This window comes from Spermophilus citellus (assembly GCF_964194105.1).
Source record: "Spermophilus citellus genome assembly, chromosome: 11".
In the NCBI taxonomy this organism is placed as follows: domain Eukaryota; kingdom Metazoa; phylum Chordata; class Mammalia; order Rodentia; family Sciuridae; genus Spermophilus; species Spermophilus citellus.
The window spans coordinates 117,181,705-117,253,793 of NC_138192.1; the positions used below are offsets into that span (position 1 = coordinate 117,181,705).

General features: G+C 44.9%; 1 protein-coding gene and 1 long non-coding RNA gene across 3 annotated transcripts; one reads left to right on the top strand and one right to left on the bottom strand.

Annotated features, from left to right (window-relative positions):
• Positions 1-2,913: 2,913 nt before the first annotated feature.
• On the bottom strand, positions 2,914-28,981 carry LOC308631170 (uncharacterized protein). 2 transcript variants are annotated; one of them, XM_081262164.1, is made up of 4 exons: positions 28,918-28,981; positions 28,429-28,538; positions 4,723-4,797; positions 2,914-4,055 (listed from the first exon to the last, which is right to left on the bottom strand). In XM_081262164.1, the coding sequence occupies exons 1-4, from the start codon at positions 28,948-28,950 to the stop codon at positions 3,920-3,922; spliced, it is 354 nt and encodes a 117-aa protein (XP_081118290.1). In that variant the 5' UTR covers positions 28,951-28,981; the 3' UTR covers positions 2,914-3,919. The 2 variants fall into 2 exon arrangements, 1 of the variants encoding a protein (XP_081118290.1); XR_014018126.1 differs by lacking the exon at positions 28,918-28,981 and having other exon boundaries at positions 2,914-4,857; positions 28,429-28,730.
• Positions 28,982-31,277: 2,296 nt separating this feature from the next.
• Positions 31,278-39,761, top strand: LOC308631010. The gene is made up of 2 exons (XR_014018087.1): positions 31,278-31,651; positions 38,428-39,761. It is a non-coding gene; the product is annotated as an uncharacterized lncRNA (long non-coding RNA).
• The last annotated feature ends 32,328 nt before the right edge of the window (positions 39,762-72,089 follow it).

The following is a 72,089-nucleotide window of genomic DNA, read 5'->3' on the forward strand; positions in this document are numbered from 1 at the left end:
TAACACTGTGTCACTAAGCTAAGTTTAAATTGGGACAGGAAAGTCCTCCCATAATCAAGAAAGTTGTGGTTGGAGATGCCTCAGAAACTGCCCATGGAAATTCTCAGGTCATTTTGGGTGATGTGATGGAAATAAGCAAATGTGACTGCAAAATAACCAGGCTGAAATCTCTTTTAACTCCATCAACAAATTTCAGCTCCCCATACATGAGACAGATGATCTTTTACAAACACTTCATCATGGCAATGATCTTAAGGAAGCACAGCACCATCATCACCAGTGGCCTGGGGCAGCCACTGGAAAAGAACTTCCAGTGTCTGTGGGCCAGGGGAGCATGTTCTGCATTTGTATCATCTTCTACCTTCACACAAATACCATGACCTTTCCCACCTCCAACTTCTGCTTTGTGATCTCTTGTCAATGGTTGGTCCTTCTTAAGGCCCCTATGCAGGTACCAAACATGAGAGTGCTGAGATCACAGTTATTTTACTTTCTGCTGACTGTCCCTTCACAGCCAAAGATATTGCCAAGAGTATAGGTAGCATGTTAGCCAACAGTGAGGTGGTGGAAGACGTTGCAAAATGCCTCACTCTTGCTATGGAGCAAGTTAACAAATGGGACGTGACTAGCATGGGACTGAGAGACATAACCCAGGAACAGCTAGATGAGTTCTTAACATCCATTCAGAAATCATCTTTGCTCAAACATGGAAGCTGATCACTGGAGGGCAGGGGGAGGAGGATGCAACTGTGCTGTGATGGAGGATGGAGATCAGTGCTTGAAAGAAGGCAGGTCTTGGGACAGAAGGCTTTGATATGGCTGAAAATGTAGGCCATTGTCTTACTTACTGACAATGTGATAACTCTGCATCCGTAGTCACAAGGTGGAGGAAGGCCGCCTGATCTTTGATAATCTAAAGATTATTGCTTATACTCTGCTGGAGAACACTGCTGCGTTTGTCCTTTTTTGTTCTACATCAACAGTAGACCCACCCTGCCAGCGACACTGCTAGCATCTTGTTCATCAACTTGAGTATGGACACAAATCCTTCATTTCCTTACCCAATGAGAAAGCTGAAAGTGACATTATGGACAGGCTAGTAAACCAAACAACTTGCCATGTACCCCTGTCTGTGCACAAACTTCATGCAAGCCCTGGGAGCCTTTTGTTTTTTTGCATCATCACTGATTTCACAGGAAAGGTTCAGACTCAGCACTCTCATTAATCTCTGTGTTGACTGTGGAGAAAGCTATGATAAGGGTGAATGAAGTGCCAGAAGAGAAGGCTAGGATTCACAAGCTACACAGCACCTTTGTTGACAGTACAATCCAGCAAATGGCATAGCTCATCACCTGGGAAATCCGAGAGGTTTTACCTTTTCCTGAGATTTCTTCAGAAATAAAGCCATCTGGGTTTATAGCAGCTTAATTCACAATAGTTAAACTGTGGAACCAAACCTAGATATCCTTCAATAGATGAATGGATAAAGAAACAGTGGGTACTATACACAACAGAATATTACTCAACATTAAAAGAGAATAAAATTATGGCATTTGCAGGTAAATGGATGGAGTTGGAAAATATCATGCTAAGCAAAGTAAGCCAATCTCAAAAAGACAAAGGCCAAATGTTCTCTCTGATAAGTGGATGTTGATCCATAATTGGGAGGCATGGGGAAAATGGAGGAACTGTGATTGGGCAAAAGGGAGGGAAGGATGGGGAGGGGGTATGGGGGCAGAAAAGATGGTGGAATGAGATGGATATCACTACCCTAGGTACATGTATGACTGCACATATGGTGCAATGCTACATTGTGTACAACTAGAGAATTGAAAAGTTGTGCTACAGTTGTGTACAATGAATCAAAATGCATTCTGTTGTCATATATAACTAATTAAAATAAATAAGTTCATTAATTTTTTTAAAAAAAAAGCCATCTGGGTAGAGACTGTCTCATGCTTTCATGTACTCAGGAGTACAACAGCTCTAAATTTCACTGCACTCTTGGCCCAGGGATTGGTTCCAGGGTTTGTCACATGCCACTCTTATTTGGATGCAAAATGATATGAAAACTTTTCACCAGAGTTTACCATGAAAGCTGTTGGGATAACATATTGCTACTGCCAACTTCTTTTTCAAATCTTCCCAACTTTGCATGGGTGATGATCTGCATCCTCTAACACCAGCTACAAGATCTCTTGTGCAATAATGACATCATCAAAATTCCACAGATAGACAAAATCTAAACGAAAGGCACTCAGTTGATGTTTATCATTTACAGCTGAAACGACAGTTTATGTATGACTTTTATCTCTTTCCCCATTCTGTTTTAAAACACAAATTTCAAGATGCTGGTGTTTGTGTGTATATACATTTCCAGGACATTAAAGATTTGCATAACTCAGATATACTCTGGGCTTTCCCTGTTCCTTATACTCTCAGTAAAGATTCATCAGACCATTCTACACTCTACTGAAGATTCAATTCCCTGCACGAGATTTTTACAAATTCCTGGGAAAATTGGCCACTTTATTCCAAAATTCAGCTCAAGATTTGCAGAAGATGGAAATAGGGCAGGGTTACATCATATGAATATGAACAACCTCCATATGGACTCTTAGACTCTGTCATGGCACAATTTTCCTGGGCACATAACCCCTCACCTAACCTCCTGCCATTTCACCAATCCTTTCTGCAACATCTCCTCCCAACTCATCTCTTCTACCTCCAACCATATCATCCTTCACCCCTTCCACTGTAACCCCTAGTCGGCTTTCTCCAAGTCCCACTGAGTTCTAAGTCCACTTTGCCCATCCCATCAGAGTGCCCAACTAAACATCCTATCAAGCTGTTGATTTATCAGGAAGCCATTGGAGTTTGAAGTACTCTTTATTTCTTGTAAAACATTTGCAAAGCACTTTTCAGCACTGATTTTATGCCAATCATGTTTCATGCTTTTAATTAAAGTTTATTCCTGAGTGGAACACACACTTATGTTGACAGGCTGAAAGGCCTTGTTTCAAAATAAAAGACATTTTATAAAGCAAGGAAACAAAAACAGAAAGTGGTGAGTGACATAAGGGGCAGAGTTTGGATTATGTCTAAGAGATTTCTAATGTCCCCTCTCCATTCTAATTTTCTATGATTCCAGATCATATTCCCATGATGCCACACAATTAGGGTCTTTGTGGCAGAGGTGTATCTGAGATAGACCAATCCATCTGAGCTAGACTCATCCAGATTAAGGGGACAACATTTATATAAGGTTTATCTGGCTCTGTCTTCCTTCGAATGAATCAGAAAACTTAAGAAGAAATCAATATAGGGACTTTGCAGTTTCTACAACATTCTCATTTACATTTTACCCTTTGTTACTTGCAAAATAAGAGGATTTCTCTGCAAAGGTCTAGTTTTCCATCATTCTTTCCTTTAAAAAATATTGAATGAGGGCCCTCTATGTTTGGGGCAGTGTACTGGACACTGGAAATAGACAAGTAAGTCAGAGCCCACGGAGGAGGAGGTCCAGCGGGAAAAACAAACAAGGAGACAATTGCTACTTAGGCTCAAATCTTCTTTCAGTTCCTGCAGCCTGGCCATGGTCTCTGGCCTCTCCCATTCAGGTGTAAGCACAATACACAGCCCCTGCCCTAGCACTCTCATTCCCATCAGTCACTTGGTAATTTTAGTAATTCATATTAAGCCTCTCCAGAGCCAGGATCACCTCCAAGGTCATTTCTATCTCTAAATGCCCCTCACCTCTTTTTCCTTTTCTTTCTTTCTTCCTTCTTTTCTTTCTTTCTCTTTCTTTTTCTTCTCCCCACTCCCCTCTCTCAGAAGTGACACATATTCCCCTTCTTGTCCCGTACAAAGCAGTTCTCTTAGGTGTCACCCTCCACCCATAGTGACTCAAATATTTCTTCTAAATAAATATGGGAATCTCCTCAAAAAAGAGTTCTGGAGGGGGTGACAAGAGGTTTCCACCCATGCTCACACAAGATGGCTGCGTGTGCTTGGAATGAGATGGGTCTTGTCCAGCACAAGAGAGCAGAGGCAGCCTGGGTGGTAAAGAATAAAGAAAATTCTAGGGGATGAAATGTATTTCTTATTCTCAGTAAGACCATTTCAGAAATGTAGGGAGTTGGCCCACGGGCCTGCCAATGTTTGGGTTATGTTTCGACCTTGATTGAGCACCAGAGCTGAACACAGTGCCAACTCCCATGTGCTGTGAGCAGAGCTGGGTACATTACACTTCCCTATTTTTGTTTTTGGGTCTTTTCTCCCATATGTCTAGGATGTTTTCTCCATTATAACCAGGACTTTTCCTCCCTCTGGACCTCCACACAGAATCTAGCCCAAGCTGATACTCCTAGGAGATGCTTAGTCCATTCTGAGTGCTGCCCGCCACCCCCCCCGCCAAAAAAAAAAAAAAGAAAAAAAAAAAAACAACACTAGAAAAAAATATTTGTTTGCTCCAAAGAAGTGCCGATAATTTCACGGAGAACTGTAATAGGCAGTAGCATTTCACTCGAGATTCCCTGATGGCAAGGAGATTTCTGGTCAATAGGGACATGGTAATGCCAGGTTATTGCTGTAGATGTTCCTGCACAGGAGAGGAGGCAGACCCGGAGCACAAGGCGGATTCTCCCTATGGAGTAGTGTGGGAGTCTCTGCTTGTTCCCCACTGAGGACCAGCACTTCCTCTATTTTTTCCATCTTTCTTACATGCAGGGTCTGGATCTCAATTCAGCACTCCAAACGCAGTGTCCCCAGCAGACGCAGAATTCTTGCTGAGGCAGCCTGAACAGAAGAATCCAGAAAGATATAGTCATTGTCCTCAAATAGCTGAAGGCCTGTCACCTAAAAGAAACATTAGATTTACTCAGCATGGTTCCAAAGGAGAGTGAGAAAAACAACAGAAGATGCTGGAAGACAAAAGCACCTTCATTATGTAAAAGACGGGTTTAGACCAAAACTAAAATTGAGTAGTCTGAACATCAGAAATTTGATCTCTTCCCAGCTTCCCCACCTGCTAAGTCAATGTATAGTGATAATGTGCATGAGGTAGGAATGTCCTAAGAAAGGTGCTCGAACCATGTCCAAACTTAGGGTTGGGATGTAGAAACAAGCATGATGAATTTGGGATGTGCAGGTAGAACATGCTACTAGAAACGAAATTTCAAGGAGAAATGCTGCAAAGGGTATAGAACAGCCAGGTCCTTGAGGTCCACAGTGAAAGCAGAGGTTCTGGGACTAGCAAGGAGGTGGCCTTGCTTTAGTCTTCTCCAGTCCCAGGCACTCTGGTGGTGTGAACCAAAAAAGAAAAGGCCTTGTGCAAACAATAGATGAACAATGATCTCAAAGGGCCCAAGCAATTCTCGGAAAGAACCACAAAAGAGCAAAAAACTGAGAAAAGGAAATCATTTCTGTCCTGGCCAGAAAAAAAAAATTAGCATCAAGTCGCTCAGAAGAGCAGGAAGCACATCAGGCTCCAGGGCACAAGGCCACAGACCAAGAGCAAATTCAGAGACATATCCTGGACCAGCTACTAGAATTATTGTTTCAGAAGAAAATAATGGCCCAAGCTCCAGCAGTGGTCAGACTCAGGCATCCATATGAAGCCATCCTTACAGGTTTCCGAGGAGGGGAGAAGGGAGACAGTCCTCTCATTGTCATTATTACCATGAGCACGGAAATTCTGCAGCCACACAGAAATCATCAAAGTATCAAACGTTGTGACTACATAATTGTTAATATTTTTCCAGAGTCAGATGTATCAAGGTATAATTTGCACAGTGCAAAATTTATCCTTCTTAGGTATACAGTTTAATGAAATCTCATATGTGCATATAATTGTAAAATCATTTCCATAATCAAAATGTAGAACTTTTTCCTTCCTCCAAAACACCCCTTCATACCTCTTTGTAGTCAACAAACACCTCTCTTCATCATTAGCTATTGGAAACCACCAATCAGGTATGTGTGTGTGTGTGTGTGTGTGTGTGTGAGTGTGTGTGTGTGTGTATGTGTGTGCCTGTATTCTATTTATTGCCTTTTCCAGAATGTCATATAAATGAAATCATAACATATGTAGCCTTGACTTTTTGATCTGGTTTCTTTCACTTAGATAAAGCATTTTAGATTTATCCATGATGTCCCTATAGTGGTAATCTGTTCTTTGTCTTGCTTTACTGGTATTATTACATGGTATAAATACACCACATTTTTTTATGCATTCACCAATTGATGAACATCTATATTGTTTCTAGTTTTTGATGGTTGCATACAGGTTTTAGCATGGACATGTGTTGTCACTGGGTAAATATCTAGACATGGAATGGCTAGACCATATGGCCAAGTATCTGCTTAACTTTATAAGGAACCCCCCAAGCACCTTTCCAAAATGGCTGAACCACTGGACATCCACATGTGTCTGACTATTGCAATATCCTCATTTGCACTCACAGAAGCTCAATCTGAAAATACTGATGTTCTACTTCTATTGATCCAACATTCAGAAAGTTAGAAATATCCAGAGGTGGTATTTGAAGGTTATGGAAATAGTGAGCTTCTTGTCTCTGTGGTATCTGAGGTGGGGATGGGCACTGCTAGTCAGGGGTATGATAAAGGGGTGGATGACTTGGCTTCCAAATCTCCTCCTGCTCTGGTTTCTGTGATACTGAGCATGAACGTCACCCTGTCCAGCATTCCTAACCCCACCCTCCCACATTTCTTACCACCCGGCTCACTAGACAAATGTGTCTCAGTATTTGACATCTTTATCAGACTGACTGATGTGTTTCCCTAAATCTATATTTTTCATGCAATCAATTGGATATCTTAGCAGTTTTTACAAAGAGGTAGTCAGTTAATGGACCACCCACCTTCAGTTTTAGGTTCACCTATTGGCCTCTTTAGGGCTATAACTATTTCACTCAATTTCACTCAGTTGCTCTCTACCTGAGCTTCCTTTCTGGGGATAACAGTACCCAGTACTGGGAATTCTGCAGAGCACCCCAAGAATAGGAATAACTGAGCACTCATGCTGGTAATAGCAACTAGAAAGATGACTTTGACTCTGTCCTCCTTGCCCTGGATTCCAGAGTTTGGCAAGTCTGAATTTGGATTCTAACTCTTTTACTAGCTGTGTGATTTTCAGCAAGATAGTTAACTCTGTAACGTGGGATTTCTCCATGAAGATTTATTTTAGGTAAAGTGCCTTGCATAGTGACTGGGACACAGTGTACCACTTAGGGAATATTATTTTTATTTTTACTGGCACTGAATATACTCTCATATTCACTACTTATGGGGATGATAGCCATCTCAGATTGTCCTGGGAGGTGGCACTAGATAGAGCAGAAACCAAGATCTAAGTCAGGGAGGATATGGTGGCCCAGGGGAAGTGATAGAGCAGCAATCACTGAGGAAATTGCCCCTGTGGTGAAGCTGGCCTCAGACTCCAGACTTGGAACTATTTCCAATGCCATTTCTGAAGACATCTTTCTGGCCAAAGATTTCACATATCTACTTCTCCCAGAGCTTCTTGACTTTTCACAGCCATATTGAGATTTTCCCAAAATTCTGTAGGGCCATCAAGACTATAGATATTGGGCAGAAGGACAAATGAGTGGTTTAGATGTGGTTTTCTCTTATAACCAGAGATAGTAGATGAGTATTATTGGTCTCTACCAGAGAAATTAGTGACTTTTAATACCCATGGATTTGGTTTTCAAAGTAAGATTTCCTTAGACCAGGACTTCATCATCTCTGAGAATGTGGAAATCATAAAGTGAATATCTCTGAGAACATGGAAATGATACAGTGAATATGCTTTTACCTTGAGGAAAATCTATAAACAATTCCCTAAACCATCATGCCTAATTTCCTACCTCCTATTCTCTGTGCTGGACCATTCTACCTCATCCCTCTTCTCAACCACTCTCACCTTCCCTAGGTTTGGGAGCCAAATTAATTCATTTCTTCTCCCAGAAATAAAGTAGACCATCACAGTGGGTTCCAACCTAAGAGCTGAGTGAGCAGTGGACATCTCTTTCTTGGCCCTGACCTGTCCTGGATCTCAGGGTGGATGGGAGAGTGATGTTTGCCCAGAGCACCATGTAGAGCTCACACTTAACTTGGATCCCAGACACATCATATAGGCCTTATATAAACATGGGCAAGTGATGGTTTTTCCAAGATCCAGTGTCTAAACTCTATAAAATCCAGTGTCTATCTTCTATAAAATAAGGTAGTAACACTCACCTGCAGGACTATTTTGGGAACTAGAAATTATATAAAGAGAACATCCAGTACATTCTAGGTACTTAATAAACCATAGCTACTTTATTATTCTTATCTTCCTTCTTGCTATAAGATTATAAGATAGTCCACTAGACTCCTATCACCAATTTCACCAGTTTCTTGGATGTATGACTATTAGGTAAAGGTAAGGACTGGTTGAGCTCATGAGCATGGACTCTCCTGACCCTATTCCTTACAGTCTAAATAGGACACAAAATAGCTGCTTTTCATCAGCTCTCTTCTTGGAAGACAGCCTCAGAATTATGGATGAGTTAGAACTGAAACCAATTGAATATTACTTTTCAGCAATTAACTTTAGAAATCTGTTACTAAATCAGAAGTAAATGCAGATGGTTGGTTTAGCATAATCATTGTTAATTTTTGGTCATAGACATTACTTCTTTGGACTCTCCAAATGTTCCCTCACCCTCCCACACCCAACCGAGACCATGGAAAATCAGGAGTTGGCCTTGAACACCATGTTCTGCCTCCTCTTACAGTTCACAGGTGATACCTGTTGTGGAACAAACAGAGGAGTACAATTTCCAAGGCTGTCAATCTGGAGGCCAATCCATTTGCCAAAAAATTGGAAACAACATCTCAACAACTTTCAGCTAAGCATGAAGGCCTTGGCCTCCAAAGAGGCTCTCACATTACAAAACTTGATGGAAACCACTTGTGTGGGGGGCTTGGAGAGAAAAGGCTCAGGTCACTTTGTTCCTGCTGTGGGAATCTGGATGGAAGACAGAGTTGTCTCCAGATCCCAACCTTAGATATGATCTCAGCCAGAAGCTGGTCCAGCAGCATGGGCTGCTTCTTCCCAGACAGCCACCTCCCTCTTCCCTAACACTCCACTCCATCTCTGTTTCTAGTCATCACATCAGAAATCAAACTTAGCTTGATTATTCAGCTTACTTGGAATTGACCCAGGTAGAATAGTATGCCTTTAGTGCAAGAAAAAGGGAATAAAAAAGATGATAGGAAGAGTTTAGATGGATGTCAGGGAATGCCATCTCTTTGCTCCTGGTTTCAGGAATAGGTTCACAGAGACCCAGATCCACCAAGATACCCTGATAGCCTCAAGATGGAACTAAGATGACAGAGTGCAGGAGGACACTTGAGAGAAGACTCAGATATGGCAGTCACATAACAGACAAGCTACCAGACCACTGAAAATGACCTTTTAGACTAAACTATTAACAAAAGAAAAAAGATAATTGAAAGAAACCAGTTAATGAGAGCACTGATCTCCCAAATCAGACATGGCCAATGGGTACTCTACCTCACAGTTGATCCAACAAATTCCTTTTGGTGCTTATGTGACTTGGAGTCAGGATTCTGTCACCTGTAACCACAAAAGCTAAGTCATTTTCCCAGGGTCACACTGTAAGTGATAAGCATATCTACGCTGTTAGTTGAGGCCTACCTGATCCAAAGGCATGCATTTATCCTTCTCCATGTAGCTCTCTCTGTCCCTCTTTCCCAAGAACAAGTTCATCAGCAACTTCATAAGAGGTAAGAGGAAAGCAAATTAAGCACTTTATTCAATATAAAATGGGCCAAGAATTGTTTTGTTCCAGGTATTGGACTACAGTGGTGAAGAACTAGCAAAGACACAGCTGAGTGGGGAGCGGGTTTGTTAAAAGACTGGATTGAAGAAGGAGGGGGAAAGGTGAAGAATATAGGAGCCACAGCCATGCTCTGTGGCATCAGCTTGGGATTGTCCTCTCCCCTGCAGTGCCCACACAGGTGAGTGCCTCTGTTTAATTTCTTCAAAGTATAATTTTCTGCAGAACTCTAACTTGGCAGATATCATGCGTGAGAGTTTTGCAGGACAAAGGACAGAACTGAAATATAAAACCTGCTTCGCACATTTAGTCCTGCTACGAAGAAAGACAACTGAGGTTCAGAGGAATAGCAACTACCACTCCAAGCTTCCCTTCTCCCAGATCCGATGAGGGAGCAGACAAAACAGAGGTCTAAAAAACTGAGGTCTAAAAAGGTGTGCACACGTGACATGCAGAAGCTGAGGTATTTCTTTGGTTGAATCGCCTTTTTGCTGCACTTCGGGTGGAGTCTGAATAACATGTAGTCGACTTCTATAAATTCTTGTTTGATGAGAGTTCAGTAATGGTGACATGGTCAGGTGAGCCCATTTCCATTACATAAAGACACCATCCACCACTAGAAAAACCATGGAGTAAAACTCGTGGTTCCCAACATGTTCACCTATGACTGGGAAATAAGATGAAATCAGAGCCTCCAATGACAAGTTCTCCCTGGAAAGAAGGAAAGAAAGGAGTAAAGATATATTCTCACTTAAGAATTCAAGTTTGTGTACCAAAAAGATGAAGATCTTCAGGAATACCCAGGCATGGTGGTACACACGTGTAGTCCCAAAAGCTCAGGAGGCTGAGATAGAAAGATTGCAAGTTCAAAGCCAGCCTCAACAACTTAGCAAGGCTCTAAGCAACTTAGCAAAACCCTGTCTCTAAATAAAAAATACATTAAAAGGACCGGGGATGTGATTTAGTGGTTAAGTGCCTCTGGGTTCAATCCCAGGTACAAAAAAAAAAAAAAAAACCTTCAGGGTACAGCAGTTATGGTTGTAGGGTTATATTTGCAAATAATAGAAATGAACTAATAGTCATTCTGCTCATTTCTTGCTTTAAAAAAAGGAATAAAATGGAACATCAGGTAGGTCACAGTATCAACAGGAAGGAGAGAGAATCTCACACTTAAGGGAGAAAAGCCAAATTCATGTCCAAGAAACCATCTGCTCAAATACCATTCCCACTGCCAGTTGACCAATGCCATCATTTGTCCTCACATTTGACCCTGGATTCTGGGTGTCACTAACACAAGGTGATTCCTACACCATTTCTGATCTTCCCGTCAAACTTTTTGAGACTCAAAGCCCTCCAATGGGAACATCTGACAGACACATATGAAGTCATGTAGCTATGACCTAACCGCCAAGATTCCAGAACAGAGCTTTCTCTGTGGGGAACAGAGCCCTGCTGCCCACCCACTCACAAAGTGATGAATTCTCCTTGCATCAAAGAGGTTGAAATGACAGAGAACCAACATGGCAACCATTACCCCCTGCCTTGTGTCTTTTTATTAACCATATACCTCTCTGCAGAGCTATAATCAAGCCAGCCCTTCCAGGAGGTAATTTTTCCTTCTTAAAAAATAATAATAATAAAATTAAATTAAAATGTTAAATATGTATACACACATATACATGTATTTTATATATGTGTGTGTGTATATGTGTGTGTGTGTGTGTGTCTGTGTGTGTGTGTGTGTATACATATATGTATAGGTGAGAGAAAATTCCATTGAGTTTTAGAAACAGGGTTTTTTCCTGGTGTTTGATTCTGTTCTCTTCAGTGGATGTATACTGAGAGTTAGGAACTTCCCTCACTAACACCACTGAGCCTTTCTCCTGAGTCCTGTGCAGCCTTCTTTGGTGGTTTGGAGGACTGACCCAGCCGGGTTCACCGTACCCTGCCTCCAGCTTTACCTTATGCTGTTCACTTGCCCTAATCCTTCAAATTCCTTCATGCTAATCTCTCAGCTTGATGCTCCATCCTGCTCTTCTCCCCTGGAGCCTGGGCTCAAATAGAACCTAGAATTTTAAGGAGTGCCCTGGTAGTGGGTTCTTGTGGGGCAAGAGAGCCGGAGAGCAGACTGCACTCTCATTCCAGCATGGAAATTCCACACCGATTCATCTTCCTGTTTTTAACAAGATAGCTCTGCTTGCTCTGGCAAACAGGCCTAACCAAACCCAAAACCAAAGTGCCCCATCCTTGGCCTTGCGCCTTTACCCACCAAAACAAGTCTTTCTGGGCTTTCCAGAAGATTCCAGATCCAGAATGAAAGTTTCTCATAGCTCTGGGATCTAGGTGCTGACTCATTTCTCATGGACAAATTAAACCCCCTTTGGGAGAGAGAGCCAAGCTACAGGTGCCCCAAACCCAATTCCAAAAACCCTCCAGGAACAGGGCTCAGAGGGAGCCAGGGGAAGTGGCAATGGGGTGGCAGGGCTGGGAGGGAGCCAGAAGACAGGAAATGAGCTTCTGCCCTTGGGTTAGTTTCCAGGAGAGATTCCTTCCAGCCAGACGGGATGGGATGCACACAGCTGCCTCCCTGATGGGGTTTCAACATTTGTTTCCTCTCCAAAGCTGCAGCTGGAAAGGACGGTCAAGCAGAAATGAAGAGAGGACTGAGAATCCCTCTTGGGCTTTGATTCAGCCCAAGTGAAATAGAAATGCAGTCAGCAAAAAACAGTAGGAAATAATATTGTTGAAAATAATAGTATTTCAACACAGGGATAATCAATATCATTATTTGAGAAATAATTATTTCTTTGATTTTTACATTTCTGGAATCCTGGGAAGCAAGTCTAGTTTAAAAAGAGAGGAAAATAGAAGCATTGAGATTTCGATGGAAATGTCATATGGGTATTTTTAACTCTAAGTTAAGTGGTCTTGATTCTATTTAAAATACTGTATGTGTGGAGCTGGGGTTGTGGCTCAGTAGTAGAGCATTTGTCTCGTACGTATGAGGTACTGGGTTCAATCCTTAGCACCACATAAAAATAATAAAGTTATTGTGTCCACCTAAAACTAAAAAACTAAATAAATATTTTTAAAAATACTGTGTGCAATTTCTTTGTGAATAAAAAGCAATATTTGTTTATCGCCAGGAAAGATCAAAACCCACTTACAAGGAAAGCACTTTAAAAGTTCCCCCTCCCATAAGGTATACATAAGTTTTTTATGCACTTATTAATGCTTTGTTTTATAAAAAATGTAATCATACATATTTTGCAATTTTTTCCTCTGAATTGTATCAATAATACCTAATCTAGGTTATTATTTTAAGTGGTCATATAGTGTATTGTCATGTGGACACCCCATTATCTATTCAACAAAGCACTGCTATTAAATATTTGCCATGTTTTCAATTTTTAGTATTATTGTTAAATGACACTATAAAATAAGCTCTCTATCTTGCATGCATAACTATGTTAATTTGGTCATTTCTTTAGGATGTATTTATAGATGTGAAACTAGCATGCAATAATCATTAATTTTCTATGTAGAGTCAACCAGCCATATCCATGGAGTCCCTGTCTATGGACTCAACCAATCACAGATCAAAAATTTTGTTAGATTTACAATGGTTGTATCTGTAATAAACAGGCACGTCTTTTTTTTTTCTTGTCACTAATCCCTAAACAACACAATATAACACTATAAAGCACTTATGTAAGCATAAGATGATTAGATATTATAAGTCTAAGATGATTTAAGGTATGTGGGAGGATATAAGTTATATGTAAATACTATGCCATTTTATATAAGGTATATAAGGGACTTCAGCATCCATGAATTTTGCTATCCATAGGGGATCCAAGAACCAGGTCCCCGGATACCGAGTGAATTCTGCTATGTCAAATTGCCTTCTCCTATATGGACCAAATCTAGGTCCATCTAGATTTCACGAACCTGTGAATACCTGTTCCCTACACACTCACTAATATGGGTCTTGTCTTTCTTTGCTTCTTAACTTGATCTATGTTTACTTGATAACTGGTAGCATTTGCTTTGATAAAAGTTTCATGAGAATTCCTTCTCTTTTGATTGCTTCTATGTGATAAGATCAGCCTTAATAGCAGTCAGTTAACAGAAAAGGGACAGTGGGAGGGAGACAGAGTGGAGTCCATGGAGTAAATAAGCAGACTCAGAAGGAGCATGGAAAAGCCAAACCTTCCACCAGGGGAAGTGAAGGAGGCATTAGAAGCTGAATTTAAACCAGACAATTTCCTGCACCTTTGGACAGAGGACTGTTTCGGTGCCATTCAAAGGGTTGTAAGGACTTGTGCCACTGGTTAATCATTTTAAAGCCGGACATTTGCAGTTCAGGTGATGAAACTTACAGAAGCATGTTTGAACAGAGCTATCTTGGCGTTCCTACAGAAAGTCATCCAAGAAATGTATTGTAGATGATCAGAAGGATGGAAATGTGCTGGGCCCTCACTACCTAATGAGACCCCCAGTCATTCCGTAGATCAGTGACACAGTTAACATCACACTGGAGCCCCAGCCCAAAACACTCAGGCCCAAGTAAAATAAATGATGACGTGTTTGAAGTACTCCTCCTGGGCTTCTGATTTCCTTTCTTTTATGTTTCGCATGTGGAATATCTTATAATTCTCCCAACAAACTTTTGAAGTAGATTTTTTTTATTTTTTCCAGCCCTACAGATGAATAGCTAAAGCTCAGACCAATGAGGCAAAGCATGACACTTGAATCTGCATCCTCCAGCTCCAATCTCATGGCCTTCACACAGCCACTACCTGGTGGGATTTGCAGAGATGCTACTCACTTCTGGCACAGTTTGAGCAAAGGCTCAAACAAGACCCCAGAAATGGCCAACCTTCTTCCTGTTGCACCAAACTCCAAAGGCAACGTAGTGAGGAGACAACATCCTCACAAAAAGAAGGTTCCACGTTCTTCCCATCATGGGGGAACAGATTCCAACACTTACAAGACTTCCGAGAAATGCTGAGAAACCAAACCCTTAAATCTAAATGAATAACACCTAATCAGCTTCTCCCTGGAAACCCATCCCGGCCTGTAAGGGTTGTGGCAAGTTGCTTGGAAACCCTAAGGATCATGCAGGGACACAGGATGCAAATGCAAGACACCCATCATTTTTTCTCCTTTGCATAGCAGCTTTCCACCAGGAGGCGAGCAGAAGGTCATGGCCACCAGATGTTGCTGAGGGCAAGAGACTGGTGCCTGGGCTTTGCCAGGGGCCTGCCACACCCCTGCCGCCCCCGCAGTGCTCTCTCCTATGACCCCATGGTGCCATATCCAGTGCTTCCAGTGGCCCATCTGCCTGGGCAGCAGGGCTGGGGGACAGACATTGAGACACAGATCATCTGGTGCTGTCTGTGATGCTGACTGAAGTCTGGTATGCTGGTTTGAGAGCTGCTGCCTGAAACATCAAAGCAATGAAAAATAAACAAACAAGCCATTTTGAGATGGCCTGGGCGGTGGGTGAGCCCTCAAAAACAAAGCTGGTAGAATTCTCTTCCTGTGCACTTCCCCATGCTCTGCCTTTAGCCAGAGCGTCTTTTAGGTAAAGTGGAAGCTTCTGCTGATGGGGATTCAAAGTTCTCCATCCTGAACACCCCCCCACCCACCTGAATTTGTTTTAAAATGTCATAAAGTGCCACCTCCACTCCCACAGAGACAAATGCCACCCAACTTCGTTTGCCAGCCTCTCCCAAACCATCCCACCTCCCTAGACCAGCCGGCCAGCTGGCTGCCTAGGGTGCTGCTGCACTCACACCAAATCCTCAACCCTGGGGAGCCCTAATCACCGTGCACCCTAACTCACATGCTCCAACAGGCATTGCTCACAAATGTCAGAAGTCACACAAGCTAAGTCACAGATTTGCACACATTACTCCAGGAACTCAACTGTCCTGTGACAAATAAAGCTCAGAAATCTCACTGTAGCAGCATTCAGTGACTTCTCTCTTCCTCACTAATTCAACTACCTCCTTCCAGCAGATTCTGAGACCCTTTCCTGTTCTAAGAACTTTTAGTTCTCATTGGGTTCCCATAACATCTAATTAAGTCAGATTTAATTTTCTCCATTTTACAGAGGAATAAATTAAAGAACCGAAGTTTTGAACACAGAAGTACCCAAGTTCACACATCTGGCAAGAACCTGCCGATTGAGAATCAAACTCAGCTGTTAAAAAGCCACACTCCAGCAAGTACAGCCTGTATTGTGCTGCTACAGAGTTGTACAATGGGGTTAGAAAATCAGAAATAAGAAAAAGAACAGGTCAGAGGGAGAGAGTAGCAAAGATGAGCTAGATAGTCTTAATGTCAAGGTAAATCATTGAAGTTTTACATTACAGCCACACACCGAGTCAAGGCTCAGCCCAGCCAGAGGGCGAAGTCTTGGGCTGCAAACCACAGCTCCCCACCAAGTCATCACTACAGCCCTGCTATTCTGAGGGGCATTCTGGAAACAGCAAGGTCCATCACCTGGAGCCTTGAGTGAGAGCTTAGTGGCATTTGTGTAGGATTTCATACAACATACACATAGCGTGGCTTAGATTTCTAAGAAACCATTCCACCTCGTCTGGATGATGTAAAGGGAGCTCTTTTGGAGTCTGAAGCTTAAATGTGAGTTTTAGAGATTTTTTTTCTGCTTCAGATATCTTTTCCTTCTCTATAGTTTTATTTATTTGCTTAAAAACTGCCATGGTTAAACATCTGCAATGCCACCCGCCAGCACCCTTCGAGGGTTTATTCTTCAATTCAATCAGCTAGACACCGCCCAGGCATAAAAACATGAACAGTCAAGATGCCAAGCCACCTTCTGACCATCTGATCTGACACCCTCATTTTCCCAATGAGGGAAGCAAATCTCAGAGAGGGGAAGTCCTTCTCCAAGATGCTGTAGGTGGCCTGTGAGCAGCACAGAAATCCAGGGCAGCACAGGCAACTCCCACCTCTCATTTGGGAAAAAACAGAACCACAAAGTAGAGGGAGAATTGTGGAGGTGGAGGTGGAAGTGGTTGGTTTCAGGGGCACCACAAAGGAGCAGAATGAGTGCCAGAGTCAGGTTTAGAAGACAGAGTCCCTGACTCTGCCCTGAATCCACAGAGACACTGTGGACTGGCACGTCACCTTCTTTTCTCTTATAAAAGGGAGCACATCAGCCACTCTCGGGATGGTTTCAAGAAGCAGATGAGGATGGGCCTTGATAAGCTCTGCCTGTGTGCAACCACCTTTAGCCCATGTCCCCAAGGTTTTGAGGAGGCCTAGGGACCAGGGAACTGGCAGAGAGAGTCAGACAAGCTCTCTGAGCAGATCCAAGCCTGGGGGGCTTCTCCAAGCAAAGGGGGCCCAGGGCACTGGGCAAATCCACGGCATCCGAGCAGGGCTTGGGCTGTGTCTAAGCAGTTTTGGTTTTAAAAGATTAGGAGGGCAATGGAGTGGAAAGAAAAGCTGATGAGACAGCAAAGTCCAGCCGTGGTACCACACTGCCCTCTGCAGGGAACCTGGGGGAAGGAACCAAGCCTGGCGAAGGCTAAGTGGACCGCCCAGGGTCCCAGGATCCATTCCCTACTGCCACACAGTACACGCCCTCCTCTCCAGGTTGAAACAGGGACTGCCCCCACCCTCACCATATGTCCTGTCTTCAAACAGCACAGGCCCCACTCAGTGCATGGCCTGATTCTTCTTCCTGAAGTCTGCCCTCTGAGGAGCCTGCCTTAGCAACTCACTGCTTACTCAGAAAACAGGATTTAGAAGATTCCACAAAACAGATCCACCCTGGATCCTGCCTGACTTGCTACACCTCTCTGCTCCAGAACAAGGTGATTTCTCCAAACTCTGGGACATGTTCCAATCCTTGGAGAAAGTCCCCACCATGAGGGAGATGGGCCTTGCCTGAATCAAGGAATAAACCAGGGTCCCGCAGATCTCAGGGATGAACCAGAAATTCTGTGACTTTCAAGAGCATCAGTATTGACTCCACAACTGACCTGAGAGTAGGAGGGAGACAACATTTGGGACCCAGAGCCTTCCCCAAAGCCAGGAGAGTGTCCTCACAGGCCTTTAATGAGTCAGACTCTCCTCCATTCCATCCCCACTCTCCATCCTTTCTGTAGCTGTGTGGTTCAGAGCAGGGCACCCTGCAGCTGGCTGACCAGCCTCCAGGCGTGGGCTCAGGCCATGCTCCCTGTGTGCCCTTGTGCAGGCGCAGGGAGGTGCTGCAGCCAGCCTGGCCATGTGACCCGAGTGATTCACACACGCAGACGCCCAACCAGCTTCCCCTTTCTTCCTCTCCCAGGCCATCACAAAAGGCACAGTCTCAGCACAGAGCTGCATTGTTCCCAGGGTCAGGAGGGGCTGGAAGCTGAGGGGAATGAGGAAGACAGGGAGCCAGGCAAAGGGTGGTTTTCCATACAGCATACGGACCTCGTGCAGGCCAGGCCCACTTCCTGCCCTGGCCCCAGTGCTGGAGCTCAAGTTTACATCTCCCTCCCTTCGAGCCAACTTTGGTTTTGGTTGTTGGCTTCTTTTATTTTCCACTCTCTGACAGTATGCATTTCATTGAAAAATATGCACGTGCTATTTCTTGTTTCTTCTCCCATGTGCATGATTCTTTAGAGACCATAAGACAAATCCACCCAGCTAACTTTGACTTTAGGATATGCTTTATCCTTTCTCTTCTGTTCTCCACCCCCAACCAAACAGCATGAGCAGGTAGATATGATCGGGGTAGGAGTGGGCAAGGCCAGGACTGGGCAGGGGTGGTAGTGCTGGTGGTGTTAGAGGTGAAAGGGAAGGGGCAGAACCTGGTTAGCTTTTCAGGGAAGCAGAATAAGGGAACACAGCCAAGGCTGGGGCAATCTAGGGCTGGGGAAATGACTCCAGTTCTCCCAATTCTCTAATTATGAGAATCTTCAACTAGAATAAGTTCCTAGTAAATAAACACTTGGAATTAGATGGAATTCTGGAGGCCAGGTGGTCCTTTCTTCAGAAGGCCGATGGCAGGCTAGTCAGTCTGTCTCATGGCCAATCAACTCAACTCATTAGGAAGCACTTCGAATGTCAGATGGAAATCTACCCTCTGTGTGTCAGACTGTAAGAATGGCCACCCTTCTCCACCCTCCATTGTATCTAAGTCCTTTGCACATGATCTGCAGGACCTATCTTATGACTTACTAAGACCAAATGTGAAGTTATGCTATTACTGAGCCTAGGCCTCAAGGGATCTTGCAAGTTTCTTTCTCTTTGAACCCTGTCTCTGGCACAAGAAGGTCAGGAAAGCCTGCTGGAGGATGAACAAACACATAAAGAATTGCTGAGCTGTCCCAGAGGAGACCAGAAGAGCTACAGCCCACCTGCAGCTGACTACAGGTGCAAGTATGAGCCCCATCCCAGATCTGCAGAGCTGCCCAGCTGAGCCCAGAACAAATTGCTGGCTCCCAGAATTACAAGATAAATAAATGATTGTAGTTTAAAGTTACTAAGTTCTGGAGTATTTTCTTATGCAAAAAAAAAAAAAAATACATTGATGTACTCCATAATAGCCCTGTAGAGATATACTGAATGATCCTGATTCTTTGTCCCTGGGGACAGCCCTTTCAATACTGAAATAAGTCTCATTGCCTCTGAGCACCAGAATAGCTCATAGGAGGCCATGCAGATGAGCCCCTGCCTTAGAGGAAAGCCCACCCGAGGCAGCCTTTGTCACAGCAGCCCCCAAGACCTCAAGTCAGTGTCAGTACCCTTCAGTAGCATCTTGTCCACTCACCAGGGCACTGTGACAGCCTGGGCACTCCAACAGTCCAATCCTTCCAGCAAGTTTTATTGAAAATTAAGAGAAATTAAAAGATTGAGGTAAGGAGGGCGCTAAAAGCACAATGAAGATACTTAAATCAATTTGGCTTCTTGAAGCCACTTCTGACCCAAATCTAAACTGCCAAAAAAGTCTCCAAAACAAATGTCGTTGGCAGACTTCAAATGGAGCCCTGGCTCTGCGGGCCACAGCAGCAGGAGGGTGGTCAGAGGCTGCTGGTTTCCAGCTTTTGCCACGTGGAGCAAACAGCAAAGGCACTGACCTTGGTCTTGGGGTCTGATGGGGAAGGTTCACCAACCTGGCCACAGGAAACAGATCATGCCAACCCCTGCCTCCTTTCGGAACCCGACGCGGAGGGAAGTGGCGTTGTGGGAAATGGCTGCCATCTGTGGATTTTCTGGCTGAAGACTTTGCTGCAAAGTTTGCCAGTTTCCAACGAGCCCTTGCAGCTTGGCTTCCTGTTTTTCCTGTGCTCTGCCTAAGTGTCACAGCACAGTTATTCTGGAAGATGTTCTCAAAATGGATATGGTCTCCAATTTTCTTTCCCTAATAACAGTGCAGGAAATAGGGGTGAGGGAGGCAGAGAGACAGGAAAAACCCCAAACCTCAGAAAAGGATGAAAACACTTCTAAGCTCAATGTTTTAAATGAGAAAATTAAAATCACCAAGTCATAGTACACAACCCTCTACTGGCTCAGCCCAGTCTCCCACCGCTGGGCAGCCATCGAAGAGGAGAAACTTCACGGAAGTAAGGAGTGTGTGTTCTGCTGACATGGGATCAAGGGTATTTTGAAATTCCCTCTCTGAGAGCCTAAAAGCTATTGGCATGGGACAGCGACAGGGTCAAGTGGCTGGTGGCACAGGCCTGGAATGACGCCGTCCACCAGCAATTATTTTTCAACCACATAAATGGCCTTGGCCAGGGTTCAAAGCAGAACAAAGAAAGGGCAGCTCTCTTCCAACTCTTTTCTGTCTTCTACTGAAAAAATTCATCAGGCCTAGTCCCCAAATTCAATTTTTTTTTTTACTGGTGTATTATAATTATACATAATGGTGGGATTCATTGTTACATATTCATATATGCACAGTATAACAATATAATTTGGTCAATTTTTTTTCCCCAAATTCATTCTCATTCATGGTCATGAAAGAAGCTCGAAGTCTGGAGCATACGTGCTTTAGAGTTCTCTGCAGCCATCCTGATTTTAGGTTTTGGATTGAAAGATGAGGCTATGTCCCTGCATGCAGACCCATGTGTCTAAGCCTACATTTACCCAAGATTTTATCCATGTGAATGCACTAACATTTACACTGTGGGAGTGCCTGCCCCAGTAAATATATCCACAGCACATCAACCTGGTGCAAATGCCTTGGGAACCCTCAGATGTGCACGTCAGCCCACATGTGCACGAAAAGATTGTGATTGTGTGCATACATGCAAGTGTTGCACACTCCACACTTTACTCCAACTTGACTCCGTGTGTGCGCACTAGTCTGTGACAAGGTGTGCCTGGGTGTGCATGCGTCTGTCCATGCAAGCAGGGCCCCTGGCCTGCCCCCATCTCTTCCTCCCTTTCCATGAACCCAAAGCAGCCTTTGTCTGCCTCCCTTTGGGATGTGCCAGCTAATGGCAGGGGTCCCCCTCCAGGGAAACAACACTCCTCCCCTACTCATTTGTGTCTCCTCAGAGAGCTGACTGGCCTGGAGGGGCTCCAACCTCCAACAGTAAATGGCAGCCCACGATTGCAATGGACGACTTTCTTAATTGCCCGTGATGCTTGTGGGTACCGTGCAAACACGACGGTAGCTATTAGGCTGCAAGGCCTGAGCAGGGCTACATTTTGTGCCTGTGTGAATTTAGTGTTCCTGGGAGTTGAGAGGCCAAAGTGGGATAGAGCCACCAAGAGACTGTCATTATGGCCTGGCACAAGCCTGTCCTTAGCTTCTTGAGCCCCTGAGGCCATTTCACCACACTCCAGAATTGCAACGCCCCTAGAATTTCCAAACCAGGGCACCCCTGGGGGACAGTCCTCCCCGACCCTCCCAGTCCCTTTATACCAATGCACGCTTCCTCTTTCTCTTCTGCCTCCTTTTTCCTCTTTCCACTCCTTTTTCTTCCTGCTGATTTCCTTGGTTCACCTTTTCTCCCTCTCCTTCTTCTCTTTTTCTTCTCTTCCCTCCACCCCCACTTCTTTCTACCTCCTTCCCCTCTTCTCTCTTCTCCTTCAGCCTCTTTGTTCCCCTCTGGAGACTTAAAGCAGGACAGTGACCAGACACCACCCACCCGCCACTGCCAGCTACCTCTCCATTTGCTCCAGGCTCCAGCCCAGCCCAGTCTCTCCCTCTGCTCCCTATCCAGCCCATTCCTTAGAACCCTGGTCCCCAAAGTGAGACCTGCTATTTGCACTTATTTCCAAGGCTCTGGAGAGGCTGGAGTGGTCTAGCATAAGACATTTTGGTGTCTTGATTTCCCTAGGTTTTTCCTCTCCTAGGCCTCATGATAACTAGTGCACATTCCCTTATCTTCTGCCTTAATGAATTCAGTTCACATGGAAGAAACAGAAGGTCTAAGAGGAGACTCAGAGAGACCCACTAAGTTATAGGCAGGTGCCCAGACTCAGGACTGCCCCAGAGCTATAGGCACAGAAGTGCTATTACCTAGAGGAGATTAGAAGATTGCACAGTTTGGAAGGACCTAGGTTCCCGTCCTCCAGCTGCGGCATTTGAAGACATTTGGAGAAACTACAGCAGACCATCTGATCCCCTCCTGAGAATCGGGAGGAATAGGCCAGGAACCTGGCAAGTCTCTGCTTTACAAATGGCCTAAAGGTCCTCATTCAGGAAGCTTGTCAGAGGATGTTGCGTGACTCAATAATTGTTGAGGGGTGAGTGAGTGACGAGTGAGTGAGCGAGCAGAAACAGAGGCGAATGGAAGGGATGAAAATGACACTAGGTCTGGGTGATTTCTCCTCAAAGTGAGGCATGCATGGGGGGACATCTGCAGGACTCTCCAACAGGAGGACATGGCAGTCACATGGTAAGTCCCCTTCCTTTGCCACCCCAAGTTTTCTTGCCTGTAAAATAAGTATCCATAATAATCCTCCATTAACACAGTCCTGAGAGGGAAGAGCAGTGGCGTGTTTCAGGTCCTCAGGCGTCATCTCATGGGTACCACACCTCCATGGTCTTTCATCCCAGCCAGGACTGCACAGGGTCCCCGGGCACCTGCACAGCCTACCTGAGTACAGTTAGAAGGGCAGGGAACCAGTAATGCCAAAGGCCACTGCTACTGCCCTTCCTGGTTTTCTGCCCTTCCAGGTATGGGGACACCATGTGACCTAGACGCTGTGGGAGTATGAAACCCAGATCCCTTATCACTATTTGAGACAAACTCTGACATAGAACTTGTGTTCTGTCACTGCTTTGCAGGATCCAGGTAACCTTCTCTTCCACAGCTCTTTACCTGAAATCCCACACTTGCTTCAGTCCCTCTATTCTCCGCATGCCCCTTTTAAATTCCTCCCAGGACTACTTCATTAATAAGTCACTTGTATACTAATAATTCCCTCTAGAGCTCTGCTTCTGGAAAATTGATCTTAGACAACAAGATACTCAAACTAAAATGCCTACAGGAATCTGTCAGAAGATGTAAATATGTGGGTGGGGAAGGAACCTCACACCATCTACAGAGGTAGCCACTCTCTAGCTGATTTTTCCCACTGGGAAAGGCAACCATATCAGGCAAGATAACCATGACTTTTTTAAAGCACTAAGAGAACCCACCATTTTGCATGAGATCTCAAGATTTTTAGGTGTGAAAAACATCTGAAATCTTTTAAGACACTGCACAGGCCAAGCAAAACATATCCACAACTTGAATACAGTACTCTGACTACTAGATTCCAACCTTTGAACCTTTGGTCCAAAGATTCCAGTGAAGAAATGAGTAGAAGCAACTTTTGTGTCCAGCCAAGATGGCATTCAATCAAAACCTACCAAGCATTTAAAAGAGCAGGAAAATACGACCTACAAGGAGAAGATAAATCAGTCAATCAAAACCAACTAAGAACTCATATAGCTTAACAGACACAAAAATTGAAGTTATTATATAACTGCATTCTATATGTTCAAGAAGTTAAGTGAAAATAAATCTGATATTTTAAACATTCAAATCAAACATGAAGACATAGCAATAGGGATGATTTGATGCCACATAGAGAGAAAAAGGAATTCAAAAAATGGGGGAAAATAACAGAGAATCACTGAGCTGAGGGTCAATTTCAGGCAGCCTAATATATGTAATTGGAGTCATCAACTTTGGGCCAGCAGGCTAGGACAAAAAATAAACATTTAAAGTAATATTGACTACAATGTTTCAAATGTAATGAAAACTATTGTATACCCACAAATCCAGGAAGCCCAGAGAATGCCAAGCCAAATAAAGTATGAGGAAAATCGTGCCACATAATCAAACTGCTCAAAACCAGCAACATAGACTCTTAAAAGCAGCAAGAGGAAGACATGTTTCGCACAAAGGAGCCAATGTGAAGATGTAGCTGATGTCTCATCAGAAACCACTCAAGGAAAAGGCAGTGGGGCAACATCTTCAAAGTATGGAATGGATACACTGCCAGCTTAGACTTTATACCTAGCAAAATATCTTTCCCCCAAAAGAGTGAAATAGAGTTTCCAAACACAAAAGCTAGGAGAGTCTCTCAATGGCAGGCCCATACTAAAAAAAAAAAAAAAAAAAAAAAGTCGAAGTTCTTTAAAGAAAACTAAAACCAAATGTAAATACCAATCTATACAAGGAATAAAAAACACCAGAAATAGTAGCTCATACCATATTAAAAATTAATTTGAAATGAATCACAGGCCTAAATGTAAAATATAAAACTATACATGTAGAGAATGTAGAAATAAATCTTTGTAATGTCTTGAGATTTTGCAAATACAATACCAAAAGTACATGACAGAACAAACAATTCATTAAAGTTAAAAATGTCTGCTCTTTAAACTCTGAATAAAAAGACATGGCACAGACTAAGAGACAATATTTGCAAATCATGTGCATGACAAAGGACTTGTATTCAGATTTATAAAGAGAATTCTCAAATGCAATAATAAGAAAATAACCCAATAAAGAGAAAAGGCAGATTTATACAGATACTTTGTTATGATTTGAATGTGAGGTGTCCCCCAAAAGCTCATGTGTGAGACAATGTAAGAAGGTTCAGAGGAAAAATGATTGGGTTGAGAGAGTATTAATCCAATCCTCGAATTAATCCCCTGATAGGGATTAACTGAGTGGCCATGAAGTGGTGGGGTGTGGCTGGAGGAGGTGGGAATTGGGGCATGGCTTGGGGGTATATATTTGTATCTCTCTCCCTCTCCCCCTCCCCCTCTCCCCCTCTCCCCCTCTCCCCCTCTCCCCCTCTCACTCTCTCCTTCTCTCTCCCTCTCCCTCTCTCCCTCTCCCTCTCTCCCTCTCTCCCTCTCCCTCTCTCCCTCTCTCCCTCTCTCCCTCCCTCCTGATCATCATGTGAGCTGCTTCCCTCTGCCACACTCTTCCACTATGAGCCTGCCTCACCTTGAGCCCCAAGGAATGCTGCCAGCCACTTATGGACTAAGACCTCTAAAACTGTGAGTCCTCAAATAAACTTTTCCTCCTCTACAATTGTTCTACTAGGGTCCTTTAGTCATAGCAGCAAGAAAAGCTGACTAAAACACACTTTTCCATAGAAGATACATGGATGACTAAAAAGTACACAAGAAGATATTCAACATCATTAGGGAGGGAGGGACAAATCAAAACCACAATGACATACCATGGAACACCTATCAGAATGGCTAAAGTTTCAAGGACTGACTCTACTGAGTGCTGGAGAGACGTGGAGGTACGGGAACACTCCCAGTGTGATTAGAGAGCAGGACAACTGGCAAAGCAGTTTGGAGTTTCTTAAAAAGTGAACGCTATATCTGCCATGTGATTCAACCATGCCACGCTGGAGTATTCCCCCAAGTAAAATAAATCACATGGCCACACAAAGACTTGTGCAAGAAATTTCAAAACAGCTTTAATTGTAAAAGCCAAAAACTTGAGATAACCCAATATCCTTCAGCAGATGAATAAATAAACAACTTTGATGGGTCCATCTAATGGAAAAATACTCAGAAACCAAAAGGAATAAACTATTGATACTCTCTACAATATAAATGGAAGAAGCCAGACCAAAGAATGTACATGATGCATTATCCCATTTATATAAAATTCTAGAAAATTCAAACTAACCTTGAGAGACAGGCAGATAGATCAGTGGTTATGTGAGGGAGAGAAGCAAGAAAGAAAGATCACAAAGGGCCACAAAGAAACCTTTTTAATAGGATGGATATGTTCATTATCATAATCGTGATGATGGTTTCATAAGTAGGTACATGTGTCAAAATTCATCAAACATTAAATATGTACAGTTTGCTGTGTGCCAGTTTTACCTTAGTAATGCTGTTTTATTTATTTGTGTCTGGTAGACAGTAGAAAGCATCCAAGAAATATTTGTTGGAACTTTTTTTAAAGAAAGGATTAACCGGGCACAGTGGTACATACCTGTGAACTTCCGACAGGATCGGAGCTGCACCAACTCTTTATTTCCTATAATCTACATAGAAGTCTGCCTTTTATCAAGGTATACCTTACTTAGGCTTAAAAACAGTGGTTATTCTTCACCAGAGAGACACAAATGTATTGTAGATCAAATATGGCATCCGAGTGAGCTGATTGTTCTTACCGGCTGTGTCATGATATTACCTGTGTTTATAATAATCCAATTATGAATTTTTTATACATTTCTATTAAACTTTCTTGCCTAGGTAGAAACCCTCAAATGGCCATTCCAGAGTCTAATTCATGCCTCTATATCCAAGGACTACCTCATTGAAGCTCATTATGTCTTAAGCAGTTTCCAATTGTCAACATGTGTTTCTTATCTCACAAGTATTTTCCCAGCAGCCCTCTGGGAGTCAGAGAGCAGATACATTATCTCCTCATTACAGATGAGAAAACCCAGGAATGGTGGAGAGGAGAGATGTGCCTGATCTTACAGAGCTAGTCCCCCAGATGAGAAAACAAAGTCCTCAGTCATGCGACAGAGCTGTGGGTCGATGGCCTTGCTGCCCCATGGCCAGTGAGTGGAAAAACACTGTCTCCAGCCAGCATCTCATGGAGGTCATGACCTTCACTGGCTCTCTGGGGCTTGAGGAGTCTATTCTGTAGGGTTGGCTATGGAAGCCTGTGACACAAGCAGCCCAAATCTTACTCACTTTGCTGAGAGGGGGCCCAAAGCTGATGGCTGAAGGAACTACAAGACCCCATGGGTCTGGAAGCCAAAGGGGTGCCCTTTGTCCTACTCAGCTCCATCCCCAAATCCAACGAGCCAGTTAAATAAGCTCCATCTGTGCTGGGGCCCCCAAGGTCAGAGCAAGCTGTACACCTTCTCCATCTACCACCAGAGCCACTGCTTGGGAATGGGCTCAGATGACAGGCAAAGAGGGGCAGGGCCGTTCTGCAAAGGGCTGATCTCTGCAGGCCCTGGGAGCCTGGCACCCAGTTTAGCATTCCAACATTACAAGTTCCCTATAGCAAGGCCACAAGCCCAAGAGGTCAGTTGAAATGCTAAAAGCTAGCATTGAACAGTGCCAGACCCTTCTCTCTAAACAGCTTTGAAATTAACCAGCCAGACACCAACAGGGATCCACAGGTCCAGAATGTGAGATGGAGGAGCAAGGTATTCAGGAAACTAGTGAGTGTGGTGGCCAACAGCCCACAACCTTGGTATAAGCAAACCTGCCTTTAGACCCAGCTCTTCAGTCTCCTGATTTGCAACCCCAGACAAGTGACTTGATCTCTCTGAGCCTCTATTTCCTCATGGAGTGGATGGGGATGATAGAAATGCCCCTTCCTTGGGTCGCATGAGAATTCCATAGGCTAATGCATAGAAAGAGCCTAGTAAGGCACAGGGCACAGTAAGTGCCTGCTAAATGGGAATTGTTATTGTAGTTCTGACTGCAGAGAGAAGCAAGGAAAGGAGAGCGCCTGGGTTTGAGGGGCTTCCTAGGGGTCCTAAGGAGGAAGAGGGTAGGATGAGTACCGAGGAGACCCAGGTCCAGAGGACGGGGAAGGAGCAAGTAGATGCTGAAAGTAGAGGAGGCCACCGAGTCCTCTGTTTCCCTCCTCTCTTTTCTAATTATTGTTCTCCTTTGACAGATGACCAAAAGGGAACTCAGCGGGCTGCACGGCAGGATCCCATAGCAGTTCTGGTTTCTGCATGGCTCCTATTCCTGCACTCTCTCCTCCACCCCTTTGTCAGGACTGGATCTCTTCCCATCTGGAGATCTGCTGGGGACAGGATGTGCCTTCCAACACCCCGCTTCCAGCCCAGCTCAGCACATAGCTGACCTGTTCAGCTCACTCGCGGCTTCCCCTCTCTGCACCTGTGGATATATGCTGGCGCCTGCACCCTGATGAATGAAAGAAACCCCGCCACAGGGAGAGCCCCACAGAGCCCAGCGGCCCACCCACCACCTGAGTCAGAAGCTCAAGACATAGACCTTCCAGCCGTGGGATGTTGCAACACCTGCACCAGCAGCCCGAGGCTAAATAAGTACAAGGCTGGGAGTGGAGGAAGGTCGGTGGAGATAAATCACCCAGGCCCTACTCACCAGGAGAAAACAAGCCACCCAGTCACAAGGTTGGCAGCTTCATGTGTCATACAGGCAGGGACACAGAGAAAAGGCTCCAGGAGTTCCGGGAAGGGAGTTGAGCCTTCCAGCTGGAGGAAAGGAGCAGGCATTTGACCCAGGTGGCATTTCTGTGCCCCAGACGGCCAAATCCATGGAGATTTAGCTCCTGCCTTTCCCTGGTGAGATGCAGGAACAGGTGGTGATGGAGGCTGCTGGGAGCTTGTGCCCTGAGGACCTTGAAGGGAAGCCAGGGCTGACAGTGAGCTGTCCTCACCCTCAAGCCTGCTGCCTCCTCAGCTCTGAGATTCCACACTCTGCCCTCCCCACTCCTGAGAGCTCCCAGGCTCAGCCTGACTGGCCTTCCATGCAGAAGGAGTCTCCCAGAGGCCCTGCAGGTGTGATCAGAAGACAGTTCTGATCCCATGATGGGGGATTGGGAACCAAAGGACTCACCTCCTCTGTTCTCACCTGAGTCCTTGGGCTTAGAGGCGGCAGAGGCATCCCTTGTTCCTCATTCAACAAGCAGGAAGGAGTCCCTCTGCTCCCCAGCCCTGGATGGGAAACTCAAACTACACCACTTCCTGGGACCTCTCCCAAAGACAGAATCCCCAGGTCTTCTTTCCTTGTATAACTTTCTTTCAGCCCTTTACTTAACAAACATTGGCTGAGCCCCCACTCTGCCAAGCTCCCCCTCCTTTTAAAATGTACATTCTATTCTTCTAACACTATGGTGGATAGTGTTATCCACCATATCCTGTATTGCTGCTTCTCATGTTCACACAGCCAGATTGATCCAGCTAAACTTTTTATTTCTGCAGGGCAGGATCTCATTTGTCTTCTTCCCCAAGTTTACTCTCTTAATCCTTTTGGAGGCTGCTATGATAAATACCATAGACAGGGTAGTTATAAACCACAGAAATTTTTTTGCACCTGGTTCTAGAGACTGGAAATTCAAGATTAAAATATCAGCAGATTCAGTGTCTGGTAAAAGCCCATTTCACATCCCAAATGCCCCATCTCTTAATACCATCACCTTGGCAGTTAGGATTTCAACCTGTTAATCTTAGGGGGACATAACATTCAGGCCATAGCAGTAATTTATACTGAACGGGGCACATTTTCCCTGATAGAAACTGAGAATGCATTCAGACTCTAGGTCCCTAAAAAGAAAAATTCCTAGGCAAGCTGTATATGGAAAATATTTAAGGAGTAATAGCACACAGGCAATGGACAACCAAAGGGAGCCCAGGAAAAAAACAATGTTTTTTTCCAAATCCAACTCCCTGGTCCCATGACCTTGAGGCCTCAAGTTCACCAGGCCCTATCCTGCATCTGATATTTTCTGTCGCCATCTTGAAATTCTTAATTCTGTCCTTGAGTTTTTTTCAACAAAATTCAATGGGACATGGGCATACATGTGGGTGTGAGAGAGGAGAAAATGCCTCCCACCAATCCTTGCTCTCCATTGGCATAGAGCACTTGCAATGCCCCACACAATGCATGGCAGTTTAGCAAGATGCAAAGCAAGCACAGAGTGGGGTGCAGCCATGACTGAATACCATAGGCACCAACAACCCCAAAAGGCTACATTTTCACTCAAACTGGAACTGCCTTTGAACACAGAAGGAAAGAAATGGCTTCTGAAAATTATGAACAATCAAGGAGGCCTATCAAATCCTTTCTTCCTTATGTGGGTTCTCTACATGAGCCAACCATTTATTTACACAACAAATGATGACACAGAAGAAAAGAGAAAGAGAGGACAGTGGGTGGATGCTTTGCCCTTCTTCCCTCCCCCTGTCATCAATAAGCAGAGGTGCAGTTGGTAGAACGCATGCATCTCAAAAAGTGAAATACAAATAGTGGACTTGGTTTTGTGAGGATCTCTACTATGTCATGTATGAAAGACGACTGTGCAATTTTCATGAAATAGCAAATGAAATGTGAGTGTGTAATTTTGGTGATTTCATAGTTAAACACTTTTATATGCAACTAAAACTGACATTGCTAATATAAAGAAGAGTAAACCCGATAATAATAACTTAATTTTTAAATGCTCATTTCCTTGGAAATGCATTAAATGGTAAAGTAAAAACACCATGAGAAACCATGGAGGAGAGGAAAGAGCTTTATTTTAATTACCTTTAATGGCACTTTTCCCCACTAAACAGGGGCCCACATTTTCAATTTGCACTGGGACCATCCAATCATTTGGCCAGCCATGGATGCATCCACACAAGTACAGATGAATGTCTATTTATGTAAAAGAGATGCTATCCCAGAAACATGGCAGGGGAATATTGGTAAGGATTAACAATAAGATAACAGTGAAAGAAGTCTGGCAGAGTCTAGCAGCGATCAGACCAGCTGTCAACAGGTGAGCATGTATATTTCTTCCCAAGTCTTCATTCAGGGACATCATGTTGTAGACTGGTGGCTGTAATGGAAGTACTTGTGCCATGGAAATCAGCAGATACTACAAATCAGGCTTCCTGACCCTCCCCAAGAGTTGGTGTTCAAACTAGCATACAACTATTTACAGGTCATGCAGCTCAACTTCTCCATGATACAGAAATGAAAAGGGAAATAATTGTCCACTGTTTCAATCACTTCTAACCAGGGTCCCATCATGTTCTATTTCTGAGGTCCTAGCCTAGCATCAAAAAGAGTAACTCTGGGGAGTCCATTGGAAACCAAGGTCCAAACTAACATATAGAATGCTGCCAGATATCCCAGTGCCAATCCTGCCCGCTGCCCGCTGCCCCCTGGATGATGCAAGCCTGCCTAGGACACTATTGAGGTCAAATAGGGCTGATCTGTCCTCGCTGTGTTTTCCTGTCACCAGGCAGGAAGGGTAACCTTTGTTTATAAATGCTGGGTCTCACTCCAGAACATGCTTCCCGACCCATAATTGCTTTCAGAGCATGTTGTTTCCACTTAGGGAAACCTGAGCTTCCTTCCAAATGGCACCGGACATGACCTGAATTATACGTTTGCCTCCTGAAATGAACACGCAAGTCAAGCCTGCTGCCTGCAAGTCACAAAGGCCTTGGGATGTAGGAGGTACTGGCAAGGAGTTGGCTGAAGTGGGGGAAGCCAGGCTGTCTGGAGAAACAAACCAGAATCAGAGCTTCCTACAGATCCAGATGCCACACAAAGAACCTTCTTGTGCTGTCTCGACCTGTGCCCAGACCCACTCCAGGTAAGACTCTTCAACCTGGGTACTGGGGACTGAACGATGCCACCTCTGCCCAAAGTCTTCATTCATTAATGCAAAAAGCACTTGTGAATCACAGTGTAGACATTGGAGATACAGCCCTGAGTAAAACATTTATCCTGTCCTTATGGGACTAATAGCCTAGAAGCAAATAATCATGACTTAAAGGTCCCAACTGTTGTGATCCTGGAGAGGTGGCAGAAGTACGCTAAGATGATTTCAGGGAAGGGTGTGGGGTCCCGTGTGTTGTGATAAGAGGTGACATTCAGTCTTGACATTGAAGACCAGACTGGTAGTGTTGGACACTTTGCGGTTTCAAAGCACATCAATGAACTTGATTCTACTAAGCATGTTATCAAATAAAATTAAAAAGATGGCATCAGCTGCATTTTCTAGAGGTAGAAAGGTTCAAGGTGGTAACTAATAATGAAGGAAGCATAGGACTGAACCCAACTGATGGGAAAAGAGGTAAAGAGCTAGCTACTGTCTAGTTACCAGGAGTTTGTCTGAGAATTGGTATGGGCAAGGCTGTCCTCCATGCCGTTCCCACGGTGGGTCACTGCCTCGGACCTCCCCCGCTTTGGCTTCTTTTGGTGCAAATGCCCACTCACTCCTATTCACCAAAAGTCCCTGACTCCTGAGCTTCTTCCTCAGTCCCAATTTCCCTCTGGCCCCACCTCATCTCCAAGGCCAGCACCAGTAGGCCCACAGCAACACAACACTCCCCTAAAGGGCAGGCCACTGGCCAGGTAGCCCGATAGGTAGATCTGAGTCCTGAGGGAGAGGGTGGGACTCTGTAATCCCAGCAGCCCCATTGGCCCTATCCACAGTTGCGCCGGTCCCTCTGGCTGCTCAGAATCACCTGGAGAACTTGGGGAATATATTTTCCTGGCCCAACATTTGGAAATTCTAGTTCAGTAGATTCTGTGACCAGGCTAAGAAATCTGTATAATTATTAAAGTTCCCAAGATGAAATGAGAGGAGTACTGAGGGGCTTCTAATTTTATTGGTCCTATTTTGCTTAAGCAATGCCTATAAATACAAGGGTGTTCACTAGAGTATTTTGCAGAGCACATTAACGTGAAAGGGGGTAGAAAAATCATTAAGCTCTCCAGGTAATCAGATTAGCCAGATTTGGGAGCCCATCCTCAAGGCCCTGGGAATCATCTCAGGAGTCAGCTCCGTCTTCAAGTAGAATTGCCCTTCCTGCAAAGCCTATTTTCCTCCAAGATTTCTGAGGAAGGAGTAGCAAGGACTCCCTCCTCGTTGGTGCTCTCAACCCCTCCCTACTGAGGGGTGGCATCTCACAATGGCTCACCTCCATCCCACCTGTGAAGCTTGCCATCCCTCCACTCTGCTGAATCTTGACACCAAGAACATTTTCCTCTATACCCAAGGGGAATGGGAGCTTCCAGAGTGGTGATAAAGGTTCTAGATGAAGATAACACAGAGCTTTGACGTGAGCTTGTTAAGATGAGGCAGGAATGGGTGTGGGGAAAGAAGGGGCGGGAGGAAAAGAGAAACAGGGATTCTCCTGACACCTCCGCAGGGAGAAAAATGACAGGAGACCAAGTGTGCTCGTCTTCTCAGACTTCTATATCAAAGTACCACACGCAGAGAGGCTCCAAAATGGAGATGTATTGTCTCACAATTCTTGAGGCTAGAAGTCTAAAACTCAAGGTGTTGGTAAGCTGGTTCCTTCCAAGAGCCACAAAGCAAGACTCTGTTCTAGTCTCTCTCCTTGGCATATAAATACAGTCTTCCCATGGTCTTCCTTCTATGTGTGTCTCTGTGTCCAAATTTCCTAATTTAATAAGGACACCAGTAATACTGGATTAGGGCCAATCCCTAATGACCCCACTGTAATGTGATTTTTGCAGTACTGGGGGTTAGGACTGCAACATGTAAATAAGGAGAGAGGGGACGACACAACATAACAAATAACCCCAAGGAAAAATTATTCTGTTCTCACAGAATAAATAGCCCCAGCCCTCTGCTGGTTCCTCAGAAAGGCACAACTGAGGCCCAGCACTGCAGGCGGCCTGTCCGCTGGAGCTTCAGGGAAACTGAAGCCAGGAGCCAGAAGCTGACCCAGCAACCTGGACTCCCAGCCTGGAGCAGTCACCACAGGCTCCTGCAAAGCCAGAAAGCACAGGCTTCGTAACGGGAGAGTGAGTCCGTCCAATACCGTGTGGTTTGTTCAGAGAACCTTTTATTTATTTTAAAATATAGATGTATAGAGAGCCGCCTGCCCTCCAACATATGTGAAACAGCCTCTGTTCAGAAGATCTGCAAAACCCCAAATTGTCCCCCACTAGGTTCCCAGGAACTTCTTTGCTGAGCTCTACTGGACCTCAAACCCCACTGTCTGGATGGCCTCCAACAAGCCATTCCGGTCACTCTGGAGTCTAAAAATCCCTCACATGACCCCCATCCCCACCCCTTCTTTGCCACATCATCAAAACTAAGCCCATACTCAGTTTAAATTCAAAAATATGCTTTTCCTTTGTTTCAAAGTGTTGCGTTAACTTTTAGGTAACAGGGAAATCCTGTCCTCGGTCTCCCAAGGCTGGCCTGAGAACTTGAATTTCCTTTGAATACTTGAGAGAAATCCCAATTCACCCAGCATGGCTTAGCACCTCTGCCCTGGCCACATAACTCCAATCAACCTCCAAGCTGGAATTCAGAGGGCACCTTCTCAGAGTCATCTGGAAGGAGGTTATTGGCTGGGGAAATTCAAATTCAGGTTCTGAAATTGAACCTGGTTCTCTCTGGGATCCAACTGAATCCTTAGCTGATGAACTCAGCTTCCTGTGGATTTCCCATGTGGGCACAAAGGCGTGAAAAGACATACTAGGAAATCAATGCATAGCTAGAAAGAAGCAGGACTCTCGGTAACGATCAACAGGACTGTGGAGAACTTTCGAGCTACAGCACAGGGATTGAGGGGCACACTGGGGTTCCAGCTGATAGGCTTGGCTCCCTGGTTTCACAGTCAAAAACAGACACAGTGGCAAGAACACTCTTAGATGGCCAGTGTGCCAGTCATTTGCTGTTTGCTCCCCACTCTCTAGCTCCTTGCTGCTTGCTCCGCCTTGCAGAAGACTACATTTCCCAGGCTCCCTTGTCTGCTGGACTTGGAGCAGCTTTGCACAATGGGCAGCAAGGGAGAGGCTGCAGGAAGAGGGAAAGGACAACTATTTCTGCCCCTTTCCACTTTAGGAAGTAACTCAATGAGAGCCTCTACCCCGTGCCTCTGGCTCCCACCACACAGGCTAGTCACAGTTTCAGCTTCTGCCAGGTGGCCCCATCCTGGATGCCAGTAATGCCACTGCCTCCTTTGCCCCTCCTGTCCTAGGTAGGGGCATTAGAAGCTTCTGTGTCATTCACTCCCGTCAGGTTTCTTAGCTCCCCTATCTCTGTGCTCAACTCTCCATGTAACATACCCAGAGTGACTCCTATTTTCTGGCTGGCCCTGACTCATACAGCAAATGACAGAAATCCAATTCAAACCAGCCAGGAAAGAGGAGGAATTTATTGCCTCACAGAAGGAAACTCTGGGAAGGCCAGGGTGCAGCTGGGTGTCGAGAGCAGCTGGATGCAGAACCCCCTACGTTGCTCATCTCCACTTCCGTTGCTCATCTCCATGGGCCAGTCCCTTCTGCCAGATAGGATTCCTCCACATTCCTTAGGAAATGGCCCCCAGCAGCTCTCAGACTCACATCTTCAGGTTCAATGACAGAGGGAATATCTGTTTTCCCTCCAGTTTGAATTTAAAAGACACCAGGCAAGGGCTTCTACTGGCCTGACTTAGAACACATGCCCACCTCTGTGGCCAAAAGACGAGGGCCTGGTGGATACAGCCTACAGGAAACACGTGGTCAAGAAAGCTTCTAAGAAAATGGGCACCCACTAAGTGCTAAGGCTTATTGGGAGGTGCAATCTCAAGGCAAAGAGAGCGAGGGACAGGAAAGCAAAGCAGTGCCTACATGCAGAACAAGGGATGTGGCCCAGGGAAGCACTGTCAAGCTGTCCACAGCCTCTCAGGGGCACAGCCAGGTTCCTGTTCACTTAGGACGTCTTCACACATCCTACTTGTAAATTCTGTGCCTGAGAACATTCCATCATATAGAGGAAGGGGGAGGATTTTGTCTGTGGAGTCTCCATCTCCTGACTCTTGTAGGTCAAAGGTGGCCACGCCCCTACAATGCCTCGGTATTGCATCACTTTTCCTCTTGAAGCAGCCCCTGCAAAGGCATGAAAAATTCGAGGCATGCCCCATGGAGCTTCTCCAGAGAACAGCCTGGAGGGAAGGGGAGGGGAGGAGGATCAGGCTAGGCCAGGCCCACCATGCCAGGAGCAGAGGAGCCCAGAACTCATCCTGGGGAAGATGCTGGAGCCCAGCACTCATCCTGGGGAAGTGGCCACCGGCTATGGCTGGGGAGCATCTTGAGGAGGTGTGAGGTTGTAAGAGAGAGGAAAAGCTTGCAGACATTAAGGGGACAGGGTGGGAGAGGCAGGTCCTCAAAGAAGAGCACCGCTCCAAGGAGGAAAGGATCATGGATTTAGGCACAGAAGCCCCCCAGTTAAATAACACAAAGTTGGACCCGGGCAGGATGTGTACCTGATGCTCACAGCCAGGGCAAGCGGAACCAGTGCAGGAGACGCAGGGCTGGCAGGGGGCACAGGGCCAGATAATGTCCTCCCCTTGCCCACAGCTCTCCTCTGTCTCTCCACCCTCTGTCTCTCCTCTTCTGAATATCTGTCCTGTCCAGGGACCATTTCAGGTAACCAATACGTGGTCTGTACCACACCCATGTATCCCAAATCCAAGCACTTCTCACTTCCTGCACCTGGACTAAGCCGTCAGCATCTCCGATGCTCTGTAGGGACCATGCCTAACCGGCCCACACTTTGCTATCTCTGCTTCCCTTTTGTGTCTTCTAGGCACAGCAGCCAGAAGATCCTTTTAAAACTCATGTCACATCATACTTGCCTCCTTCTTTAAAATCCTCCAAGACTTTCCATCGCAATTAAAACCCAAGCTCATTGTGCCCCCACCTGACCTCACTTCTGGGCCCCTGGCCCTCTTCCCACCATTCTCTCCTCCCAGCAGCACTGGCCACTTTGCTGTTCCTGGATCCCAGCCAGCACCTCCTACCGCAGGGACTTTGCTCTTTCTTTGCCCTCTACATGATCCTTTCTTCCTCCAGATATCATCTTGGCCCACGCCCCTGCTTCTTTCAGTTCTGTGATTAGAGGCCTCCCTGGTCACGCAAGCTTAAATGGTATTTCTGCTTCATGCTCCTCCCCTTAACCTGTCTCACTAGACCTCACACCACTCACTACTCACCAACATCAAAATGCATGTGTGTGTGTGTGTGTGTGTGTGTGTGTATGTTCCCCCACCCCTTCATTTGAATGTAAACGCCATGCAATAAGGGACTCTGCTGACACTAGAACCAGGCCTGGCACTGCCAAACTCTCGGGAAATATTCCCTTAGTGAATGGATTGGCCCCCAGGACACCCAGTGCTGAAACAGATGTAAGAACTAGAGTCTCAGGTTTGGTTCTCCAGCCAGAGGGGTCTGGAAAGTCCCAGAGACCATCAACAGATGGGACCCATCCTGCCTGCAGTTTCCAAAGCAGTTCAAGGATGAGAGGAGACTTTGATCTGTCAAAGACTGCCACCAAAGAGACTAGACTACCACTAGGGCAGGACACTTCAAGGTGAGCCCAATGGAGTCACACAGGGTCTGTGCTTAAAATACTGTTTGTTTTCTATTTTTAAAACATTTGTCATGGAGTGTCAGGGTGGGAGGGGAGATCAGGAATCATCTAGGTCAGCTTTCCTGCTGTGCATGTTAGGAAACTGCGTCTCAGAGAACAGACTTCTTTCCGAGGGCCACGGAGAATTGGTGGCCAAGTCTGCTCCCACGCCTGTGAGTTGTAGGTAGTCTCAGCCCCTTGACCACTTAAAGCATTTAATTCTAGGGACATTGACCCATTTTTGAAAGCAGATTCTGAGAAACTTACAGACCTGGATTACTAATGGGAAACGGCTACTAAAAGAAGTTTTTATTATATTCAGACTTAAAGCAATAAAGTGGTTTTCAATAGACTTAGAATTTTCCTACCCTTAAAAAAAATAGTCTGTGTAAACATCCTGAAGGTGAGAACCACACTTGTCTGACTGACCGACACACTTCAGGGCCAAGCAGGTGTCTGGCATGTGGCAGGTACACAGTAATTACAACTGGATTAATTGTTCAGGAGACTGGAAAGCAATTCCTCTGGAAGCAAGGAGCTGAGCCTGATGTATGGTGTGCTCCCGTCCTCCCTGCATCCATCTGGAAGGAAGATGCAGAAAGGCTTAAATTTTAAACTGAAGGTGGCAGTGTTGGAAGGACCAACAAAGGGGTTTCTCTGATTTGAATGATTTCACTCTCTGGATTAAAAAGCAACAGCTTTCACCACTCAGCACTCACAACATTTTTCTCCATTTAGAGAGTTAAAAGAGTTGGTGTGAAACCCGTTGAGTTATTCATACCCTTGTAAGGTTTGACTTAAGTGGGTATGTCACAAGAAATGTCCCAACAAGGCTTTGGTTATGAAATTACCAACATTTTCCATCTGCTGTCAAATATTAGGGAGAAAGCTACCTTATTGCACTTAGGGATTTGCCTCTTCTTCAGTGTGCTTGTATAACTTGAATTTACTCATAAATGGTTTCAATAACATGTTCTATTCCTTTTCAACAGGAGAGTCGATCATGAGCTACAAGGCTACCACTGCTACATTTCTTATAGCTCACTTCTTTTAAGACATAAGCAAACCCAGCATAAGCTGAGACAGCAAATCTAAATTTGTAGCCAGACAGCAAGCATCCCTGTGGAAGTGGAGGACAGGATCACCCTCCAAGTCACACAACGGAAGCCCCTGCCCTGGGCCATTCTCCAAAGGCCCCACTGGGGCCTTCCTCTGAACTCTGGGCTCTCTGCAGCTTGAGGAGTTCCTGAACCACAAGAATATTCCAGCCCAATGCTCAGTGCTTCCTTCTGAACACTCCGGGGACCTGGGCGTACCTCTGCCCAGAGGTATCAGCCTTCCTGCACCAGACTGGAGAAAACTACCCCTGGAGCATGTGCACACCCAGACTGCAGGGGCAGCCTCACTGGGCTTCTGCAGCCAGGTCACCCACCCATACACACACAAGAGCTCCAGGTTCCCAGTGGAGTGGGGTTGGAGGAGCAGCGGGGTGGCCAGGGCCCCGGGGACAGCTCTCCCAGCCCCATATGTTCCAGCATCAAAACTCTGTAGTAATCTGCAGTGCTAAACTAGAAGGTGTTCTTCCTCTTGTTATAAAGGCTATTTTGCTGCAGAAAAAGAAAATGTGCACATTTGTAACTCAGAGTTTGTAACTCTGAAGTCCTTAGCCATACATTAAAGGAATCAGCATTTCTACAGGCACCCTGGGCCCTACAATGTCAGAGCTGTGTTTGGAGGGCAAGGCATCCCTCCCCATCAGGGCTCAGGGACCCACAAAGCCCATGGGGAAGGAGGAGGAGTTGGAGAGCCAAGCTCAAGAGCACCCTCCACCCTCCTTCTAAGAGTAGAAAGAGGCTTTCCTGGGAGGCAAAGTGAGTAGCCAGGGTCACTGCACTGTGGAGTGGGCCATTCCCAAAAGAGGAAGGGAAGAGGATGAAATCAGAGCTTGGGGGTAGGGGTGGAGGAGGGCACCAAAGGGACTTCAGAAGGGCCTCTCCAGAAGGTACTTCTTTGGCACATCAATTCCCTACAAGGCTTCGAAGGATTTGAGAGATGGTAAAGAGGCTGGAAAAGGGGGAAGGGGTATGTCTGGTTTTCCCAAACCTTGGAGCTACAGGCTGAGGAGTGGAGTTTGTCGCTAAGTCAGCCAACTGAAGAAGCTGTTCAGGGGGTTCTCAGAACCAGGCTCAGAGCTGCCCGTCACTTACTGCAGACAGGGCCAGTCCTCCACAAGACACATTGTCCAGGGCCCACATGACCTCAAAACTGTTTCTATTTTAGTCTTTCAAAATCAAAAGAAAAAGAACAATAAAAATTAATAATACTGTATTTGTCTTTATAACAACATAGTCATAAAATATCATTTTTCTATGAAGGATCCACTAAGGTAAAATGCCTCAGGCCTGCAGAAGTCAACCTGTGGCTCTGGCAGCATAGGCCCTGAAGGCCACAGCCCCATGGGGAGATGGACCTCAGATCTGAGGGCATCCTCAGGCATTGGGCACCCAAGTATGAGAAGCAACAGCAGAGCAAACTCAGGGATGCAGTTAAAGCACTTGCTAAGTGCTACCAGTTCAGTGCACAGTAGGCCTATATACTTATGGGTAATTACTAAAGACTGGTCATATCTACTAGACACCAAGGATTAGTTTAGTCTGCGGGGCAAGAGCACAGTCTTTGAGGTCAGAGGAATCTGGATTCCAGTCCCTGCTTCACATAACACTGAAGGTGTGATTTGTGGCAAGAACTTCCCTCTCCCTACCTGGTGAATGTGGATAACACCCTCAGAGGGCTGCAAGCAGCCGCACCAGCAATAGCTGCTCAGTTAACAGTGACCATCAATACGGAAGGTTTCAGGAACAGCCAAAAGGAAGGTCTCCATAGGCACTTCCCATCCCAGAACATCTCTCTTCCTGATCTGTCCCTCACATCTTCAAATCTTCCCTCCAAACTTGCTCATTAAGGGCCAAATAAGACAGCGAACACAGGGAATGTGGCCTAAGAGCAGAAATTGGGCAGAGCCTCAAAGCACCCATCTGCTCAGCAGCCAGGAGGCATAAAAAGCACCAGGCAAGGGCCTCTGGAATAATCTGGACAGCAGATTCCTCATCCAGGGCTGGAGAGGAAGAGGGAATAGGAGCAAGAGATGGCCACCACCCAGGGAGAGCCAAGCTGCAGAGGTCTCCACTCCTGCTGCTGGGGGTCTGTGGTCTCCTGCACTAGGCCAAGTGGGTTGGTCATTTTCCCCTTGGCATTAATGTGCCCTTCCAAGGTCATTCCATGTATTCCTCTACCTCCAGGCAGGACTGATAAGAAACCCCAGAGATACTAGGGGATCTTCTTGCTTAAAGGTCAGAAATATTCCCCTCTCCTTGCACACTTTATGCAGTTCACAAGTACGTCTCAGAAATTATGTCAAAGACATGGAACTTTCTGGTGATCTAAAATCCTGCATTGGCCTCTGCCCTTGCTGTCCTGCCATCCAACCCATCTAACTTGCACCTTAGAGCTCCAGGAAGACACTCTTAGAAGAAACTAATTCACAGACCATTTTACAAACTTTTTTTTTTCTAATTGCTGGATGTTTTTTAAACTTTTTTATATTAGAGTAAAAAAAAAAAGAAAAGAAAGAAAGAATTAGCTAAATCCAGACCAATAACCTGACTTTCTAGAAACTTACTTTGTTGGACTAAAATCAACAAAGTAATTTGTTGTTATTTCCCAAACCAAACAACATGTGCAGATCTAGGCTCTAAATTCTGTACCCTCTCCTGACCAGCTCATCCCTGATGCAGAACAAAGTTAGACCAACAGACGGAAGAGGAAGGGTGGGCTGAGCAAAGCTCATGCCTTCCGGGCCAACAGCCTAATTTCCATCAGGCCAGGCCTGAGACTCCTGTGGTCCGGCCACGTGGTTGATTATGATTTGGAGGCTGACAGAGATGAACAGGCATCTGTAGAAGCTAGAACCTTCCAGTGGCTGCCCACACACACAGAGGGAAGCAGAGCTTATCAAACAAAAAGCCATATCCTGAGATTAAGGCATCAATCAGCAAGCACCAGGGTTGTGTATCAAACATCTGAGAAATAATTTATTTAGAGGATCCAACTTCAGAACTTAGCAAATAGTTTCCAGAGAGGTAAAGCAACTTGGCCACAGGACTCATCCTAGCTAGGACTTTGCTTCTGTGACACCCCTTGCCTTCCTCACCCCAACTAAGCAGCCCAGGTCTCACCAAGCTTGCATCTGAAGTTATCACAAAGAAGCAGGACCCAAACCGTCTCTTCCCCCACCCATCTTCTCCCCCCCAACAATAGCTAAGTGAACTCAGCTGAAAGTTTCCAAAGAATTTCATTTTGGGGCCAAGCCCAGAGATGGAAACTTTTAGCCTGGTAAGGGAATTCATCAGGATGCACAGCAAGTGAAAACAGAGGGTGGAATTAGGAACGAGAAGGGCATCGGAGCTTCTGCACAGCTGGCCCATGGAGGGAGGCCCAGGACCCTGCCTGGTCCAGCCTGCAGCTTCACCCAGATGGAACCCCAGCCTGCAACTCCGCAATTCAGTGGTACCTGATTAATACCATGAATGCAATGTCTTAAGAGCAAGCAGAGTGCAGGGGACCCAGGAGGACCACACATGCCTCGACAGCAGCCAGCCCTGCTCTGGCAAGTGGCAGAGACAATGCTTCTTGGGGACATATGGGCTGCTCCCTGAACTTAGAGATAACCCAAGAAGGCTGCACAGGGAAAAGCTTCCCTCAAGAGTTGAAAACAATGAGTGGCCACTCAGGAGTTCACTGGCAAGCTCGGTTCCAGAAGCCAAGCAGAGGCCAGCAGCAACTCCTCCAGTCACACTCTGATTCGAACTAAGGCTTCCCATCCCAAGTCTGCACCCAGGGAAGTTCAGAGATACTTCATACAGTGAGTTCTCCCTTACTTACTTACTTACTCAGGTCCATTCCACACACAACCCATCCAGTGCCCAGGAAATAATGACAGAAGCACAACTGCGGGCAGGGACTGTCATCAGAATGACTAACAGATACATTCTCCCCATTTTACATATGAGAACACTGAAGCATAGGAGTTCAGTCATAACATCCAGATTCACAGAACTGCTAAGAAGTGGAGCTGGGATTTGGGCCCACCTGGGTGGTCTAGCTCCAAGTGTAGAGCCCTCGTTACCCTGCTTTCCTGCCCTATAAGGACAAGAACTAAACGTGATGGGAGTTGGATGGATTCAGTTGCCTGCTATTGGTTCAGCCCAGGAGGGCATCCTGGAGGAGGAAGACCCTAAGGAGCTCTGAGAACGCAGAGGCAGCTGTGCTAAGGAACCCGGGGAGGAGCAGAATTGCAAGCTCAGGACCCTCAGAGATGACTTCAAGCAGTAAGCAGACATCCCATGACCACATGAGGGACACTGAGCACTTGGCTGTCCCGGATATGCCATTCCATAAGCTTGCCTGGCACCCAGAATTGTCCCATTAAAAAAATAAAATAAAATGTATTTCTTTAGGACCAGAATGGCAGGGTCCTTGGATCTGAGAGAGAAGGGAGGTACACAGTACAGCCACAGACCTCCAACGTGGCCCTCAGCATGGGCCCCAAGGCCTCCCCAACACACCCCAATTTCCTTTTCCTGAATCCTCCCTGTGCCTTGCCCAGCCTCCCATAGTCCAGCCATGCTGGGAGAACTGATGTCTCTTAAGGTCATACTCTGCAGGTCCTGGCTTGTTCTGTCCCATTAGCCTGAACTGAAAACTCCTACTCATCTTTCAAAGCCCAGCTCCAACACCATCATCCTGCTCAGGGCAAACTTTTCAGAATCCCACTATTATTTATATATATATATATATATATATATATATATATATATATATATATATATATTCCTATCTATTCATTTTCCTCCAGGAAAAATGAATCACTTTTGTGTCCCCACAGGAGTGAATGCTGCCATATGAGTACCTCCTCAGTACCTCCTCAGCATAACTCAAAATGCAAATTGTTGTCTTTATTATTGTTGTTGACATAGTTTTATTTATTTCTGCTTCTATATTATGGTTAAATATATATATATATATATATATATATTATATATACACATACACAAACACATAAGTCAATATATAAATATTTATGGCTAAATATATATAATATATAGAACGTGAAGTTTTCCATTATTCCCATTTTAAGTGCACAATTTGGTGGCCTAAGTCCATTCCCTCATTGTGTAAACATTGTCACCATCCTCATCTTCAGAACTGCCATCATCCCCAACTGAAACTCTCTACCCTTGAAACCACAAGCTCCTACAGCCCCCTCCAAGCCCCCGATACCCACTGCTTGGGGTTCTGTCTCTGGATCTGAGTACTACAGACACTTGGTATGCATGGAAACTGGCAGGATTTCTCCTTCTGTGTCTGGTTTATTTCATTTCACAAAATTACTTCAAGGTTCATCTCTGTTGTAAAAATATGTCAAAATCTCCACACCTTTCAAGGCTGAACAATGTTCCATTTATATGGAAAGACCACGTTTGTTTGTTAGCAGATATTTGGTTTGCTTCCTCCTTCTGGTTCTTGTGAATAATGCTTCCAGGAACACATGCACAAATAGAAAGAGGGGGTGGAGCACCAGGTAAAAGGGCCAAGTTAAGAAAGGAAGCCCCAGAATCCTTTCACCCCAGGAAGGGTGGGGAGAAGAAGCCACATTGGGCCCCCTCTTGCCTCTTTCTTCCTCTGTCTCTTAAGAGTCAGGGCTCCAATGAGCACATGTCAGGGGCAAGGAACATGCTCAGGACCATAAGAAAACGTTCTGTGATGCTTTTCTCTTGCCAGATGCTGTCCTAACCACTCGTGCCTATGAGCCCCCTTAACCTTCAGATGGTCTCCTGCACAACACTGCTAACACACCCAGAACCGCACGCAGAGCTGAAAGCAGAGCCAAGGTCAGACTTAGACCTTCAAGTCTTTCTGGAAGACCAACCCTCCTGCCCTGGCCAAAGAGAGGGTTCTCAAGCTACAATTGGCCTCAGCTTCTACCCTAATCAGGGAGAAGGAAGAACTGGAGATGAGGAATGGGGGACTCCAGCAGAGGGCTGCTTGGCCAACCTAGGCTAAAATCTTCTGGAGCTTGAGAAGCTGAGACGCCCAAAGTGGGCTGGAGGGGTGGCTGGTCCGAGAGGACACAGGGTGTGATCTTGAAGCCAAGAGGAATCCTGGATGGGGACTCTCTGGGCAGCCTCAGTTTCCACAGGCCTACTTGCCTTGGGAACCGCAAAGCCAAAATGTAAAGGAATCTCTTTTCTAAGGAAAACACATACTTATACATTCTGAGTAATTTCCCATGGAACAAGGAAAAAATAAACACAATACCCCAAATGGCTTTGCACTTACACATGGCTTCAAGTAAAGAGAAGTGGGAGAAGAAAATAAAGGGTCAGGGGAAAACTCGACTGGTTCCAAACCTCAGAAACAGCCTGGGGGCTCCGGAGGGTTAGGGAGGGGAGGGGAGCGGGCCTGAGGGTGAGGTGCAGCTGGGGCTCGCTGGCCCCTCTTCTGAGAGCTCTTTGCCCATCCTTGGAGTCAGATCTCACACATGGAAGGGGGCCTTCCAGCTAGAGAGGCAGAAATCACGAAACCACAACCCACAGCCTCAGACTGGGTTGGAGGCCACGTGCATTGTGGGAATTAGCCAACTAATGGCAGTAAAGGCAGAATAAGGATGAAGGCAACCATCAGCGCCCAGATGGCTGGGGGCAACAGGGTCAGGAGAGTCCAGGGAACCAAGGAAAAACAATTAAGTGGAGAGCTGCAGACTAAGAGTATCAGTCCAGAAAAACCACAGCAGAGAGAAAGGGTGGATAAAGGGCAGCGTAATCATGGACAAATCCCTTTACTTCCCGGGCTCACTCAGTCTCCCCTGCACACAACAGGTACACTGTGTGATTCCCAACCTCCCTCCCTGACCATTCTCAATTAGACAGAGAGACAATGGAAACTGGGGGGACACTTGCAGAACAGGGGCCTGAATGATAGAAACTTGAGAGTCAAGAGAATTTAGAACAGCTAAGAGTCAATTTGCACTGCAAATCAGACCCAGGGGGAGCATCCTGACTGGCAGGGGTCCCGGGCTATTGAAAGTTTGGCAGCACCAAAGTTAGAGCAGCTGGCTCGGATTTGCTCTAGCAGAAGATCATACCATGAGGGGGTTTCCAGGTCTCCAGGGCCCAAGAGCCCCACTGTTCCCCGGGGCAGCTGAAGAGTCTGAGCTCCCCCCACGGCAGTGACCGCCCTGCCCCATGCACATAGCACTTTACTGGCAACAAGTCCTCTGGCTCCACAACCTCATTTGACCCACTCAGCTGCCCAGGGAGGAAGGATGACTCCTCATTCCCACTGTACACATGAGGAAACTGAGGCTCTGGAGAACTGTCCACTACGTTGGTAAGCCACATGCCTGGCAGAGCCAGGAATGAGTCCATGCCTCCAACCCTCTTTCCAGAAAAGACATCACATGGGCCCCAGGAGGAGTGCCATTATCCCCTAAGTATGCCTCACTGGGAGAAGCAAAATGCACCTCTGCCTAGGTCCCCCAACTCTCAACCCCCAGGAACCACTCAAAGATGCTGAAGGCAGAGACCAAATGACAAGGACGCGCAGCTAGAGCCCAGGAGACCTGTGTCAAAGGCTACTTGCCCTTGGGCAAGTCACTATGTCTGGCTGAGCCCAGTTCCTTATCTGGAAAAATAGGGGCTACCTTAGATCAGTAGTTTCTAAACTTTACAATCAGATATTTACCCCAAAAGAATCATACTAAGCCTTTACCTAAAAACAGGAGGGCTCTTCCAAGTGAATCCAAGGGGCAGCCTGGCAGCAGGAACTGCTTATTGTATGTCCATCCCTCCCCTGAGGACCTTCCACAGGACCAAAGACAATGCAGAAAATATTTAGAAAACCACCAAACTTCATCCATTCCCCAGGGCCACTGAGGAACAGAACTCAAAACCTGGCGTGGTTTCTTCTCTTTGCTCATGTCGTCCTCACTCTCAATCACCATCCAAATGCTGTGAACTCTCAGAATGTAATTCCAAGTCACAGAAAATGCCTACCTAACCTCTACCCTTGGTTGTATGTATTACTTAACTATTAACCGTGTGACAAAGTCCCCTAAAGTTTAGCAGCTGGAGGATAATAGACATTACCAACATCTCACACAGTGTTTGAGGGTCCAGAATCCAAAAGCAGCTTGGCTGGGTGTTTCCTGGCTCAGGTTCTAATATGAAGGTGAGTCAAGATGTCAACCAGGGCTGGGTTCATTTTGACTGGGGCCGGGAGATCCACTTCAAGTGTGGCTCACCTCACTAGCATATACGAAAATTTGGTGAGGCCACATGGACCTCTCATGATATGTCAGCTGGCTTCCCCATATGAGTCATCCAAGGGCAGTAACCAAGCTGACTGCAATGCTTTTTATGACCCAGTCATGGGAATCCTACACAATCATGGTCACCATATCTTAATAGGAGTAGGTTACTAAGTATAGCCCATAACTAAGAGGAGAGGTCTCAATCTCCACCATTTAAGGAGAGGAGTATCCAAGACTTGGAGGACCTATATTACCACCACTACATTCTCCAAGACCAGACTGGCCATGCTAACACCCCCTCATATCTAAGGGGACACCAAGTCCTCTCATTGCCATCTCCAGACATTCCACCCACTAAGGAGCAGGATGTGAGGGTAAAGAGTGTGGATGCCCAATCTGAACCCCAACTCTATCAATTTGTAGGCCTCCCTGGGCCTGCTTCCCCATATTGAAATGAGGATAACAGTGCCATGATAGTGTGAAGTTTAAACATCCCATGTAAAGCCCACAGGACAGTGATGGGAACATGGTAAATGCTAAGGAACCACTTGCTACTGCATTTCTCACATTCTTACCTCTCTCCACCTGCAGAGGTCTAAGCAGTCTTCACCTCTTGCCTAGATGATTTACAATAGCCTCCTTTTTGGCCTCCTTAAACCCACTCTTATTCTCAAATATGATCTCCACAGAGCAGCCAAGGAGAACTTTGCAAGGTGTACATTTGATCATATTAATCACCCAGATGCCACTACCATTGCTTAAAAGCCTTCAGGAGTTTCCTGTTGCTCTGAAGATGAAGAAAGCCTCCCTCTTGCCTGCGAGGCCTTGCACGTTCTACTCGCATCCCCAGGTTCCTCTTGGGCAAGGCTCTGCTCTCTCTGCCCCTTGGAAATTCCTTGAACACACCAGTTCCTGTCTGCCACCATGCATCTCTGCCCATGCCATTCCCCCAGTGGGGGGAAAAGTCCTTCCTCATATCACCTTCTCTTACCTACACAAAATCTAATCATCCTTCCAAACTCAACTCAGTGTCATTTTCCAAGGAACCCCTTCCTGACCTCTGAATATCCTTCAACACATGTCCCAGTCTGTAATTACTTCACTAGTCCCTCTCTCTCCCACAGGACACTAGGATCCATGATGGCAGAGACCACACCCAGTCTTGCTCACCATTGCTCACGCAGTCCCTAAGCCAGAGGCCCCCACACAGCTCTGTTCCCAGCAAATGTTTCTGGATTGAATAACAAAACGCTCTTATCTCTCAGGTTCTTGTAGTGAGGGTTCCAAGATCTGAGATTTGCAAATCGATCCTCCATATCCACCCCTCCTTTCTTGACCTCCTGGAGGTGCTGACTCACCCAGTCACCCCTCAGCTGGGACACCTATCACTGCCCAAAACCTGTGTAAGCATAAGCAGATGCTGGGCTCCTCAGAGGGCAGCACCAGGGAAGGCCCACCTTAATCTAGGCTGGCTGGGGCTCTCCACACCTATGAGAAAGGGACAGTGGACTTCATCCATGGCCTCCTCAGACGCCTGGGAAATGCACACACTGGCCTGGCTTCCTCAAGACTGCACCCTGGCAGCCCAAACCATGGCCTTCTCTAAAACTGCCCTACCGAAAACTAGGGTCAGGCAACACATTCACCCTCCATATAGTTTTCTTCTTCACCCAACTCAAGTCACCTCTCAGGGACGTTTTAGCTCCCCCAATATTCCCAGGGCCCTGGGAGGGGCAGTGTATGGTGGCATGGGGAGCATGCCTCCTAGGTTTCTGACCAGCTGTTCTGCCAACATGCTGGAGGCCTTGGGAGTCACTGTCTTTCTGAGAATGTGCTCTGACTCCTGCCTCTTCTTCCCCATGCTCAGTGATTCCTGCAAGCACCAAAACTCCACATCTGCTTTCCAATCTCTTTCAAGTTACTTCTTTCATCTCTTTCCCCAGCCACCCTCTGACACTGGCGACACTCCGCCACACAGAAGGGACTGTTCCTCCCCAGAAATACTGTGCCCTGTTTCCAAGCTGAGCACAAAAATCCAAGTCCGGCCTGCAGGAAAGAGAGCTTGCTTCTGACATTACACAAAGGCCCTCTCTTTGCCCATGACCTCCACAATTGCCCTCCTCGGCCTTTCTCGTCCACACAGCTAATGTCTTTATTCTGGGCCTGTCCACTCCATGCCTTCTCCTGGTGTGCCAGTATTAGGACAGTGTTGGCTTCCCAGTGTCAGAGGCTCTCCTGTTCCCACCACTAATGTCTCTCAGTCTCCACCTCTCCCTGTCCCAAGTTCTAGCATAAAACCTAACAGGAAGCCAAAGAGAGGATTTGGTCCCCCTCTCCTTGGGACACAGCTTCCTTAGCCCTCACAGCCCTCTGGCCTCCAACCCATGCCCAGGCCCAGTGGCTGTCTCCCCTGCCTTGGGCCCTTCCTGAGCCTCAGTCTTGGTATCCCACTTTGAGACCCAGCCCAACAGCCCAGAGCCCTTTTCTTATTCTTGTTCCTTACTCTTGGCCTGAGGACCTGCTACCAGAGGACAGACACTTTGAACCATCAGTATTCCTGAAGACCCACTAGTATGAAACCTGATTCCCAACCCTAGTCCTCTATCTGCTGAGGGCCATTATCAAGTAGGAATGACGCATCGAAATTTCCTTGTCTAGCCCTAGTAGTGGGCGCATTAGAATTGATGTTATTTGTTAACATCAAACCTAGTTGATCCAGGACATCTCGTCCCCATAAATTAATAGGAAGGTGATCCAAAACATATGGCTGTATAGTTCCTTCACATCCTTCAGGATCCTTCCAATCTAATACCATAGAACTTCTATGGGGATTAGTCGCCACTCCTAGGCCTTGAAGCATTTGAGTGGCTTGTTGTAATGGCCAATGTTTTGGCCATTCTCGACGAGATATGATGCTAAGGTCAGCACCTGTGTCCAGTAGCCCATTAAACTCGTGACCTTGAATATTTAGTTTTAGCATCGGGCGAGAATCTAAATTTAAAGACAACATAGCCCAATCTACACCTGTGGAGCCTAATCCCCTAGAACCTCTTTCTACATTAAGACTAGAGAACTTATTATGTAGGCTGGGTATTATTAACAACTGTGCTATTCTATCTCCAGGTGAAATTACTGATATACCTCCTGGAGAACTAGCTATAATTTTTATTTCACCTACATAATCGGGATCAATTACCCCAGGACTTATCATAAGTCCTTTTAATGTAGATGAACTACGTCCCAATAATAAGCCTACTGTTCCTTGGGGAAGAGGTCCTTTTACTCCTGTAGGAATGATTTGAACTCCCATCTCTGGAGTTAATACTGCTCTGGCAGAGGCGCAGATGTCCAACCCTGCGCTCCCTCGGGTTTGTCTGATGAGGGATTTAATGGACAATGTGTCCTTGGCACCACCCTGATGGTGTTGCTGGGTTCCTCCACTGCCCCATATATTTGTGGTTGTGGGCCCCGGAGCATTGGGCCCCTCAGTCCGTTTTTTGGCAATGAAGCCTGATGCCTTTCTCCACGATATCGTGGGTAAATACCTGATCCTTGTCCGTTTTTTGATAACGGAGTACCTTCTATGGTGGTTTGAGAACGGCATTCATTATCCCAATGTCTCCCTCTACAGCATCGTGGGCAAATACCCGGTATTCTATTCCTTTGATTTCTAGTTTTGTTAAAACCTCCTCTTATGGGGCAACTCCTTTTAAAATGTCCTGTTTGTTCACAATTATAGCATGTTTCTGGCCTGGCATCTAAAGCCTGTTGTACTGCAGCTGCCAAGACTTGCCCTTGTTCATTAATATCTCTACATAGTTTAATATATGTATTTAAGTCTTCATGTCTCCATGGTCTAATAACCTCTCTGCAGCAACGATTCGCTTGGTCATAAGCAAGTTGTTTTATTAATGGCATTGCTTGATCTGTATCCCCAAAAATTTTGGCGGCTGTTTGAATAAGCCTATCTACAAAGTCAGCGTAAGGTTCATTAGGTCTCTGTATTACCTTAGATAGCTGACCTTGTAAATCTTCATGTCCTTGTAAAGTCTTCCATGTCCTAACTGCGTCTGCAGCAATTTGTGCATATATATCAGGATCATATTCAATTTGTTGCCGTTGACCCTCATAAGGTCCTTTTCCTAAAAGCATATCTAGATTTCTTTGAGGGTAACCGGCTGCTGCATTTCGCCTAGCTGTCTCCGTGCAAAATTCCTCATTGGCAACTTTCCATAACAAATATTGTCCTCCATTTAGCACAGATTTACACATGCTAGCCCAATCTGCTGGCATCATGTCCAAGTTAGTAATGGATTCGACCATGCTTACCGTGAAGGGAGCTTGGGGACCGTAGGTTGTTACAGCCTCCTTTAACTGCTTCACTGTTTTAAAATCTAAAGCACGGTGAATTCGCTGCCCTCCTACCTGTTCAAGTACAGGGCATGCTAATCTTTGAGGTCCTGTCTCAGGATCCCACTTATCAACTATGGGGTTTGAGGGCCACTCAGCTGTTTCCATCGGTGGGGCTGTTGGTTGAATTACGCCCTCTGGTAATAAAACGGAGTTAGTAACAGCCTCTTGTGGCCTTTTTCCTAATAACCCCTTTTCCTTTAAATTTTCTTCCTCTCTCTGACTAGCTCGAGAGACCTTCTCTTTTGCTTGATCTAAAATGTCTTTCTCCATGGTCTGAATCTCTAACAATTTACTTAACACCTTTTCGGTTTCTTTTTTACTAATTTCTAATCTTCTATAAAGATAACGCAACCCAATAAGATAACACAAAACAAAACCGCAACTGAATGAAACAAAAACTGAATAAAAATTCGCTGTATCAATTTTCTCTTTCTCTGGGCTGACAAACTTCAAACCTTGAGCCATCCATTTTTCCCAGTTTGCCTGAGAAATTTCTAGGGACAGGCAGCTTGAAACAAAAACGAAATAAATCAAAACAAGAACACATTGTTTTTTGAAATGGTCACCCATTCTCTCGCCTTCCCTCAGGGGCGAGCAATTTCACTTACCTCCAAGTTTCAGACGTTCCGCGTACGGGCCACCAAATGCCAATGTCTCGGCTGGGCACAGAATCACGAGCCACCACACAGCTTTGTAGATTCAAACAGCAACTCTTTATTCCCGAACTCACACCAGCCTCCACACACGTTCTGGGGCAATCCCAGTTCTCCTGCGCCCAATTCACCTACTACACGAGGCTTTCTTCCCAAAATCCTCTCTGAATCTCACGAGAGCTCAACGGGAGCTCAGGCAGCAGGAACGCCCTAATCCCGGCAGCAATAATCTTCAACCTCCAACTTCCCTAAAATCCCTATTGTCTTAAACTGGGAACGCCCTAAACCCAAGGACCGGGATACTATACTTCCTCAAACTGCAGGATCCACCCTAATCCTGGATCCACCCTCGTCCTTGAGTAGGGTCACCTTTCTCAAACACACATGCAATGTCAACAGCGAAATTCCAAGGCAAGTCCATTTAACATGGGGTACGCTGGCAAGGAAATTTCGATGCGTCATTCCTACTATCCACAAGCATGGCTGAATGCTGGACCAGTAGTCAGTGACGGGTTGATCTGATTGCAGTGGATTCAACCTAGGAGGCTGACGCCTAAAGGTCAGTTTTCCCATGACGGGTAAGAACCATATGTTGAATTGGACAACCTACCAGGCACGGTCCTTAAGCCACACTGCTTGTTGTTTAATTAATCAGAAGGGGGGAGATGCTGAGGGCCATTATCAAGTAGGAATGACGCATCAAAATTTCCTTGCCAGCGTACCCCATGTTAAATGGACTTGCCTTGGAATTTCGCTGTTGACATTGCATGTGTGTTTGAGAAAGGTGACCCTACTCAAGGACGAGGGTGGATCCAGGATTAGGGTGGATCCTGCAGTTTGAGGAAGTATAGTATCCCGGTCCTTGGGTTTAGGGCGTTCCCAGTTTAAGACAATAGGGATTTTAGGGAAGTTGGAGGTTGAAGATTATTGCTGCCGGGATTAGGGCGTTCCTGCTGCCTGAGCTCCCGTTGAGCTCTCGTGAGATTCAGAGAGGATTTTGGGAAGAAAGCCTCGTGTAGTAGGTGAATTGGGCGCAGGAGAACTGGGATTGCCCCAGAACGTGTGTGGAGGCTGGTGTGAGTTCGGGAATAAAGAGTTGCTGTTTGAATCTACAAAGCTGTGTGGTGGCTCGTGATTCTGTGCCCAGCCGAGACTGCGGCATCTATCCACTAACATGAACTTGACTTTCTATTCCCTGTCCCTGGCCTTATGGCCCTAGCACTGTCTACCCTCAGTCTGCACCTTGTCTTCTTCCCAGCTACAGGCCTCCCTCAGTTTATTCCCTGCATGAAATGACCCAAAATACCCCCCCAAATATCCCTTGTCAAGCATTTTTTGAACCCCAGAGTAGCTGTGGAAGGGACTTAGAGCTGTTGCCCTAAAATATAATCTATTCCTTTTATACCTGTTATATTATTAGGCAAACGTTCTTTCTTTTCCTGAGAATCTGATGAGTGCTGGCCTTTATTTCATGCACTGGGATTAAAGCAAGAACCAAAACAGACAGGACCCTCTGCCCATAGGAGCTTGCATTCTGGGGAAAGTCCACCAAAGATGGAGCCAAATTGCAAGCAGAGTTTTCTCTGCCCATCCCAAGGCCTCTCACTAAGTGGAGTCAGCCTTTGCGGCCCCGTTACTGTCACCTTTCAAACTCAACTCCTTTTCCAGCTGTGTCCTTCATCCAGGAAAGGGACAGCTGTGCCTCGGGCTCCCCCAGTATCTCCACTGCTTTTCCTCCCCCTTTTTGCTGCCTCCTCGTCCTCCTAGGTCAGAGTCACTAGTCAGCACTTTTACTTGCTGAAAACATACATCCATCCCCTCTCCAGTAACCCCTCCCCTTTTGTTTGGTCTCATCAGCATGGCTAGCCTGTCCTGCCCTCCATGAAGATTGTCTCCTCCCCAGAGGCTGCTGCTGGAGTCCACAATGACAGGGGAACTGAACATTTCCCAGTTGGTCGCCAGCCCTCAGCAGAGCTTGGCCTGGGGCCCATGCAAGCATCTCAGGAGATGAAAATCAACTTTCCTGGCCCGGGCCCCTGGCTTTCCAGTGAGAGCCACAGCCTCCGCAAGTGGCTGGCATGCACTCTGGAAAGGACATATGGGATGGTAAACAGGACTATGGAGCCCTGAAGCCTGCAGGCTCCCCAGGGCAGAGGCTTGGTCCCTTCCATAGCAGTGGATCCGACACGTGCTCCATAGTTCTGGTCTCCATGCGGACTTGGTGCACAACCAACCTGGGCCAAGGTATTGGCCTTTGGGACCCCTGAGTCATGGAACAACTAAAGAACTCCTGAGGGCTCTGGGGTTGCAACAAGAGGGGAATGTGAAATGCCACATGCCACAAGTGCCATGTTCCATTGGCTCCTCCTTCCCATACGGGGAATATTCTCGGATATGGCCTGACCACAGATCCTCTTGTATGGTCACATGGCCCTGGCAGCAACAACCAGCGACAGCATGCCTCCCTCCTTTTTTTCCCCTCACAGGCATTAAAAAAAAAAAAAAAAAAAAAAAAAAAAACATCCCATCTCATAAGGCAGATAACTAGCCAGACACCAGCTCTTGGCTGAACGGCTAGCCGCTGCCAAGCTGCCCTTTCTGCCACCTTGGTCAGAGTGTCCCTTCTATTCCAAGTTTCCTATGTTTCCTATGTCCCTTCTAGTCCCAGTTTTGGACCAGTACCACACCCAGCCACCCTCTCCAGGGCCCTGGGACCTGGTGTAGATGGAGAGGTCAGGCCAGGTCAAAAAGGGGTGGCTTTCCTAGGTAGTCACAGAGAACAACACACAAACAAGTAAGTTAAATGAAGACAAGAAAGGGCTACCACAGAAGCCTAAGTGATCTCTGACCCCGCAGTAACAGAATGCAATTTCCACTGGAAACAGACATAGGATGACTGCATCTTCCCCACCAGTTCCACCTTCCTGGGTCAGAAGAGTTCTGAATTAAACAACATGAGTTAGCATTGGCACAAGCCAGTCCAGAGATATAGCCTTGGGTGACCCAGAAATAAGCTAAGGAGGGCACAGTGGCGTTAGAGGGCCAGCTATACAGGGAGGAGAAAGGGGTCCTCCCCACTGACCTTAGGAACTTAGCAAGACTCTAGCCAGGTCAAAGTTGCCAGGAGAGGGGGTTGGCAGTGCTCAGAAGTATAATTGGAATGATGGTGGCCAGAGGACGGGGGTCTTTCTGAAGAAGGCAGGAGAGGGTTGGTTATAAGAGAGGTTGGTTGGTAAAGAGTCACCATCTTCCCTAGAGATTGGGGTCACTACACAGACCTGGGAGGGACAAAGTCTAGCTTCCAGATGCCAGATGGGGGCCAGGAATGGGTGCATGATGCTGAGCTTGCTGTCAATTCTCTCCTCAAGCACAGAAGTTTCTACTACATAAATGCTGAGAAGGAACCAAGATGATCTCAGGACCAGGGATCCAGCCAGCCCCTCTGCTTTGGCTGCCAGAGCTGAGTCCTTGAGCCTCAGTAGCCCCAGCCCCACTTGCACCCCCAAGCACAGAAGCCAGCACAGTGAGCAGGTGGGTGGAAAGGGGAGCAGCTGAGCGCAGCTCAGACTGCCCTCTCTTGTCTGCAGTGAGGGTGAGGGGACACCAGTTCTGGCCTCCCTGGGCGTAGGTCAACTAGAACATTTGCTGCTTCCTTATTCATCTGGTGGAATTCCATTTTAGTTTTCATTTAAAGAAGGTATACAACTAATGCAAATCTCTGAACACAATGATGCCCATAGATCCTTCCAGCCCTGACATCTTAATGTCCACTCCGCTAGTCTCCCCAGCTTCTGGCAGTAAGAGAAGACTAGCTAACCTTCAGGGTTATCTTCTTCCACCCTGAACTACCTAATTCTCCCTTAATATCCACTTAAACTGGCTGCCAGAAACCCGTCTTTGACTGCCATGGTGCCCCCACCCCCGTGTCCACAGCAGAGTCATCTTTACCAGGGGAGCACACCCCAGGCCTGGCAGGGCCCTTTGACATTCCTAGAAAGACCCAGCTGCTGAGGTTTCTGGCGGCAATCCTAGGGCTCCCATTCCGACTCAACTGGAGCACAAGCCTCCTGACGATGTGCCCCAGAAAGACCCACGGATGGTGGGGGCGCCACTACTTCCCTTTACACTGCAAAATTGAGGGGCTTGAATTAGCATTTTCCCCAGAATTTGATCTGAAGTCTTCGAATTCCATTAGATGCTCCAGGGAAAGAGGTTTCTATGAATAAATAATCCTGGGAAACAATTCCACCAGCCTTTGTGGACACACACACACACACACACACACACACACACGTGCATGTGCACACGCACACACCCCTCCCCCCCACCCCTATCCTCATCATTAATCATTAGCATCCCACATTGAGGAAGAGGGAAAAAGCAGTTTAACTCTGGGTGCTGTTTTCATATTGTTTGTGGTGGTGCTGATGCTGTTTGGGGAGTTTTCTTCTGTTTTCCGTGATGCTGGGGGTCAAATGCTAGGCAAGTACTCGACCACGGAGCAAAACCCCAGCCATGCAGCTGTTTTTACACCAGTGGTGTTTGGGCATGGATTCCCTTCTAGGAATGGCACTATCATTAGAGAGGAGGAAACTGAGGTGCAGGTTTCTCAGATTTTTAGTGGCAGAGCCAGGATTCAGAGCCAGGCACCCTGGTTCCAGAGCCATCACTGCTGACCCCACTCTCCAGTGCTTAGGTTTGCTGGCAGCAGATCACACTGGGTCAGCCCCCTGGGTCGGCCCTCTTTGCCCCAAGGAGGAGCAGAGGTGGAGGCTGCAGCTGGAAGGTGGGCTTGTATGTCTCTTCAATCCCTAACACTCTCAGATCTTCTCCTAGCAGTTAGGCTTTGTGACAGGCTGCGTAGGAGGGAAGTCTGGGGACAGGTGGCCCATTTCAGCACCTCTCAAATTAGGTCCAAGCCGGGGAAGGTTGCTTCCTCTTGCTCACCATGTGGCTCTCACTAGGACTCAACAGGAATGGACAGGGGAAAAAAGAAAATAAAAGAACCTTTGAAGACAAATGCTCTGGACAGGGGTGGGGGTACTGAAAATTTCCACCTGCAAGGCCTCCCTCCACGGTGCTGCTCCTGAGCTACAGGGCTTCCGTACAAGATGGGGCAGCACTGGGGCCAGGGCTGGGCTGTCTAGGCTGGGGCCAGGCAGTTGAGTGGTCTGGGAATAAGCTGGAGGGATAAGTGTGTTTACACTCAGTCTGGGACTGCCAACTGGGCAGCCTGGGCCCCCTCCCTTCTCAGAACCTGGCCTGAGTCCTCCTACTTCCCTTAGGCCAAAAGCCCTGAAGCTTGTCCCCAAGCAGGAGGCAGGTAGATCTGCCTCTAGGCAGGACACTGCCATCCTCAGCTTGTGACTCAAAACACTCATGCAGAGAGGGGGGCGGCTGGCCCCCGCTGAGGTGGTGGCCCTTACTGTCACCTGCATCTATCTTTCCAAAGCTCCAGTTTACTAATAAAAAACTGAGCCAATTCTCCTAAGTGGCTGCCCTCGCCTTTCTGCGTGTGTCTCTCAGTCACTCTGTCTCTCCATCCTTTTCTTTCTTTCTCCACCCGCCTCTGTCTCTCAGTGTCTCTCAGTGTCTCTCTTCCTCTCTGTGTCTGTCTGTCTCTATTTCCTTCTGTGTGTGTGTCTCTCTCTCCCCCTCTCTCTCCACCCCCATCTCTCTAATTCAGTGGGGCCTGTCTGAGACAAGCATCTAATTAATGGTAGAGCTCCTCCTGTCCAGGGGTCTAAAGCTGTATTCCAGGACATTGGTAAAAAGTGTTTCATGACAAGTATCCCAGGCTCAGACAGGACATTTAGGAAACTCTGGGCCAAGAGAAGAGAAGAGCCACACAGTCACACACATGGGTTCTGCAGCTAAGAGCTGGACAGACTGGCCTCCTCTCTCTCCCTCTCTGCACCTTTGTACTCTTAATCTAATAAAATGAAAATGACATTCATAGGACCTGCCTTGAAAGTGTGTTGTGAACATTAAATAAGAAATATGGGAAGGGCTGGGGATGTGGCTCAAGCGGTAGCACGCTCGCCTGGCATATGCGGGGTACTGGGTTCGAGCCTTAGCACCACATAAAAATAAAATAAAGATGTTGTGTCCACCGAAAACTGAAAAATAAATATTAAAAAATTCTCTCTCTCTCCTCTCTCTCTTTAAAAAAAAAAAGAAATATGGGAAGTTATATATAACTATACAGCACATACATAGCTAGAAATCATATAGCATCAGTATTAGCTATAATCATCCTTCAGATTGGGGCCTTTAGTATCCCCGAAAAAATGAGAGTAGCCATCCTCAGACATCCCTAGGCTCTGTGGTCTGCCACAGAGACAGCAGTGGATGGTGGAACTTTGGGGCAGGCCAGAATGAAGCCTGGCCCCATCATCAGACTGAGGGGAAATTCTCTGGGCCAGATCCTTCACCACCCCATTTTGCAGATGAGGAAATTGAGATTAAAAGCTGGGATCCCCCACTCCTAACTCCAAGCACAGTGATCTCACTACCTCAATAAGCCAACTTAGAGTTGAGCAAAAATCACAGGAGGTGCTGAGGCACAGCCATGGGACTAGGGGGCACAGGAGACTCAGAACCCCTACCTGGCACCAGGTGGATCTTGCTCTGGTGTCAGGCTCAAGGCTGACAAGTCCTGCAATTCCCTTGGCTTCAGACTTTTCCAAATCCCACCTCTCCCCCTAAAAAGCATCGCAGGCATGACTCTCCCAAGCCTCTGTTTACAAAATTATAAGCTTCCTTTGTCCCCAGCCTCCTCTGGTTACAATAATACTCATGGACTCGCCAGAGCTTTCAGGGACATGGAAAATGTGACTTCACTCCCCAAAGATTTTCTGCTTTAACAAAATGGCATTGGGGAGAGAGAAAAAGAAAAAGAACGTCTCTGTCCATACTTGGTGGAAAAGGCAAAGGGCTCCTGCATCCCAGATGGGTCCGAAAGCCTCCTCGGGGTTCAGCAGAGACACACAGAGGACACTGGCTGGCTCTTCTCAGAAACCCACAGCTAGCAAGCAGCAACTCTGGGTGGGGTGTAAGGGGATCAGAGAGGGGAAGGGTCACCAAGGAGAAGAGTCAAAGCAAGAAGTAAGTAGCTTCTGCCTTGCCATTCCCCTGTTGGACTAGCTCTTTTTATTTCTGTGCTTTCTCATTTATTCAGTCAGTTCATCAACCAATCACTTGCTCTGTGTTAAATTAATAGAGCTCTGGGGCCCAACCACTTGGGTTAGTAACTACCACCTCTCCAAGACTCCATTTCCTATCAGCAAAATGGAAACGATATAGTACTGACCTCATAGAACTGTTGTGAGGACTTGTGAGATAACATGTGAAAGGCTTAGAATCCCAGCACATTGTGAGCACCCAAGATTGGGGAAGAGGGGCTGGGGAGGGAGCTCTTACTGTTGTCATTCATTCCACTGGGCCTTTGCTAAGCAGAGCACATTCTGAAGCTGGCCTGTAAGAGGCGCTGATATCAAGGCACCTCAGTGTCAATACCTGGTCTCTTCATCAGGACCTGGTTGCTCTATGCCTTAAATAGCAGGAAAAGTTTAATAGGTAACAGAGTGAGAAGAAGGGCTTAGTGAGCCATGCAATGTTCAAAACCCTGTGTGGATGCTCTGGCAAATTCAGGAGTAACAGCCATAATTGAACTCGAGTTTTGTGAGGGTGAGAGATGCCTTTTTTTAAAGATACATTTCTTTAACTTAAATCTGCCTCAGAGTCTCTGTCCCACCAAGAGGTAGGAAATTCAGTCTCAATCATTGGTGGGATGCCAATCCATCCTCTCTCACCAGTGTCACAGGAAGGGAATATGCATGGTCACTGACCACTGGTTCTCACAGGTAACTGCAGCTCTAGGAAGCAGCTCTGACCCAAGAAAGAAAGTGGGCTTCATTTAGCAACACAGTAGCTTCACTCACAACCTACCTGCTCTACCTGAAGGCTGGGAATTCAGTCCCAGTCATTAATGAATGAGTGCTGCTGTCATCCCCTGCTACTGATGAGGAAACAAAGTTCCCACAGGAGAAGGGTCAAGGTCATAGGGCCATTTTATGACAAAGCTGAGATTAAAATACACAACCATTATTTAATAATAATTATAATAGCATAACTCATGTTTCTGTTGCTATTCCCATTTCTGGATGAGACTCTGAGATGCAGCAATTAAATGACCTGTGGCTAAAGCAGCCTGACCTGAGGCAGGAGCTCCTCGCTGCCTCATTTCTCTCCTTGGAGTGAGGGGCAGCTGGTTGGAAAGTCCCGCCAGTTCTGAGAACCAGCGTTCTGCCTAGATCCCTGCCAATGAACAAAGAAACTCTACCCAAGGACACTAGCAGCTTTGCGTAAGACTAAAAACTCAGATTATTTTGAAACAAAACTTTCACAAAAATGCAAACTCAAAATATTTAGAGCTCAATTAAAGTAGGAGGGAACTGTAAGGGGAGTTATTGGGGAGTGAAATTGATCAAATAATGCTATACGCATGTACCAATATACCACAATGAAGCCCGCCATTCTGTAAAATTAATATGCACCAATTAAAAAAAAGAAAGAAAAAAGAAATCAATTAAAGCATTGCTTTGGAGGAGCAGAAGGCAAAACCTGCTCCATTTCTCATGTCTCCCTCCCACCCTTCCCCCTACCTCAAATCAATGGCCTAGAATCCTCTACTCTTAAATAAGCAAACATGTTTCTAAAGAATAGACTCAACGTGCTAAGCTTGGACAGGAAGAGACTGTCAGAGGTTGGGAAAATCCTTCATCACATAGATGAGAAAGCTGAGGTCCGGAAGACAGAGCGATTTGCCCAGGGTGCAGCACCCGGGTACACAGCTGGGTACATGCGTGTGTGCGAGCGCACGCAGTCCCCTGCAGGTTGCACCGCCCGCACGTGCCCTTGCGCACGTATACACCGCAGTCTGTTCCCAGGCCGCCTTCCCCTCCAGGGGCCTCCGACTCTGCTCACACTCGGGTAGAGACTGCCCCCTGGTGGCGCGCATCCTGAGCTCTTATTTCCTGTTAGGGGTTCTTCTAAAAGAAACCCCGGTTGGGGCCAGGATGGAGACTGGGCTGGGAATTAGACTTGCGCTCTGTGGGACTGGGCCTCTGGAGTCTAAGGACCACAGAAAGAATAAATCAGAGGCTTGGTGTTGCCAGTTGGTTCCCTGGGAAGCAGAGTGAGATGAAGAGAAACAACAGGAGGTTTATTGGGGAGGTTTCTAGAGATCACTTGTTGGGAGAAGGGATTCAGGAGGGCTGGCTAGAGAATCTGAGCTGAGCACAGACACCTGAAAGCCTCGGCTGAAGTTGGGAAAGCCCTTCAGAGGTATCAGATTTGGCAAATAAAAATCAGAAAGGCCCAGGAAATATGAATTTCAGATTAATAATGAGCAGTTTTGAAACCCTAACCCTAATGGGATGGTATCAGGAGGCGGGGCCTTGTAGGTTTGTGAGGCTATGAGGATAAAGCCCCACAATGAAATTAGTATCTTTACAAGAGGAAAGACTAGAGTGTGTTCTCGCTACCCGCTGAGGATAAGACAGGAAGGTGCCAATCTGAAAACCAGGAAGAGAGCTCTTAGGACACGTGGAATCTGCACTCCAAACTTGGACTACCCAGCCTCCAGCATTGTAAGAACAAAGCTTTAGCCACCTCATCTACAGTGTCTGGTTATAGAAGACTAAACTAAGACAATGACTATAAATACTGTGCGCATGGAGTTTGTTTGAATATACATATTTTCTCTACTTCCACTGAGAAGGCTTGGGAATAGCAATGCCCAATAATAATTAGCACATACTTTGGTTTCTAAATACAGGTTGAGAATCCCCTATCTAAAATACTTGGGACCCGAAGGATCTTAGATCTGGATTTTTATTTATTTATTAGTTGATTGATTCATTTGATTTTGGAATATATACATAATGAGATATCTTGAGGATGGAATCCAAGTCTAAACATGAAAATCACTTATGTCTCATATATGCCCTGTATACACAGACTAACAGTAACTTGCTGGGATATTTTTAGTAGGCCTACATTTCTACTGGGAGGTCAGGTGTGGAATCCTCCCTTTGTGGCATCATGATGGCACTCAAAAAGTTTCAGATTTTGGAGCATGGTGGAATTCAGATTTTTGAATTAGGGTTACTCATCAGTGCCATTCTAAAATAAAGGAAACCAGAGCTGTGTGTGGAAATAACCACTTCTAAGACCAGAGCCGAACAGATACTGTCAACTCCTTAGTGACGGGTGTCAAAACATCGAGCTGTGATGATCTATTTTTCCCTTTGGTTCTATCATTTTTTGCTTGGTGTGTTTTGAAGTGCTAATGTTTGGTATATATACACAGGACTGAGATCTCTTCTTGATGAGTTGACCTCTTCATTGTCTGCATTAGTCAGCTCAAGCTTCCTTATCAAAATACCACAGCCTTGGGACTTCAACAACAGACACGCATTTCTCACCATTCCATAGGCTAAAAGTCCAAGATCAAAGTGGCATCACAGTTGGTTTCTCATAGGAGCCACCTTCTTGCCATGTCCTCACAGGGTCTTTCCTCTACATGTGTGGGGAGAGCAAGGTCTCTGCTGTCTCTTCCCTGTCTCATGAGACCATTGGCACTATCCAATTAGGACCCCACCCTTATGGCCTCATTTAACTTTAATAACCTTCTTAAAATCACTGTCTCCAAATACAGTCACAGAGGTGGTTAGGACTTCAACATAAGAGTTCTTCAGGAAAACAATTCAGTCCATAACATCTTCTACACCATTTCAACCCATTATTGTCTTTAGCTTTTGGTCTTAAAAATCTACTTTGCCAAATATTGGTACAGCCACATCAGGTTTCTTATGTTTGGCATTTGTGTAAATACCCATTTCTACTCTTTTATCTTTAGCCTATCCAAGTGCTTGTATTTAAAGTACATCTCTTGGGGCTGGGGTTGTGGCTCAGCAGTTGAATGCTTGCCTAACACATGTGAGGCACTGGGTTCCATCCTCAGTATAACATATAAAATAAATAAAATACCACCTATAACTAAAAAAGTTTTTAAAATTTTTTAAAAATTGCATCTCTTGTAAACAGTGTTACTCTGTCTTTGTTTTGTCATTCAGTCTGACAAACCCTGCATTCTAATTGGAGTGTTTAGATTGGGGGGGGGGGTGCAGTACTGGGACTGAACTCAGGGGCACTCTACCACTGAGCCACATCCCCAGGCCTATTTTGTATTTTATTTAGAGACAGGGTCTCACTGAGTTGCTTCATGCCTCACTTTTACTGAGGCTGGCTTTGAACTCAAGATCTTCCTGCCTCAGCCTCCAAAGCCACTGGGATTACAGGAGTGCACCACCATGCCTGGTGTGTTTAGACTTTTTGTTTAATAAAATCTGTGTTTGTTTTCAATTCTGCTACTTGCTTTCTACCCGTTTCCCTCTGTTCTCCTTTCTGTTGTTCCTCTTTCTTGTTACTAGTTAATTAAGTATTTTTTGAGTATACTAGTTTATTTATTAGTTTTTTAATTATACCTTTTTATACTTTTTGTTTTAATAATTACAGATCATAACATGCATCCATAACTTGCCATACATTATCTTCAAATAATACAACATTCCCACATAATTTGGGATCCTTACAATAGCACACACACAGTCTATGACTTAGGATAGTTTGGTTTAAACTTTGTCATTTCTGATTGTGCAAAGTGTAGCTGTACAACAACTGAATTATAGGTGATTTCACTTTCAGCACAGTAGTCAACTAATTACATGAGATACTCAACACCTTTTTTTAAAGTCAGCTTTGCATTATATGATTTTACCCAACTGTAAGTTAATATGAGTATTCTGAGCACAATTAAGGTGGGCTAAGCTAAGCTATGATGTTGGGTAGGTTGGGTATATTAGATGCACTTTGAACTTACTGCATTTTCAATTTATAATGGGCTTGCTGGAATATAATCCCATTGTAAATCCAGAGGATTCATGATCACATTTACCTACAATCCTTCCTGTATGTTATTACTGCTAAATATTATGTTTCCACATAAATTATAAACTTCAAAATGTAATGTTACTATTTTTACATTGAAAAGTTATTTTTCTTTTCTTTTCTTTTTTTTTTTTTTTTTTTTTTTTTTTGGTACCTGGGATTGAATCCAGGTTGCTTAACCACACCCTCAGCCCTTTTTTATATTTTATTTAGAGACAGGGCCTCACTGAGGATGGCTTTGAACTCGTGATCCTCCTGCCTCAGCATGCCAAGCTACTGGGATTACAGGCATGCATCACTGTGCCCACCAGTATAGCTAACTTTTGAACAATTTAAGAAAATAAAAATATATTGTTATTTTTATCCACTTTTCCTACACAGCATGTTCTTTGCTCCTTCCTGTAGATCCAAATTCTTTCCAGTAGCATCTCCCTTCACCTTGAAAAACTTGCATTAGCATTTCTTGGACAACAGGTATGCACTCAGAATTTTTCTCTGCTTTTAACTAAATACACTTTTATCTGCCTTCCTTTCTGAACGCTGTCTTTATTACATATTTAATCCAAGGTGGGTAGTATATTTCTTTCAGGTACTTAAAGATGCCATTCTATTGTTTTCTACCCTTTCATTTTTATATTGAGAAGTCACCTGTAATTCTTACTGTTTTCCTGAATATAAAGAATATTTGAACTTGACTTCTTTAAGAAATAAAGAAGCCAAACTAAAACTAAAACTAGTTTTAGTTTCAGAAGTTTGTCTTATCAAATATCTGAGTGTGATTTTCTCTGTATTTATCTTGATTGGGAGTCACTGAATTTTCTATGATTGGGAGTTACTGTTTTTGACCAATTTTGGAAAACTGATAGGGAGAGGTATTATTAAAATTGTTTTTAAATTCTTGTTGCTAATTCTAATCCCTGGACTTATTTCTATTGATTTGTTTCTCTATAGATTACGTAGATTATGTTTATCTGTTTCTTCCTTAATATTTTTTTTTAATTTTAGAAACAATCTCAAGTTTTCAAAAAAGTTACACATGGAGCAAATATATTTTCTCTCAATTGCTTGAGAGGCGTTGATAACAATAAGTATCTTGACTATTGAACACTTTTGTAGGTCTGTATTGCCTATAACAAGGATTTTTCTCTAATATAAACAAATGTAGCCATCAAAGTCAGGAAATTAATACTACTTTATTACAACCACCTCACTTTCAGGATTGCTTACCTCAGTAACCTCTTTCTTCAATAAAATAAATTTTTCAGAATTTTTAAACATATAAACATTTCCATAAAACTATAAAATATAGAGGTAATGAAACAAATTATTTTCATATGAATTTACAATTGGGTTTGTAACCTAGATTATACCAATGGAATAGTATTCAGACAAAAAATAATGAAATCCTGTCATCCAACATGAATGGAACTGGAGATCATTATCTTAAGTGAAATAAACCAGGCCCAGAAAAACAAGTACTACGTTACCTCACTCATTTGTGAAATATGAAAAGGTTGCCCTCATAGAAGTTGAGAATGGAATGGTGGGGACCAAGGGAATGGTGCAGGGATGGGAGGGGAAGGCTGGTCAATGGGTACTAAGTTTCAATCAAGTTACTTATTATAAAATAGTTTAGTCTAGAAACTAATTTTTCAGATTTTATATGCACACTTGGGATTAACATAAAATATTGTGTGATTAGATATCATGTCTCTTTAGTCTCCCTTTCAGAAAGTAACAATTTCTGTCTTACCTGGAGTCTTTTGATGATGATAGATCACTGTTTCATAGCCTGTCCCTCGATATATACTTGTCTCAACTTTTCCCATCATACATTTCAGTTATGCATCACTGGCTGGGCTAGCACCAAAACCAATTGTATCACATGAAGTGGGGTATGATTTTTATCTATCCCACTAATAAAACAAATTGTGGCTTCACATGCACAAGGCCCTGGGTTTAATACTCAGCACCACAAAAAAAAAGGAAGAAAAAAAATGTGCACAGAAAATTTACCAAGAAAGACCATATTCTGAGCCCTAAAAATAAATATAAGAGGATTCAAATATACAAGATTTTTTTCCTTTGACCACAGTGAAATCAGATTAGAAATCAAAAAACTAGAAAAATACCTACAAAATCAGCATTTGGAAACTAAATACTGCACAGCTTAATAATCCAAGGTCAAAGAATAAATTAAAGGAGAAATTGTAAAGCATTTTTCATTGAATGAAAATGAAAATATAACATAGTAAAATCTATGGATATACTAAAGCATAACTTATGGATAATCTGTAGCATGAAATGCCTACATTGGTAAAGGGAACAGGTCTCAAATCAATGACCTAATATTCCACTTTAAGAAGCCAGAAGAGTACAGGATGGGGTTATGGCTCAGCAGTAGAGCGCTTGCCTCACACATGCAAGGCCCTGGGTTCGATCTTCAGCACCACATAAAAGTAAATAAATAAATAAATAAAGTGATTTAAAAAAAAAAGGAAGAAGCCAGAAAAGTAAAGTCAACGAAATTTAAGAAGAATAAAGATAATAATGGAGAATATAATGAAATAGAAATCAGAAAAGCAATCAAGAAAATCATGAAGCTGAAAAGTGGCTCTTTTGATAGTAAAATTTTGATAAAGCTTTAGTTAAATTGAGATGAAATAAGAAATAGGGATGACATAAATTACCAGTATCTATAATGAGAAATCATATGACTAAGGCTTCTATGGAATTTAAAAGGAAAACACAGAAATATTGGGAATAATATTAATGTCAATAAATTGAACAACATAGATATAATGGACAATCTTTGAAAGATATAAACTACCAAATCTCAACAAGAAGTAATAAACAATATTTATACTGACAGAACTACATTTGGGGGCTGGGGATGTGGCTCAAGCGGTAGCGCACTCGCCTGAAATGCGTGCGGCCCGGGGTCGATCCTCAGCACCACATACCAACAAAGATGTTGTGTCCGCCGAGAACTAAAAAAATAAATATTAAAAATTCTCTCTCTCTCTCTCTCTCTCTCTCTCCTCTCTCTCTCTCTCAAAAGAAAAAAAAAAGAACTACATTTGGTAAACTAAATGAACTTATTGTTAAAACCTTCCCAGAAATGAGATTATGTTGTATACATGTATGAATATGAAACAACGAATCCCACTATTATGAATAATTATAATGCACTAATGAAAAAGTTTTAAAGCTTTTCTACAAAAGAAAGGTCTAGAAAATAATGAAGATGAAAGAGCTTCATAAACAATTTTAATATAAGAAGTTATTTGCAAAAATCTGTGCAAGTAGATTTTAAGCCTAAGAGAAATGAATAATTTTTGAGGAATTCTTAAGTTACCATAATTTATCTCACAAGTGATAGAAAATCAAAATAAATTATTTCCAAATAAATAAAGTAGTAAAATAGCACTACATCTCAAAAATAGTGACAGCCTAGAGTGTGTAACAGAGACATTATAACCAAGTTTTAAAGAGCAAATGATCCTACTACCAGAGCCTCAGGAAAAGAAGGAATTTTTTCTAGTTGTTATTATGAAGCATATATTTTAATATTGTATCAAAACCTGGTAAGAAATATACACACAATATTTTATATTAATCCCAAATGTGCATATACATGCCAAAATCCGAAAAATTAGCAATCATGAATGAGCACATTAAAAATAAAACATCATCATTTCTGCTTCTAGTATGAAAGAGTAAAGCATTTAACAACCCAATCCTTCTATAAATAACAGTTAAAAACTATGGTGAAAAAAATTTTAATTTTTGTTAATAGTGTCCAAAACATCTGGGATACAATTCAAAATTAATAAATAAAAAGTCAACCACTACCTGGAGGCTCTAAAGAGTGAATGAAGGCTGCAGACAGGGGCAGACGGGTCGAGCTTCCTGTCTCCTGACTGCTCTGGGTATGGCAGCACTGTCATGGTGGTCCTGAGCAGCAGCAGCTCCAATGGAGAAGCATATCATTATTCTCACTGAAAGAACCAAAGGCAAGAGATTAGGGAAACCAGGACTGCCAAAGAATGTAGAGGACACACATACAGAGAGAGAGAGAGAGAGAAGAAAGAGGAAGAAAAAGTGGAAGAGGGAGAAAAAAACCCAAATCTGTGCATAGACTGCCTAAGTCTCTGGTTCCCCTGAAATATGTGCAGGGCAGCTTGGAGGCAATGGATCTCTGAATTGCCACTCTCCACAGGCAAGGCAGAGTGTAAGTATGACTCTTGCAAGTTAATTGCTTGATAAAAATGAAACATCAATACCATTTGGAACAATATATCAAAATCCAGAGCCTCCACAACATAGTGTCCAAAACATCTGGGATACAATTCAAAATTAACTGATGTACAAAGAACCAGAAAAAAAAAAGACCCATTCTCAAAGGAAAAGAAAATTAACTGGAGGTTTATCCAGAGAAGAACCAGACGTTGGAATTATCAGGCAAGCACTCAAAGGTATTCATTATAAGGATGCTCAAATGGATCAATGAAAATCTGCTCCAAATAAATATAAAGATCAGCAATATAGCAGAGAAACAAAAAAATGTATATCTGAAAAGTTTAATACCTGAAATTTTTTAAAGTTCACTATATGGCTTATTTGTAGAATGAGATGATGGAGTAAAGTATCAGTGAATTTGAGGAAATCGAACAAGATGAAGAGTAAAGGGGAAAGACAGGAAAAAATTATCAGAGCTTCAAGGACACATGGAACAATTTTTGAAAGGTCTGACATATACTACTGGGGTTCCCAAAGGATAAGAAATTAAAAATGGAACAGGAAAATGAAATAAAAATGAAACACCAACCCCTCCCCCAAATTTGTTAAAAGATATGAATGTGCAGATTTAAGAAGTTCAATTCTAGAGGTCAAAAGTCTGAAATGGGTCACACTGAACTAAAATCAAGGTGCCAGTCGAAGACTGCATTCCTTTCTGGAGACCATCAGAGAATTCATGCTCTTGCCCTTTTCAGCTTTTAGAATCATGGTCTCCTTTCATCTTCAAAGTCAGCAATCACATCACTCTGACCTCTGCTTCAAACATCACATTCCTTCTCTGACTCTCTCCTCCCTCCCTTGCATGAGGATGCTAGTGTCTATACGGGGCTCGCCTGAATGAATCCAGGACAATCTCCCTATCTCAAGATCCTTAACTACACTGCAAAGTCACTTTTTCTATGTAAGGAAATCCAATCACAGGTCTCAAAGATTAGGTCATGGACATCTGTGGGATGACCATTATTATGCTTACCACATATACCAAATGAAGGAGAGACAGATAATCAGGTCAGTGAGATGAACTATTCCATGGATATCAGTTGGATTATTTATCCAGACACAGTATTTTCCCAATGGGCTCATAAACAATGGGGCCATGAGAGCAGGGATGGAGGTCATAGAGACTTGGATTTCCCAACAAAAAACTTGATCCTACTTCCACCATTGCTGAGTGCCAATAGCAGAAGCCAACACTGAGCACACAGAATAACTGTTCCACCCTATTAGATGCCGTGCATCATGAAGGGGGTATAATGGTTTAGATATGAGGTGTCACCCAAAAGCACTTGTGTTAATATTCAGAGGTGAAATTTTTAGATTTTGACAGCCGTCATTTAATGAGTGAATTAATCCATTTGATTAATTCAAATCAATATCTATTCCCCCCCCACACACACCTTTTGACCTTCTCTCCTTTCTGGCTGCTCTGACCAGTGCAAATTTCTTCTGCCATGCCTTCCACCAGACCAATGGAGCTGAACAACTATATACGGAACCTCTGAAACCATGAACCCAAAATAAACTTTTACTCCTCTAAGTTGTTCTTGTTGGATATTTTGGTCACAGTGATGTGCAGCTGACTAACACAAAAGTTGATACTAAGAAGTGGGATTGTTGCTGTGATCATACCTGACTATATGGTTCAGAAGATTTTGAAACTGGTTTACAGGAGAAGTTTGGAGAAATTTGGAGAGGCAGGCTGGAGAAGCCTTAAGTTGTTGTAAACAACACTTAAAAGATGTGTAATGGTTAATTTGAATTGTCAACTTGATTGGATTAAGAAATGCCAAGGATTATGGGTATGTCAGTGTGTCTAGGAATGATTGGCATGTGGGATAGCCAACTGAAACGGAGACCTTCCCTAAGCATAGGCAGCAATGACCAACAGGATGATGGCTTGGATAGAATAAAAGTTGGAAGAATAAGGAAGCAGCAGCAGATGCAGGCTTGATTCTTCTTGAATGGGTTTTTGATTGCTACTGTGATTGTCTGTGGATATCAGACTCTCGCTTCTTCCGTCTTCCAAAGCAGACTCTGTCAGTGATTCTCCCAGAGCCTTTGGTCTCAGACTAGGGTAGCACCTTTGATCCTTCTTGTTCTCGGGCTTCAGCCTCTTGGACTGCACAGCTACTGGTTCTTCCAGCTCTCCAGCCTACAGATGGCCATTGTGGACTATCCAGCTTCTGGTCGTGTAAACCAAACCTAATAAATCCCCTTTTTATAATTTTACTTCCTGTTGATTCTGTTCCTCTAGAGAATGCTGACTAATACAAGGTGATTCTGATAGAGCTCAGAGGACCAGAATGCTAATAGGAATGTGGACAGTAGAGACTATTCTCATGAGTTTTCAGAAGGAAACAAGGACTCAATTGGGTATTGAACTAGAGGTCACATGTTACATTCCAGCAAAGTGCTTTTCTATATTTTGCTCATGTCCTGAGAGTGAATGTGGCCAAATTTAAAAGTGATGGAGTAATTAATCTGGCAGAGGAAATTTCAAGGCAGCACAGCACTCAGATGGTAGTATGGATATTGCTGCCGAGCGTTAGCCAGGTTTACTGTGATAATTGAAAGCAGAAAACAGAGGAGAAAGATTTGAAAATTTTGCAATTTGGCCAGAAAATCACTCATAAAACTAGTATCAGGAAGTTGTGGTCATTGAATAGATTACTGCCACAAAGAGAAGCTAAATCCTTTTCATAGACAGTAGGAAAGATGACTTGAGGGCCTATCAGAAATCATCAAGACCAAGCCCATGGCAGGCTCAAGGGTGTAGAAGTGAAAACTCACTTGAGAGACCTTGGGGGTACACTGCTCTCCCAGGGGTGCCTAGAAAACAGTATCCCAAGGATTCATTTCCCCATGCTCAGCTGCCCAGGCACTCAGAGGCCACTGAAGCCATGGATAAGGGTCCAAGAGGGCCCAGCTACTGCTCAAGCTGGCAGTAAATCTTGCTGTCATCCAATGGTGCTGGTTCTGCAGAAACTCAGGATGCTGAAGCTAAGGGATCATGTAAGTCTCCACTGAGATTTCAAAGGAAGGCCTGAAAGAACAGGAAAAGTATAGCAGGGTTAGAATCCCTGAATGCACTCCCTGATGGGGTGGTATGTGAAGAAGTGAAGGCAAAGGCAGAAGCAGAATCTGGAATGGAGAACCCCTCACTGCCCTCCCTCCAGATTAAGAGATGCCAGTAACAGGGAACTCCTGCCAATGAAAGCTTTGAGCTGGGGATAGAGCCAGACTAAGAGAGAGGCTATGTGGGCTAAAACAGATAACAGGGTGGGGCTTCCCAAGCCTCATGAAAGTTACATTATACTGTCATGCACCCCAGATCTGGACATGGAGCAACAGGACCTAATGTTTGACCAGCCAAATTCTGGTCTTGTTTTGGTTCCATTCCTTCTTTTATGCCCCCATCCCTCCTATTTGGAATAAGAATGTTTACCCTGTACCACTATATATTAGATATATCATTAGATATATCATACATATCTTTTGATTTTTACGGGGATTCACAGTTAAGAGTTTGCCTTCATTCTCAGAGGAGACTAGAATTGGACTTTTAGGCAATGTTGGAACTGTTAAAACTTCAAGGACTGTTGGAGATGAACTAAATGCATTTAAGATTGTGAGATGGACAGGAGCTTTTGGACATCAGGGGCAGGATGCCATGGTTTGGATATGAGGTGTCCCCCAAAAGCTTCTGTATTGGTATTCAAGGGAGGAATAACTAAAAGATTATTCCAGCAATAATATATTACTTCCCCTCTTATGTTAATCAACTTTGTGTTGCTGTGACCAAACCCAACAAAAACAACTTATAGGAGGAAATGTTTATTTTGGGCTCATAGTTTTAGAGGTTTAATCCATGGCTGGCTGAGTCATTAACTAGTTGATTAAT

What these genes read in the sequence shown, in the direction of transcription:
- LOC308631170 (XM_081262164.1), bottom strand. Translation starts at nt 28,950, where the DNA reads ATGCCTCTGCCGCCTCTAAGCCCAAGGACTCAG. An exon ending in CTCTAAGCCCAAGGACTCAG is followed by an intron (nt 28,539 to 28,917) that starts GTGAGAACAGAG and finishes CCTTTCCTCCAG; the next exon opens with CTGGAAGGCTCAACTCCCTT. An exon ending in TTGAGATCCAGACCCTGCAT is followed by an intron (nt 4,056 to 4,722) that starts GTAAGAAAGATG and finishes TTTACCACCCAG; the next exon opens with GCTGCCTCTGCTCTCTTGTG.